Here is a 67,233-nt window from a genome sequence, read left to right as displayed (position 1 = left end):
TTTTGTTAAGTTTGGCCGACCATTTGTGCAACCAAAACATTGAAATGTCAGAATGCATGTGTTTTGTATTAGGGTATGGCTGACTGCCATGGCTGGATATGGGTAGATGAGTACAAGAACTGTGGATTCACCAATGTTTCGGCATCACAACCACCCAAAGATACCGGAGTGTCAAATGTTGCGGATTCATCACAAGGGTCAGCTGCCCCTGATTTATCTCAACAGTCCAGACCCCTGGATTTGGTGGATGAAGAACTTGGGAACGACTATCATTCAGAGTCATCGCCAGACTGCACCCCTGCCAATTGGCGTCCATGGTGGCCATTTGACTCATCGTGGTCACCTGATCCTAATGACATTTACTCCCCGTATTAACAAATGTAATTATAATGTGCAAAACTGGTCGTGACGTCACTAAACTTCGCAGGCTACAATCAGGAAGATTGCTGTTACTCTTGATTAATTTTGTAGTTTTCATGTTGTGAGAATTGCTTCTTGGGTATCTGCTTGGTTATTGTTGTACTAAGACTCAATCTAAGTACTATGGATGAAGTGTATGCTTGGCCATTTTATTTTATGCATTTTGTTCGTTCTGTTGTTTATGGATGTGAGTAATGTGACTGTGTATATATGAATACGTGGCTGCATTGTTTGGTAAATAAATGACGTATCGGTGTGCATCCTGAAAATTATGGCAATTAAGTTATTGAGACGTTAATAAGTTCATTTTCGTTAGTAAATATTCAGGCACTCCAATTTAAACTAGCAGAGGATAATTGGGTATGTTAGACTAGACAAATACATTCATTTAAGAAGAGATGCTGAAAAACATGAAAAACATAATGTCATGGGCAGGGGCTTGCCTCTGTAATAATATGCCTTATAGGAACCCCAGTTGTGTACGAGGATGCAGTAGACCTATCATTCAATCCCATGCAGAGTTCCATGTGTACAAGAAGGAGGCAGATTCTTCAACAGATGCTGCCTCTGGCGCGTTTCCAGACTAGTCAAACTGTGTAATTTTGGATTGCATGTCAAAACCTGATTGTCAAATAGGAGCTTGTATTCAACACTCTGAGAATACAATTGCTCTTTCGTGTATACACAGTTGCAGTGCGAAACGTTTTTTTGGCCTAGTGATATTCAGCAACATGTAAATGCTTGATTCTAACATTGCTTGTTTATTAAGTCAAAACTATTACAAGGGGATCAATTAAATTTATAGTCTTTATGAAACTAGACAAACTCACATCTCTACGAAAAAGTTAAGTACATGTAGGGAATCAAATTGTAAGAGAAATGAGCTAAAAGGCTTCCGCCAAAATATATTAGTAGGAACCACAGTTACTGTCTAAATGTATAAATATGAGTGGTTTGGGTTTTGGTCAAATTAGAAACTTAAACTTAAACCCTATATTATATATCCTAAATCCTATTGTGTTTTTTTAAAATTTTAAATCCTATAACTTACCCAATACCCTATACCTTAGGACTATAATTCATAGTTGGTAACTTGGTATATAACTATAGAAGCAATTTTGTTCAGAATTTTGGATTGCATGTCAAAACCTGATTGTCAAACAGGAGCTTGTATTTAGTAGTCTGAGAATGCAATTGCCTATTCGTCTATACACAGTTGCAGTACAAAACGATTTTTGGCCCAGTGATGAAGTTACCATTCTCTTGATGTTTGGTTCAAGAAAATGGTAACTTGGATCAACAAAATGGTAACTTACCAATTTTTGACAAAAAGTTACCATTTCTTGAGAAAAAAAATCAAGAAAATGGTAACTTTGGTCAAGGTTGGGCTTGGTTACCACTTTCTTGATCGAAGTTACCATTTTCTTGATCGAACAGTCAAGAAAGTGGTAACGTTTTTTGCCCCACTAATTTGCTTACCAGTTTCTTGAGGATTGATTCAAGAAAATGGTAACTTGGGTCAAGAAAATAATAACTTACCATTTCTTGAGAAAAATAATCAAGAAAATAGTAACTTTGGTCAAGATTTGGCTTGGTTACCACATTCTTGACTAAGGTTACCATTTTCTTGATCGAACGATCAAGAAAGTGGTAACGTTTTTTTGCCCCATTGATTTGGTTACCATTTTCTTGAGGTTTGGTTCAAGAAAATGGTAACTTGGATAAAGAAAATTGGAACTTACCATTTATTGAGCTAAAGTTACCATTTCTCGAGGAAAATCAAGAAAAAGGTAAGTTTGGTCAAGATTGGGCTTGGTTACCACATTCTTGAACCAAGTTACCATTTTCTTGATCGAACGATCAAGAAAGTGGTAACATTTTTTGCCCCACTGATTTGGTTACCATTTTCTTGATGTTTGGTTCAATAAAATGGTAACTTGGATCAAGAAAATGGTAACTTACCATTTCTTGAGAAAAAAAATCAAGAAAATGGTAACTTTGGTCAAGGTTGGGCTTGGTTACCACTTTCTTGATCGAAGTTACCATTTTCTTGATCCAACAATCAAGAAAGTGGTAACGTTTTTTGCTTGGCTGATTTGGTTACCATTTTCTTGAGGATTGGCTCAAGAAAATGGTAACTTACCATTTCTTGAGAAAAAGTTACCATTTCTTGAGGAAAAAAATCAAGAAAATGGTAACTTTGGTCAAGGTTGGGATTGGTTACCACATTCTTGAACCAAGTTACCATTTTCTTGATCAAACGATCAAGAAAGTGGTAATGTTTTTTGCTTCGCTTATTTGTTTACCATTTTCTTGAGGATTGGTTCAGGAAAATGGTAACTTGGATCAAGAAAATTGTAACTTACCATTTCTTGAGAAAAAGTTATCATTTTTTGAGGAAAAAAATCAAGAAAATGGTAACTTTGGTCAAGATTGGGCTTTATTACCACATTCTTGAACCAAGTTACCATTTTCTTGATCGAATGATCAAGAAAGTGGTAACGTTTTTTGCCCCACTAATTTGGTTACCATTTTCTTGAGGATTGGTTCAAGAAAATGGTAACTTTGATCAAGAAAATGGTAACTTACCATTTCTTGAGAACAAGTAACCATTTCTTGAGGAAAAAAATCAAAAAAATGGTAATTTTGGTCATGATTGGGCTTGGTTACCACATTCTTGAACCAAGTTACCATTTTCTTGATCGAACTATCAAAAAAGTGGTAACTTGGTTTGAGGCAAGGTTTTGGTTACCATTTTCTTGATGTTTGGTTCAAGAAAATGGTAACTTCGATCAAGAATATGGTAAGTTACCACATCTTGATCAAGAGTTACCATTATCTTGAGAGATGCATCAAAAAAATGGTAAAACTTGTTTACCAGTTCAGCAGGTTATCTAATTTTTTTTTTTTTTTTGATGTGGAGGCATTGTATGCCTGCAGTCATTATAGAAGGTCCCCATCAAATGATGATGTTGAAGAGTCAATTAGTTTAATTGAAAATGCAGATGAAGATATATGTACCACCAGTTAGTTTGTCATGTACAAGGGAAGGCTAACATTGCCACTCTGTGCGAGGAATTGTTCTTTCCTATTTTGTAGGACATATATCAGTCTTGTAATATTTGAGAGTGACTCTATTCTATGGTTTCTATAGTACGTTTGAGAATTGTTTATATAGTGCTATTGTGCAATATGTATTAGTTACAAGACGATCAACACGTTGGGATTGAAACAATAATATGAATGTGGATTTGCTCACCAAAAAAAGAAATGTGGACATGCATGCAGTACAATACTTTTTGCTTATGTTGTGCAATGTCTTTTGCCATATTTAGCTTCAGGAGGTCATGTGGCAGCAGGTGTGCATAGCTAATGGAGAAATTGATTTTTTTAACGATTTTAAGATAAAGTGTTTATTGGAGAATTAAATTTGGGAACTAAAGTCTCAAATTTTAATCTAAGGCCAAACTGTCAATCATGGTATGGTTTAGAGGTGATATTTGTAATTAATCCTAAAGATAATTGGTATCTTAGTATCCTAAATATATGTGCGTTTCAAAAGGAAATATGTGAGAAACTTGGACTGTATTTGGAGAAATCAAAATGAAGGGTTTGCTCGTCGCATCTGTGGTGAAGATACTCAATTCCTTTGGCTATATATGCTGACATTAATATGTTGCAGCTTCTCCCAACCCAAGAAATGGTTGTTGGTGTCTACTGATGATATGAACTTTTGTAGTGAACTGTTTGGTGCAAATTCATAAACTAACACTCTTCTAAATCCCTCTGCACAATAGTCGACAAGCGAACCACATTGACATAGTGGGAAGGCTAACTTTTCCACTATGTAAGAGTAACAAGTGTTCTCTCCTATTTAGTTGGTAGGACCAATATCCTTCTTGTAGTATTTGAGAGTAATTTTATTCTATGATTTCTATAGTTATTGTCTGCACTTTTTTAAGTATTAGTTTGAGAAGTGTACGATGCTATTCTTTAATGGAATTATTTATTTTCATGGAAAAAAAAAAAAAAAAACGAATATGTAAGTTAGCACTTGGAATTTCAATTTGTAATCATCAGATTTTTGTGTGTGCACAGTGTTTAATCTTCAAACAAATAGGATCAAAGTGCCCAGCCCTTTCAGTGGTAGTTCTTTTGATAATTTGCTCTGTTATTTGATTGCAAACGTCATACAACGAACAAGTACAATGGTTAAAATTAAAATTACATGGATCAAAGTGAAGAAAGTAGCATACTACAAAGACTACATCACAACCAAGAAAAACCACAAAGTCTTCCCATAAGAATTACTATGTTTATAGAGCTACCAAAAAATCAACTATCTTACAAATTAATGGGTCTTAAGGCAACTATTATCTCTACCATAAACATAGTAATCACTAACAATAAGTATTAATGACCACCTCATTTTTCAATAGGCACCCTCTCATTTATGGGTGCAAAAATAGAGGTCTTTGGCCATATTTGTTGTAGTGTGCGGAAACGTATACTAAATGCAATCTACAAATAAATCAATGGAATTCATCACTTTGTTTCCTGAACACAAAACTTGGGACTTGAGAGCTTAATTGCCTTCTGATTTACCTTCTACAGTAGTAAATGAAGTCAACGTTGTTGTTGTTATTATTTATTTATTTTTTTGGCCACTTAAGTCAACGTTGTTGTTGTTGTCCGGCCGGGATTTAGAATTGGCCACTTAATTAAATTCCTAATAGTTTCCTAATGAGACATGAGACATTGCGCCGAAGGAATCGGGTTACACGTCTTGGGTATTTAGATTGGCTCCATGTGTCACTCTTCTACAAGTTAATAAGAGACCAATATATTCTTTTTTCCATGTTGACAATTAAGCGAAGTTCCCCATATATATATGTTGCTTCCTGACCACAAAATATCTCTGTCTCTCACCATGGTTGCAGCTGGAAGAGTTGCTGTTGTTGTAGGACGATTATGCATAGTCGTGTAAGAATTAAATGGACTAATACATTGTTCTACTCGGAGTCAATATTACACTAATACTTAAGATACAAGTAATAGGTTTATTAATAAGACATAAATCAGCAAGTCCATCTTAAATAGATTACTTATATGAGTTGGACTAGGAAGACTTAGTTACCTAAAGGCCTTATGTTATAAACAAGGCAATGATCCAGTAAAGTCTATATAGAGTCCTATTAGGATTGGATTCTGGAGTCCTTGATGGGAGGAACTAGGAATCTATGAGTACTCTATATAAGCACAGGTCCCTGGTCACACAGCTAATACTTAGAACCAATAAGCTCTGCCCCATTGTATGAGAGGTTCATTCATTGCTGTAATGGCTAGAAGACTTGAGCATCTTGACTTGAGGTATTTAATTTGCTAGTAGTATGTCTTCATCAGGTTAGTAGTTAATTATATATTACGGTTATATGCTTAGCAGTAGAATCATATTGATGTTGAGTTATACTTGTATCCGTTGATTTGTGTATGCTACATAATTTATGTTTCAGTTCTTACATGTGGTATCAGAGCCTCTATACACAAACTAGAGATCAAGATAAAGTTGTTTCAGTTTTTCGATCACATGGTTTTACTGATAAGTTCATGTAACTAAATTTATACTAATGCTTGAAATCAATATAATATATGTATAAAGCACTGAATAAATAAAGCATGCTATAGTTTGTTCAATACAAAAAATTTCATCGAATATAATATTATACATATATATTGGTATGGCTTGCATTATTGGGAATTTGGGAAACACCAAAAGGTGCACAGAGATTAAAAGGAAGCACCATGCGGTGCGTTTTGGGTTAATCAAAGAAACACTTTCAGACCCTTTCCCCATTTGTTTTCTTCCCGCGTTTCTTTTAGGGTTCTTCGAACCCATTTTGGGGGTTTTCCTCTTTTAGTGTTTCTTTTTGGGCACGATTTTGGTTGTTTTAATCAATGGGCTTTTATTTTAAGATCATTCCAGCACCTATTTTATGCTTTATTTCACCAATTTTTATTGTTTTTTCATGAAATTCGAAGGATTCATCAATGTTAGTTATTGGGTTTTTCCAATTTCAATTTTATGGCAGATTTTGCGTGAATCCTTGCTGTGGATATATTCTGAAACTTCTATTAAGCATGATTACAGTGATTATTTGCTTTGATTTTCACTTGCTTGATGAAATTAAATTTTTTTTGGGTTCATGATTTTCTGGGCTTGTTGTCATCTTGAGTTATGATTGTTTATTCATCTATACTTGTTGGAATTACTTTTGTATGATGAAAAATTTGTTGGAAAATCAAATTTCAGGAAATTTCTTGTTGGCGGTGGATAGTTTTTCTGTTTCTACTAATTTTGTGGCTGCTAATAGAGTATCTATAATATGAAATTTTATATGGATATTATGATCTTAAGATTGCAGGGACATAATGCTAAAGGTTGTGATTAAGACAAGCAATATTTTTGCTTGACAGTACTATTTATTTATTTTTTCCTAACTTATTTTTGCATAATTGTTTTATTTTGAGCACTCTGTTGGGCTAGATGGCATCTGGGTCATCTAGCATATGTTTTTCCTGCAATACATGTTTTATTAGAGTGTTTACATGTTTTGCTATGAACATAATAAAAGAAAGGGATCAATGCTTCTGGTAAGCTCGCAGCAAGTGGGCAAGTATTTTATGATCTGCACCTAAAGATTGTATGTTGAGCATCAAGAATTATATGTGCAGTTCACAAATACATACATGAATTTTTTATTTGGTACAATCCTGTGGAGTAATTAAGTTTCATGTTTACAGTCACATAACTATATATATTGGTTGTTCCTTTACTAGTTAATAAATCTATACATAAGTGTTTTCTATTACCTTATACATAACCATATTGTTTACTATCTTATTGCTGAATTTTGTGCATATATACAGTCCAGGTATTTTGTATTCATCAGTTAAGTAAGCATTGGTAATTCAGTATATGCAAGGATTAACTAGGTTATGTATTCTATCCGCTGCAGAATTGTAATAAGTTTAACATTTCAAATTGAGAACATGATCTAGTAGATATGATCATAGTTTTCAAGGTGTCAGATAACACAAATCCTTCTGCATCTTGGGAGTTATGATCAATAAAGCATGTTCTCAGATCATAAGAAGGTAATTCTGCATTCTTTAGGTGGTTGTTGGTTCTCTTAAGAGAGGGAAAGCCATCTGAGCACTTAAAGTGCAGAATTGACATGTCACAGCCTGACTATGAGGCTAGTTTCTTCTTTTGGATATAATTTCTACTAAACAAATTGCAGAAAGCATATTCAGAACAAGGGCACTCATAGCAGATTGGGGACATGATTCATTGCATACATCTTTTCTACATGAACACAACAAATTCGATTCATGTAGCAAAAGAGAATATTCAGTTTTTGGTTTTTACTAAATAAGGGTTTTTTCTCCCAGAATTAGACCATTCGTTCTCTTCCATGTTAATTAAATTATGTATACATGCATATCTGAAAATTTTTCATGAGGTTATGTGTTACTAAATTTTTCACTCCGCTGCATATATATATATTATATATCTGATACGTAACCTTATTAGGTTGTTTACTTATTGATTAATCCTACATGGTACCAACTGGTAATTCAGAACATGCAAGGATTAATAAGGCTATATAATCCACTATAGAATTGATGATAAATCTGTGACCAATTGCTAGTTTTTCGTTCATAGTTCTCATTATGTCAGAAATAACAAATCCTTTTGCATAATGAGTGTTGTAATCCAGCTAACAGTACTTGACATCATATAGATTGAAAGTCTGAAATTTTAGGTGTTTGTTAGCTCTCTTTAAAGGGATAATTAAAGCCATCTCAATACTTAAAATACAAAATTCACATATTGTTTCCTGCTTATAAAATCAGTTTTCCTATATAGTTGGAAATTCTGCTGAACAAATTGCAGAAAGACCATCTAGAAGAAGGGATCTTATAATGGAATATGATACATAGTCTTAACTACATGAACAGAACAAATATGTTTCATGTGGTCAAGGACACCTGCAGATTGGGGTACATATGAATATATTTTCAATGCAGATATGAAAATATATTTTCAATGCAGATATGAAAATATATTCTTTTAAGCATATTTAATCAAATTTAAGTGTTATTTGGTTCTAACTGCAGCATCCATGAGTTTTTATAATCCAACATTGAACCTCTTAATGGTGCTCCGGTCCATTCTAATAAGTAAGTTTCTCCATAATCTCTCCTTTATCTTTGCTTCCTCTTATATTATTAAAAGTTTGAGTTTTTCAATTAAATTTGCGACTTTTTTTTTTAAAAAATTTCTCAAAAGAAAAAAAAGCGAGCTTTTTTCGTATTCAGAATACTGAATTGGATGAGCTAAATCAAGATTTACTCTTTCCTTAATGAATTATGAATATGGTTGGATGGGTGGGTTGGGATTCATAGGTTTCTATTAGGAAAGAAAAGAAAAAGGGAAAAGAAGACGAGTACATTTCCGGGTTCGACTAAGGAGGAGTCAATTGGAGTCGGTTTGGTTTGCACTCTGCAGCTTATATATATTTAGTTACTAATATATTCTTCACCAAAAACAAAACTTGTGAACGAAAAACATCGGGTTTGGATTTGGCTTTGTGTTGTATACAGATTACAGAATCAACCTACCAGAAGAGTAATTGAATTAGCTTCTCTTTCTCTCGTAATATTTGATAATTGGTTTTGCTATTTATTTGGGTTTTCCCCACTTTCTGCAGCTTATTTGAACCTTCTAACTAATATCCAATGGCTAAAAGAAAGCCTATGCCATGGATTCAGTGGGGGACATATGGTAAAAGATGTAAATCTGCCATCAATTTGGGTGATAAGGAAGATAATTATTTGGATCGCATTAGTCAGCTGCCCAACGAACTTCTCATTGCCATTCTTTCCCTGTTGAATATCGGAGAAGCAGTAACTACTTGTGTCCTCTCTAAGAGGTGGAGATATTTGTGGACACATGTTTCATGTATCAACTTTGACGATTTAGATGCATTTCCAAAAGGGCGGAGGAGAAGAAGACGACAATCAGAAACAACAGAAACTAGGTTCGATTGTGTGAATCGAGTCTTGCTATTGCATCGGGGTTCAACTTTAGATAAATTCAGAATTCGTTCTTCCGTGCTGGATAGCAATTATGCTTTTGAAATTGACAATTGGATTGAATTCGCAATGCAGAAAAAGAGAGTTCAAAGGCTTGAAATAGAACTGGAACGACATAGACATCATGTGTATACTTCTACCAGGTACACCTTTCCGGAGAAGCCATTTAAAAGCCCTTTTGGTGTTTCCAGCTTTACGTCCCTTACACACCTGTCTTTGACCTTTGTAAATATGACTGGTGAAGTTGTTGAGCACCTTCTATCCAAGTGCCAACTTCTTGAACACCTGTGTGTTTTTGGCTCAAAACATCTTGTAAATTTGACGGTTGCTGGTTCGTCGCTCCCGTTGAAATTCCTACAGATAAGCAAGTGCTACGGCTTAAATAAAGTTGAGATTTTTGCTCCTAATCTCGTGTCATTTATTTATGACGGAGTTGGTTCTTATCAAAGAGGTATTGTTTTGAAGCATGCACCCTCGCTTGTTAAGGTATCTCTTGCAGAAAGTATTGGATGTACAACTAGACCTTTTTATTCGATTTCAAGTTATTGTCCTCAGCTAGTGACTCTCAGCCTGCACATGAATCTGATTTGGGTCAGTATATGAAATACTTACAGCGTTTCTTTTTATACTATTTTTTTCTAGGTTCAAATGGGTTTTTTATTAAAGGATTTTCAAGTTTTTAATCTCACCATTACTTTTATCTTTCAGGGAACTATTGGTAAGCTCCCAGAATTTCCAGAGTTAACGTGCCTCAAGGACTTATCATTGAGTGTTGTCGCAAGTGATGAGACAAGCCTCCTTGATTTGACTATCTTGATAGAGCAATCTCCTTTCTTGCAGAGATTTACATTGAAGGTAAATGTATTCTCAGTATATCTTACAAATATAAAATTGATAAGTTTATTTTTAATGGTTTGAGAAATTACATTTTGTTGATTTATATGAATGTAGTATGTACACACTAACTTCCTTAGCTTTTTAGCTCCTGTTAGCAATAGACCAGCCGTTCAACTTTACTATATACTATTTATTGCTTGAAGCTAAATTCTCAATTATTAATGTTCATCTTCAACGAAAACCTGTCTTGGTATTTTGTATATTTTTTTTATATCTTATTAGTAATTATATTTTTAGCTTTATTCGGAAGTGTATATTGCAGTATACTCACACATAATGTCAGGCTGATTATTGCTTAGTTGGTTAATTCATTTAAACAAACACAACCTTTGCCTACGCTTGTTATAATACCCATGATTTTCTTTTTACCCTCTTCCATTGCTAAAATACAAATACAGATTTGTCCCATTGTGTGCTTCCTGACAACTTGTACATGTTTAAGTAACTTGTCAATGTCTTGGCCAAAAAAAAAAGTAACTTGTCAATGAAAGAAATTGATATGCTTTGGTATGCCCTTTTGCAGTTAACATGGCAACCCGAGCTAGAGCAACTTTCAAGGAATATGCGGGAAATTAATAAACGTCCTCATCAGTGCCTTAAGGTGGTGAAACTCTCTGGGTTCGTTGGGTCTGCTATCGATACCGAGCTTGCCATGTACTTGATCGAGAATGCCATTGTGCTTGAAAAGATCATCTTTGATACTGTAAAGGTTATTGAATGCCCCACCATAATTTCCGAGTTTTTACATTTTGGGGCAATAAGAAACCGTGCATTGCAGCTTGGAACAGAGCTACTACGTCCGGGAGCTGAGTTAATTATCTGATAATATAGTTTGTTTGTAATTCTTACTATTTTTTTTTTTTTCCAACAGTCCTTGTTGAGTTACTGTTTTCTTAGAAACATTTTGAGGAAGAAAGAAAACAGAGTTGTGAAAGATGGAGTAGCTTCCTGCGCTTACTCACAATCAGAGTGTGAACATATATATTAAAACAAAACCAATTCTCTTACAAAACTGCAAGGAAGGCGTGAGCCTATTACCTCACTCACTCCACACACACACTTGATCAATAATAAGATGCCATCTGTCATATTCTATTACATCATTTTAATGAACTATCTAAAATGTCACATCAGCATTATTTTAACTTCTCATGCTAAAATCAGACTTCCTTCACCCGAGCATCAGTGAAAGCTTTACTTCCAACACTCCCTTCTAAAGCTTGCACTGATTTAACTCCAAGTTTGTTTCTCAAGAAAGAAAAACGATCCTTTGGAAGAGCCTTAGTAAAAATGTCTGCAATCTGATCCTTACTTCTGCAGTATAACAGATCAATCACACCTTCCTGCAATGCATCTCTTATAAAATGGAATTTCCTTTTGATATGTTTCGATCTCTGATGGAACACTGGATTCTTGGTCATGGCTATAGCAGAGGTATTGTCACACATAATGGTAGTTGGTTCCACTTGTTCTTCACCAAAATCTTCTAACACAAACCTCAACCAAATTGCTTGAGTTGTAGCTTCTGCTGCACTTATATATTCAGCCTCCGCTGTGGATAGAGCCACACTATGCTGTTTGACAGAGGCCCATGAGAAAGCTCCACTCCCAAACGAAAAAGCATATCCAGAGGTTGATCTCATGTCATCCTCATCTCCACTCCAATCACTATCACAATATCCAATCAGAATTGGTGAATCCCCTTTCTGATATTGAATGCCATAGTCTAGAGTACCTTTGATGTATCTTAAGACCCTTTTAGCTGTTCCAAGATGTTTCTCAGTGGGACAATGCATAAATCTAGCAAGAAGGCTGGCAGCAAACATGATATCTGGCCTGGTTGCAGTTAAATATAGTAAACTCCCAATGATTTTCCTATATAACTCCTCACTGGTAGGCTTGCTTCCATCCTCTTTTCTAAGCATGTCTGAGGTGGCCAATGGTGTTGATACAGATTTACAGTGTTTCAAACCAAACTTCTCTAGTAGGGTCATTGCATATTTCTTCTGGTGAATAAAAATCCTATGCTCTTGCTGAATTATTCCAATTCCAAGGAAATGATGTAGAAGTCCTAAGTCTGTCATCTCATATCTTTGCATCATGTCTCTCTTGAATTCTTCAATTAAAACGTCATTGTCACCTGTATAAACAATATCATCAACATAGATTGACACCATTAGAGTCCCAAAACCTTCCTTGCACTTCACATACAGTGTAGCTTCACTAGGACTTTTCTTAAATCCACATTCCAGCAGATAAGCATCTATATTGCTGTACCAAGCTCTAGGGGCCTGTTTTAAGTCATAAAGAGCCTTCTTCAGTTTGTAGACTTTGTGTTCAGCATTTTCAACCACAAATCCATCTGGCTGATCCACATAGACCTCTTCTTCTAACACTCCATTTAGGAATGCTGACTTGACATCTAACTGATACAGTTTCCACCCTTTCTTTGCAGCCAAGGCAATCAAGGTTTTGATGGTATCTAATCTGGCAACTGGTGCAAAGGTCTCATTGAAATCCACACCTGGTTTCTGAGTGTATCCTTTGGCCACAAGTCTTGCTTTGTGCTTTTGTATTGTTCCATCCAGATTAAGTTTAGTTTTGAAAATCCATTTCACACCAACAATAGGTTTGTTACTTGGTCTTTCTACCAATTCCCATGTATGATTCTTTTCAATCATCATTATCTCATCATTCATAGCCTTCTGCCATGCCTTATCTTTTGCAGCCTCAGCATAGTTCTCTGGTTCAATGACACTGAGTTTACAGTGTGCAAAAACCTCAGTTAGATTCTTCCACTTCAGTAGTGTGGTGTCATAAGTGTTTGATACCTCAATCTCACTGGTTTTTGTACTTTCAACAGCATCTCCTTCTTGATTTTGTGCTTCAGTTTCTATATATCTTCTCTCTGATCTAAGACTTGATCCAGATGAGCTTGGTGACATGGTTTGAACTTGCACAGCTTGTGTTGGAGTAGAAAACTCAACAACAGGATCAACTCCACTTGTCTCATCTTTGTTATCCCAAGGAACAAATACATAGACAGCTTCCTTGGTTTCCCAATTCCACATGCCTGCTTCCTCAAATGTCACACTCCTTGAGACAATAACTTTGTCACTGGTCAAATCATAAACTCTATAGCCTTTTTCTCTTGTCCCATACCCTACAAAGACTCTCTTCTGGCCTGTTTCATCCAGTTTGGACCTTTGCTGAGATGGAATATGCATGTAGCATATAGAGCCGAAAACTCTGAGATGCTTGACACCAGGCTTCCTCCCACTGAACTCCTCAAATGGAGTCTTGTTGTCTAAAACTTGAGTAGGACACCTGTTTAAGAGGTAAACAACAGTATGCACTGCTTCACCCCAAAACTTCCTTGGCATCCTTTTCTCATGTAACATTGTTCTGGCCATCTCAACTATTGTTCTATTTTTCCTTTCTGCTGTTCCATTCTGCTGGGGTGAGTATGCAACAGTGAGTTGCTTGTCAATTCCCACATCTTCACAGAATTTGACAAATTCATGTGAAGTATATTCTCCCCCTCTGTCACTTCTTAACTTCTTCAGTTTATACCCACTTTGCAATTCCACCATAGACTTGAATTTCTTAAAAACAGTGAATACATCTGCCTTGAATTTTAGAAAATACACCCAACACATTCGAGTCTTATCATCTATAAATGTAAGAAAGTACCTGTTTCCTCCCATAGACTCAGTCATAGGGCCACACACATCTGTATGGACCAATTCCAAAGGTTCAGCAGCTTTTCTTACTTGTCCTTTATCAAATGTTGCTCTGTGAGTCTTGCTTGCAGCACACCCTTCACATACATGTGTTTTGCCAGTCAACTTTGGCAGACCAATCACCATCTCTTTGTCTTGTAATTTTTTCAGACTCTCAAAGTTTAAATGCCCCATTCTTCTGTGCCATTTCCATGTGGAATCAACAACAGTGGCTTGATTGACCAATATAGGATTGAGACTGTCAAATGAGAAGGGAAAGCATCTGTTTCCTTTCACTTGCACAGCAGCAATAAGTTGTTGCAGACTCTCATCACCATAAATTTTAACCATTAAGTCACCAAACACCAACCATTATCCATTCTCCACCATTTGCCCCACACTCAATAGGTTTTCATCAAGTCCAGGCACAATCATCACCTCCTTGATGTATCTGACACCATCCTCATTTTCTATGGGAAGAGTACCTTTCCCAGTTGACTTCACCAACTCACCAGTGCCCATTTTCACTTTACATGTCATTGATCTGTCAATATCAATGAGCATAGCCTCATTGCTAGTCATGTGATTGTTGCAACCACTGTCTAGATACCAGACCTCTTTGTTCTTGTCAACAGAGGCCTTATGACATGCATAGAACATTGCAGCTGGTTCTTGTACCTGATTTGCATAATTCACTGACTGTTCCTTCTTAGGTTGATGGCATTCTTTCATCACATGCCCAAATTTACTGCAATTGTGACACCTCACTTTGCCTTTGAACCAACAGTCCCCAAAATGCATTTTGTCACATATTCTGCATTTTTGTTTCCCTGCATCACTGTGACTTACTTGCTTTGTACTTCCTGTAAACTTGTTATCCCACTTCTTGGGCTTGCCTTTCCAAAGCTTTTGATTGTGCTTCCCTCCATCATAGCCATAGGTTCTGCCTTGGCCATTTCGATTTTTAGAACCAATGCTCATGCTAGCAAAGGCCTTTTCAGAATTCTCATCATCCTCCTCATGCCTACTCAGTCTCACTTCATAACTTTTAAGTGATGCAACAACCTCATCCACATATACAGTATTCATATCAACAGTTCTTTCAATTATCACACACATTGGATCATAGATTTTAGTCAAACTTATTAAAACCTTTTGAACCAATCTTTGATGTGACATAACCTCACCATACTTTTCCATTTGATTAGTTAGATCAAAGAAACGACTAAAATATGCAGGGAGAGATTCATTATCTTTCATTTTCATGTATTCAAACTCCTTGCGCAAACCTTGAAGCTTCACAGATCTGGCTTGTTCATCCCCATGATATTCCTCTTGCAACAAATCCCAAGCACCTTTTGCGGTCTCTTGGTTCACAATTCGATGGAAAATTGTCTTTGATACAGCTCCTTGAATGATTCCAAGTGCTTTGGCATCTTTCATGTTCTGATCTTCAAGATAGGCACTGACCTCATCGTCTTCATCAATACCTCCAACCTCTCCATCTTTCTTCTTCTTCTTAGAGTCAGGGACTGTGACCCCTTTCTCAACCAGCTTCCAAAGTCCTTGAGACTTGAAAATTGTTACCATTCTCACCTTCCAATAATCAAATTCTGTTCCATCAAACACTGGAGCTCGTAACTCCATACTGCCAGATCCAGACATTTCTGAAAAAATCCTTGTGTTTTCTTCAATTTTTTTTTTTTTTTTTTAACTTTCAATCACAGTAACACGCCAAGCTCAAGGTCGAACTCAGGGCTCTGATACCATGTTGAGTTACTGTTTTCTTAGAAACATTTTGAGGAAGAAAGAAAACAGAGTTGTGAAAGATGGAGTAGCTTCCTGCGCTTACTCACAATCAGAGTGTGAACATATATATTAAAACAAAACCAATTCTCTTACAAAACTGCAAGGAAGGCGTGAGCCTATTACCTCACTCACTCCACACACACACTTGATCAATAATAAGATGCCATCTGTCATATTCTATTACATCATTTTAATGAACTATCTAAAATGCCACATCAGCATTATTTTAACTTCTCATGCTAAAATCAGACTTCCTTCACCCGAGCATCAGTGAAAGCTTTACTTCCAACAGTCCTGATACACCTTTTGTAACATAATTCGATATTAAGACAATGTTTGAGGGGAGAACTGATGTCTCTACTGTTTGGTTTTAGGACAAGGATGAATACTTGGGTACGTGAGTTTTTCCAAGATCTAGATTCTTGAATGAGTTGGTGATAAAATGAAAAGAACATGAGATTTTCATGATCTTGATTTCTTTTTTTCCTCACATGTATTTTAAAAACCTCGACACTTTCTATGTGAGACCCAAAATTTTCCAAATTTATTTTGGAATTTTTCTTTAATTTCTAGAATTTTTTCTAGAAATTTGTTTGGCGGAAAATCGTATTTTTGACCTTAAGCTTTAATTGTTTGACCAACTTTGACTAGAGTTTTGACCCAAGTTAGACCTTTAAAAGGTGGTACTTTTACTCATGAACCCAACGGAGCAAGTCTCGTATTATTCCGAGTCCGGAAAATTATTTTATTAATTTCCCAAAATTTCTTTTTCTTTAAAGCATTTTATCCTAGTTTGTGGAACTTGAAATTTCTGAAATTTTTCTAAAGGGCAAATTGGTAATTTGACCTCATAGTTAATTAGTACTAGTCGATACGAGTCCGTAGTATTTTTCGGGGTATTTTTCCGAGTCCCGAGCTATTTTTAATTAATTTTTGAAGTTGAGAAAAATAGGAAAAATAAAATAAAATAGGAAAAACACCAGATCGCGCCACGTGGCACGATCTGGAGCGTCCAACGATGCATGGCAGCAAGATCTAATGGCTGCATGTGCAGCCAAGTGTCAAAGCCTTCGCCACGTGTCAATTTCTCATTGGTCAAAGTTATGACGGTTGACTTGAGTCAACCCGGTCAACTCGGATGAGTCAACCGAGTTGACTCACTCACTCACCCTATAAATAGAACCGCACATCAGCTGGTTCTTCATTCATTTCAGCCGCACGCTTCCCAAGAGAGAGCTTCTCTCTCCTCTCTCCTCCTTTCTCTCTCTTCTTCAATCTTGTTTTGAGTTTATCTTGAGTTCTGGAGCTCCGATCGACGATCCGATTTCGCCTACGCGATCGTGGCGACAAGCTCTTCAATTCTAGTAGTGTGAAGGCTATGTTTTGGTGAAGTTTTAAAAAAATCATTTCTGAGCTCCATAGGTAATTTCTTGATCCCTGTTGAATTTCTGCTAAAATTTTGTTAAATAAATCTCTTGTTAATTAGGCTATTTTAATCTTATTATTTAGCAAGTCTAGTAGTACCGAGACTCTGTTCGTGGGAAGTCTTCAACAGGTATACCCTTAACCCAGCTTATTTATTTTGCTGTTATTTAAGTGGTGGTTATAGACGAAACACCGTTTAACTGTTGTTATTAAATGAACTTAATAAATATTGAGGCCATATCAGTGGTAACCAAATAACGTGATGACTAAGGTCAGTCCATGAGCATACATGCGTTGGGTACTGAGCCAGAGCTCCCTCAGTTTCCCCATGCACTGACCTGGTCACGTTGTAAGGTTCATATCTGATCAACCTCCTTGACAATAAATTAAAATAAACTTAGAAACCACACGGTCTGACATGACTGTCTGCCTCGGGGAGCAGGGTCATGCCGGATCAAGAATTTAGAGAAGCCTAGCAAGTTACGTACGCTAGTGCCAAACCTCTAAATTTTACCTGGTCTTAACAGACAAGGTCGAGAGTACGTTTAGTACGTTCCTAATAGCTGTCGTCGGATTCGGATCTCCAGTTTCCCAACAGGTACAAGTGGGACCCAGACACAGGAAAGGGATCAGGCAAGGGACACACTTTGGTAAAGCAGATAGGGGGAAGGTACCATATCCCGGTTATTGGATTTTCTGCCTATTTTCATACTATATGTATATGAAAATGTCTTTCACAGAGAATGTGCATGATTTTTGTATGGCATATTTGTGTGATTTTCTGTGTGATACCTTGGACGACCTGAGAGTAACGGGCACGTGTTGTGACCTTGGGTTTCGATCCCCCTAAACCTCCGGAGGGGTAAGTACGGACTGGTTAGTCGAATGTCCTTCTGGGGAGGCTAACCAATGTGGTATTACCAAGTAAATGGATACTCTCACCACAGTATCGAGGTGGTGGTTGAATTTCCGATACTGGTGGTTGGCCTGTATGTGATCGGTCGCAGGTATGTTTCTGAACTATGTCACGTGACAGGAAGGATTTTCACTGAAAAAGATGTATGAGCATGCAAAGGCTTTACTCACTGATTATTGGCATAACTATCTTTATCATTACTGGCTTTGGTTACAATATTATTGATATTGATACCCTGTTTTTGGGTGTGCATTGCTTTTAAACTGTTTTCCTTGAAATCCTATATTTTCGAGTATTGCTTCAAACCTAACCAGGATTTTCCCTCGAGGGGAAGCGATGAACGTATGTGACGCTTACCCCCTACTGTACTCTTGTGAGTGCAGATAATCCAGTTGTTGGAGACCAAGATTGAGGTCGTGGGTGTGGCACTTGCAGCTTGTCAGTTTCAGTCTTGCTATCTGGTTTAGATCCTTTCTTTGGATCCGTGGTGGTGTTTCTCTTTCATCCTCATAGGTGGCATATCCCAATGGCTATCCATGAGTCCAATTTGTTGCACCACTTTGTTGAAGACTGAATCACTCTGGCGTGGGTTGGACTATCCTGACATATCTGTTTATCTACTGTTTTATTATGTAGCATTAGGGTTAGTGTATTTGAAACACATAACCCTCACGGGTTGGTACTCTTTACTGTTATTTATAATATGAGGCATTTTCAGTAATTTCTTCCGTTGTATTTTTACTACTCTGATCCAACCCGGGTTCTTCAAATAAAAGGACTTAACTCGTTTTAGAGAGCTTGGGAATATAATACTCGGGGTAAGGGGTATTATAGTCTCAGGATCTTTAAGACGGGTGCCGCTGTGGTGTTCCCAGTTTCGGGGCGTCACAGTAAAAAGTGGTATCAGAGCGGTACGACCTAAAATAATAATAATAATAAATAAATAAATAAATAACTTTGTAAGATTGTTAGTAGATTATTTTTACTAATATGCAGGATATGCCAACCCAGAGCCGATTCAGCAGATTCCTTCGAAGTTTCCAACCAAACACATTCTTCGATAAGTCTTTCCCTTGAAACACTTTTGTTCCTTGTATCATTTGTGTCAATCATTCCCTTATTTGTTTTCAGTCTTGCTGACAAGATGCCGCCCCGTTTCGATCGAACTAACAGTAATGCCAATAATCGGTTCGACCCACAGCAAATGGCTGAATTTATGCAGGCTTTCTTTGCTCAACAAGCTGGTAACCGTCTCACTCCCGCTGAACGTGAAGATAAGCGACGAGGCGAGTACTTAGATCGTTTCCTTAGGACTAAGCCGATGAAGTTTCACGGAAGTTCTGAACCTGATTTAGCTGAGAATTGGGTTACGCACATCGAGAAGAAGCTCGAGTCGATTAACGCACCAGATGAGTACAAGATCTGGCTAGCTACACATGTGTTTGAAAGCGAAGCTGACGGATGGTGGAGATGCATTAGGCACCGAGAAAATATTAACACTATGACTTGGGAAGGATTTAGGGAATTGTTCTACGACAGATATTTTCCTGAGCCACTGCAGATGACAAAGATGAAGGAATTCATGGATCTAGAGCAGGGAAACATGACTGTTTCTGAATATGTGGGAAAGTTTACTGAACTTGGACGTTTTGTCCCATCTACCATGAATGATGAGAAGGCAAAGACTGTCAGATTTCTGCAAGGTCTGAAGAACGGGATTCGCCAATACTTGGCAAGTCAAAGGTTTACAGTTTTCAAAGATGTGGTCAATGCTGCTTATGCTCAGGAGCAGGATTTCCTTGCAACTAGACAGAAAGGGGAAATTGCGAGGTCTGAGGAAACAAGACTAGGAAAAAGAAGAAATTTTCAGAGGGGAGGACCCTCCCGAAACCAAAGAAACTGGAAGAAGACTAGACTTCAAATTTGTTTCCAGTGTGGAGGTGAAGGCCACTACAGAAATGATTGTCCTACTAGAACACAGCAGAATGCCCCCAGGCCACAACCACAGATACAGGCTGTACCACAACAATTTAGAGCTCAACCATTGCAACATGCACCACCACAACCCAATAATCGTGGAGGACAAGGAAGAGGTGGCGGAGGAAGACCACAACCAGCTAGAGGAGGACGAGTTTTTGTAGTAAGAGCTAACCAGGAAGAAGCCCCACTTGACGGTACTATACTGCTCTTTAATACTGAAGTTAGAATTTTGTTTGATACGGGTGCTTCACATTCATTTGTCTCTGTTAGCTTTACTGAGAAATTAGGATTGCATGCTGAACCTTTAGCTGAAACCATCCACATGAGTACACCCATTGGAACAACAACCGAGGTAGATAGAATTTACCAATCTTGCCAACTAGTAGTCCAAGGCCGAGTCTTTATAGCAAACCTATACCCTTTGAACATGGATTACTACGACCTTATTCTAGGAATGGATTGGTTACAAGAAAATCAGGCATAGATCGATTGTGAGAAAAGAAAAGTGAAGGTAGTCACGAGTAACAGAGAAGAGGTGATCATCCGATTGCACAAACCGCTACAACCCATCAACCCATTGCTGAGAGTTTGTTTCAAAAGCAAGAGAGTTATGTTATGCTATTCACTCATCATTTCCACACAAGCCAAGCAGAAGGAAGATAAACCAATACCAGTGGTAGACGAATACCCAGGCGTTTTTCCAGAAGATCTGCCCGGAATCCCACCAACAAGAGAAGTAGAATTCAAGATTGAACTTGTACCAGGCACTCAACCTATTTCAATCCCGCCCTATCGCATGGCACCAGCCGAGATGGTGGAGCTGAAGAAGCAATTAGACGACTTGAAGGAGAAGGGCTTTATCAGAGAAAGTATATCACCATGGGGAGCCCCTGTTCTATTCGCCAAAAAGCATGATGGAACATTGCGACTCTGCATAGACTACCGGAAGCTGAACCAAGTCACAATAAAGAACAAGTATCCATTGCCTAGAATTGACGAGCTATTTGATCAACTTAGTGGAGCGAAGTACTTCTCAAAGATTGATCTCAGATCCGGCTACCATCAACTCAGAGTTCGAGACGAAGACGTCCCAAAGACTGCTTTTCGTACCAGATACGGACATTATGAGTTCGTTGTGATGCTGTTTGGATTGACAAATGCACCTGCCGCATTCATGGACCTGATGAACCAAGCATTCCGTCCATACTTGGACAAATTTGTTATTGTCTTCATCGACGACATCCTGATTTACTCCAAGAGTAAGGAAGAGCATGAAGAGCATCTGAGAATTGTTCTACAGACATTACTTCAAAAGCAACTTTACGCCAAGAAGTCAAAATGTGAATTTTGGCTGAAAGAGGTACAGTTCCTTGGCCACATCATCTCAGAAAAAGGATTATCTCCTGATCCCAAGAAGATCGAAGCAGTTCTGAATTGGGAACAACCGAAGAGCATGACAGAAGTCCGTAGTTTTCTTGGATTAGCAGGTTATTACAGAAGGTTCGTAGAAGGTTTTTCCAAGATTGCTACCCCGATGACTCGATTACTCAGAAAAGGATTCAAGTTTGAATGGAACGAGAAGTGTGAAGAAGCATTCCAAGAGCTCAAGAAACGACTGACAACTGCCCCAGTGTTAGTCTTACCCAACAATGAAGATCCTTATGAAGTCTACACCGACGCGTCCATAATAGGAGTCGGATGTGTACTGATGCAGAATGGGCGAGTGATAGCCTATGCCTCAAGACAGTTGAAGGAATATGAAAAGAATTATCCAACTCATGATTTGGAGTTAGCCGCTGTTGTACACGCTCTAAAAATCTGGAGATGCTACTTGTATGGAGGTCAATTCACTGTTTTCTCAGATCACAAGAGCCTCAAGCATATATTCACTCAGAGAGATCTGAATTTGCGACAACGACGCTGGATGGAGTATCTTAAAGATTATGATTTTGAATTACAATATCATCCAGGAAAAGCCAACAAAGTAGCTGATGCACTGAGCAGAAAGAAAAACACTCTAGCCAGTTTAATGATGGCTGAACGGGAGATCCTACAGACTTTGGATCAGTACAAAGCCAACGTACTCCATGATGGAAGGATTGCAAGTATGCAGATTGAGCCCCAATTGGAGCAAGAATTAGTTCAAGAACAAGAAGGGGATCTAGAGATACAACAGAAAAAGAAGGAGGTATACTCAGGAGATGCACCTGGGGAATGGAAGGTACATTCTGATGGAAGTTTGAGGTACAGAGGCCGAATAGTTGTGCCAAACAGGAAAGAAACAAGACAACGGATTCTGAACGAAGCTCATTCTACCAGTTTTGCTATGCACCCTGGAGGAACGAAAATGTATCAAGATTTGAAACGAAGATACTGGTGGAAAGGTATGAAAAGAGACGTGGCTGATTTTGTTAATCACTGTGTGACCTGCCAACAAGTGAAAGCCGAACACCAGAAGCCGTCTGGATTGTTACAACCGTTACCTACTCCAGAGTGGAAGTGGGATTGTGTTACTATGGATTTCATCACCGATCTGCCGAGAAATACAAAAGGGCACAATGGTATTTGGGTTATCGTGGACAGACTCACGAAGTCAGCTCATTTCTTGCCGGTCAAGATGAACTCACCCGTTGATTATTTTGCTGATCTCTATATCGAATGGATTGTTCGATTGCATGGTATTCCGAAGACGATTGTTTCCGATCGAGATCCCCGATTTACGTCTCGATTGTGGCGGAAGTTACAATCTGAATTAGGCACTCAGTTGAATCTTAGCAGTGCCTATCATCCGCAGACGGATGGGCAATCTGAAAGAGTTATTCAGATACTGGAAGATATGTTGCGAGCCTGTGTTCTAGATTTCAGAGGTAAGTGGAGTGAGTACTTACCGTTCGCCGAGTTCGTGTATAACAATAGTTATCAAAGCAGTATCAAGATGGCACCGTACAAAGCACTTTACGGAAGGCCGTGTCGTTCGCCACTCTGTTGGGCCGATGTTGAGGACCGAGTTGTTCTGGGTCCTGAAGTGATTAAAGAAACGACTGAAAAGGTCAAGATAGTCAAGAAACGACTAGAAACCGCCCAAAGTAGGCAGAAATCGTACGCTGATCGAAGGAGGAAGCCTTTGGAATTTCAAGTTGAGGACTTGGTGTTTCTGAAAGTTAGCCCTTTGAAGGGTACATTTCGGTTTGGTATGCGAGGCAAGTGGGCACCCAGGTATATTGGACCGTTCAAGGTTTTGGAACGTGTCGGGAAAGTTGCTTACAGGTTGGAGTTGCCGCCTCAGTTAGCATACATACATAACGTATTCCATGTGTTCCAGTTGAAAAAGAGTGTGCCTGACATCCCTCAAGTGATGCCTTGGATTGGTTTACCGCTCGAACCAAACGTGTCTTATGTGGAAGGACCTGTTTCTATTTTAGCTTACGAGACGAAACAACTCAGGAATAGGAAGGTACCACTTGTAAAAGTTCAGTGGCAGCGCCATGGAGTCGAGGAAGCAACATGGGAACTGGAATCCGACATGAGGAAGAGATACCGCATCTCCTCAGTGAACTCAGGTAATCTCGAGGACGAGATTTTTTCTAAGTAGGGGAGGATGTGAGACCCAAAATTTTCCAAATTTATTTTGGAATTTTTCTTTAATTTCTAGAATTTTTTCTAGAAATTTGTTTGGCGGAAAATCGTATTTTTGACCTTAAGCTTTAATTGTTTGACCAACTTTGACTAGAGTTTTGACCCAAGTTAGACCTTTAAAAGGTGGTACTTTTACTCATGAACCCAACGGAGCAAGTCTCGTATTATTCCGAGTCCGGAAAATTATTTTATTAATTTCCCAAAATTTCTTTTTCTTTAAAGCATTTTATCCTAGTTTGTGGAACTTGAAATTTCTGAAATTTTTCTAAAGGGCAAATTGGTAATTTGACCTCATAGTTAATTAGTACTAGTCGATACGAGTCCGTAGTATTTTTCGGGGTATTTTTCCGAGTCCCGAGCTATTTTTAATTAATTTTTGAAGTTGAGAAAAATAGGAAAAAGAAAATAAAATAGGAAAAACACCAGATCGCGCCACGTGGCACGATCTGGAGCGTCCAACGATGCATGGCAGCAAGATCTAATGGCTGCATGTGCAGCCAAGTGTCAAAGCCTTCGCCACGTGTCAATTTCTCATTGGTCAAAGTTATGACGGTTGACTTGAGTCAACCCGGTCAACTCGGATGAGTCAACCGAGTTGACTCACTCACTCACCCTATAAATAGAGCCGCACATCAGCTGGTTCTTCATTCATTTCAGCCGCACGCTTCCCAAGAGAGAGCTTCTCTCTCCTCTCTCCTCCTTTCTCTCTCTTCTTCAATCTTGTTTTGAGTTTATCTTGAGTTCTGGAGCTCCGATCGACGATCCGATTTCGCCTACGCGATCGTGGCGACGAGCTCTTCAATTCTAGTAGTGTGAAGGCTATGTTTTGGTGAAGTTTTAAAAAAATCATTTCTAAGCTCCATAGGTAATTTCTTGATCCCTGTCGAATTTCTGCTAAAATTTTGTTAAATAAATCTCTTGTTAATTAGGCTATTTTAATCTTATTATTTAGCAAGTCTAGTAGTACCGAGACTCTGCTCGTGGGAAGTCTTCAACATGTATACCCTTAACCCATCTTATTTATTTTGCTGTTGTTTAAGTGGTGGTTATAGACGAAACACCGTTTAACTGTTGTTATTAAATGAACTTAATAAATATTGAGGCCATATCAGTGGTAACCAAATAACGTGATGACTAAGGTCAGTCCATGAGCATACATGCGTTGGGTACTGAGCCAGAGCTCCCTCAGTTTCCCCATGCACTGACCTGGTCACGTTGTAAGGTTCATATCTGATCAACCTCCTCGACAATAAATTAAAATAAACTTAGAAACCACACGGTCTGACATGACTGTCTGCCTCGGGGAGCAGGGTCATGCCGGATCAAGAATTTAGAGAAGCCTAGCAAGTTACGTACGCTAGTGCCAAACCTCTAAATTTTACCTGGTCTTAACAGACAAGGTCGAGAGTACGTTTAGTACTTTCCTAATAGCTGTTGTCGGATTCGGATCTCCAGTTTCCCAACAGGTACAAGTGGGACCCAGACACAGGAAAGGGATCAGGCAAGGGACACACTTTGGTAAAGCAGGTAGGGGGAAGGTACCATATCCCGGTTATTGGATTTTCTGCCTATTTTCGTACTATATGTATATGAAAATGTCTTTCACAGAGAATGTGCATGATTTTTGTATGGCATATTTGTGTGATTTTCTGTGTGATACCTTGGACGACCTGAGAGTAACGGGCACGTGTTGTGACCTTGGGTTTCGATCCCCCTAAACCTCCGGAGGGGTAAGTACGGACTGGTTAGTCGAATGTCCTTCTGGGGAGGCTAACCAATGTGGTATTACCAGGTAAATGGATACTCTCACCACAGTATCGAGGTGGTGGTTGAATTTCCGATACTGGTGGTTGGCCTGTATGTGATCGGTCGCAGGTATGTTTCTGAACTATGTCACGTGACAGGAAGGATTTTCACTGAAAAAGATGTATGAGCATGCAAAGGCTTTACTCACTGATTATTGGAATAACTATCTTTATCATTACTGGCTTTGGTTACAATATTATTGATATTGATACCCTGTTTTTGGGTGTGCATTGCTTTTAAACTGTTTTCCTTGAAATCCTATATTTTCGAGTATTGCTTCAAACCTAACCAGGATTTTCCCTCGAGGGGAAGCGATGAACGTATGTGACGCTTACCCCCTACTGTACTCTTGTGAGTGCAGATAATCCAGTTGTTGGAGACCAAGATTGAGGTCGTGGGTGTGGCACTTGCAGCTTGTCAGTTTCAGTCTTGCTATCTGGTTTAGATCCTTTCTTTGGATCCGTGGTGGTGTTTCTCTTTCATCCTCATAGGTGGCATATCCCAATGGCTATCCATGAGTCCAATTTGTTGCACCACTTTGTTGAAGACTGAATCACTCTGGCGTGGGTTGGACTATCCTGACATATCTGTTTATCTACTGTTTTATTATGTAGCATTAGGGTTAGTGTATTTGAAACACATAACCCTCACGGGTTGGTACTCTTTACCGTTATTTATAATATGAGGCATTTTCAGTAATTTCTTCCGTTGTATTTTTACTACTCAGATCCAACCCGGGTTCTTCAAATAAAAGGGCTTAACTCGTTTTAGAGAGCTTGGGAATATAATACTCGGGGTAAGGGGTATTATAGTCTCAGGATCTTTAAGACGGGTGCCGCTGTGGTGTTCCCAGTTTCGGGGCGTCACATTCTAGATATGGAAACTTTCATATGTGATTGAGAAGACCAGCAAAGGTGGTGGGATTCCCTTTATTGGTCCTCACCTTATTCATGTATAACCGGAATCATCACTGTGCAGCTAATATGAACTGATTCTCATTGATTGTGTCGTGGGAAAGGTGATTAGAGGATTGAATCAATCGTTTGGTTGCGATAAATTTGATAGATGAGTTAATTACACTTACACCCCCTAAGATTTATCGTCTTTTCACATACACCTCCTGGGGTTTTAATAATCACACATACACTCCCTGAGGTTTTAAAACTGTTACATATAACCCCCTATAAGAAAAAAAAATAAATAAAAAAAAATATATTTGTATTCAGGTTGAACCTTATACCTTGAATAATCTTATTAGGCTATTTAATCTCTTAACATGTTTTTTTGCATAATTTTTCATCATTTTCGTCTCACTATAGGGGGTTATATGTAACAGTTTTAAAACCTCAGGGGGTGTATGTGTAATTATTGAAACCCCAGGGGGTGTATGTGAAAAGACGATAAACCTTAGGGGGTGTAAGTGTAATTAACTCTTTGATAGATAGTAAGAGCATCTCCAGTAATACTCTATATTTTTTTGTTAGATTTTAGTCAAGGTGACTACTCAAGCAATACTCTCAAATAGAGCTCGCTTTGAATATTTCATTTGTATTTCAGAAATAGACTAGCTAAAACATCATATATGAAAAGATAGTATTTTATGTTTAGAAAAGATAATGGAGAGCCAATCTCACTTGTTGGAGATGCTCTAAGTTGTTTCAAACAATATCACAGAGCACTATTGTTGTGGACATCAATCAAATCCATAAAAGACTAACCAAAAGAAAGGTAAACTCAAAACATCATTTCAACTTGAAACAGTAGTATGAATTAAGATGTTAAAAATTTGGTTTTGCATATACATAAAGCGGTCTAATTTCCGACTAACAAAAAGGGTGTACTTAATGCTGACAGTGTCATTTTCATCAAACTAACAAAATAACCATTGTAAATGTAGCCATTGTATATCTGATTGCCAATTTCATCAAACTAACAGACATACTTTCTTTGTTAACCAGACCTAGATGAAGTTCATCCTGGAAAGAAAATAACCATTAAAATGAAGAGAGCAAACTTTCACCCATGATGCCATGTATCATGGGTAGTTAGAAGCATATTTTTCACATCTATGCTTGGTTGTTCAAATTTAATGCAATTTTCTTTGAACTCTAGTAGTTACTAAAATTTGGTTTCACTTGGGATACTTAGATGTTGTATCTTTAAGCAAGAACAAGATTTACCATAGAAAATCATTTATTTTGTGCTTAAAATATAAATATCTTTGATGAGGACATCAAGTTGAGTCTTGGGTGTCCTTCTTTTTATGGGAAATAGCTAGTTATTTACTAGAGATAATTATTTGGTTGTCAGAACCGCCCCCGGATTTCACCCTGAAATCCGGAGTGGTCCTGTGGGATCCAATACCAAGGAAAATCCTACCGAAAATTGGGCAGAACCTCTCCTGAAATTGGACTAACCCATACTTATAAAACCTGTATAAAACACTTCTATAACCAGCAGCCACCTCTACCACAACCAAAAGGGTCTCAGACACACCAAATACAATCTAATCAGAGGATCCAAGTATGGTTATCAGAGCCACTATTATAATTAATTTCTTACATTGAATTATAATTTAACATAATAAAGGTGGACATGTTGCCTACAATGTCTAAAATAAGGAAATGAAAATTTTGCCTCGACGTGTATGGCTCGACCAACAACCGCTACTACCTAAATTCGAGTTGATTGGTGCAGAAGATTGATCGTAATTGATGGAGGAAGGTGCGGTGATTTTTGGGTGTTTCTCCGAACCGGACTCGCGTGCAGGGGCTGGGCTGGCTTGAGGAATGGTCGGGGCAGGTGGTCGGTGTCGGCGAGATGGGTGGTGCAATGGCTCGGGTTGGTGGACGGCGGTGCTGGTGCCAGGTGGCTGCGCACAGGGAAAAGGCAGAAAGAGAAAGAGTGAGCTCAGGGGGGGTCCTTTCATACTCTGTTACTGTCATAGAACCCTGTTTCAACCTCAAAAACTCCGCCCTCATCTCATTGCAATAAACTCTGAGATAGTACTTCTCATAAAAAGCTCTCCTAAACCTATCCCAAGAAATCTCAACTGCCGTGAGTCCCAATCGCTCTGAGTCCCACCAATAATAAGCATCAGCCATTAACAGAAACGTAGCTAAAACCAACTTCCGGTCATCAAGGCATCCCATTACCTCAAAGATCCTCTCAAGTTGTATCATCCACTCATTAGCCACACTGGGATCTGAAGTACCCGAAAAATTTGAGGCCCCAAGCTTACGGGCACACTCAATGCTGTATTCCCCCTCAGGAAATGCTCTAGTGCGAACAACAGTAGTCACTGCCTCAACTAGCCTATCGATGGACTGTTCAAAACCATGTGCTGTCTCATCAACACCTTCTGCAGTCCTATGGTGGGTCCCCGACGGTCGGCCACGTCGAGGAGGCATACTACCTATATGAAAGCCAAACACTTATCTATAATAGGGATGCACATTTAGTGCAGAATTTGGGAATTTGAAACCTAAAGCTCTAATACCAAGTTGTCAGAACCGCCCCCGGATTTCACCCTGAAACCCGGAGTGGTCCTGTGGGATCCAATACTAAGGAAAATCCTACCGAAAATTTGGCAGAACCTCCCCTGAAATTGACTAACTCATACTTATAAAACCTGTATAAAACACTTCTATAACCAGCAGCCACCTCTGCCACAACCAAAAGGGTCTCAGACCCACCAAATACAATCTAATCAGAGGATCCAAGTATGGTTATCAGAGCCACTATTATAATTAATTTCTTGAATTATAATTTACATAATAAAGGTGGACATGTTGCCTACAATGTCTAAAATAAGGAAATGGAAATTTTGCCTCGACGTGTATGGCTCGACCTCCACCACCGCTACTACCTAAATTCGAGTTTATTGGTGCAGGAGATTGATCGAAATTGATGGAGGAAGGTGCGGTGATTTTTAGGTGTTTCTCCGAACTGGACTCGCGTGCAGGGGCTGGGTTGGCTGGAGGAATGGTCGGGGCAGGTGGTCGGTGTTGGCAAGATGGGTGGTGCAATGGCTCGGGTTGGTGGATGACGGTCGGCGGTGGTGGTGCTAGGTGGCTGCGCACAGGGAGAAGGCAGAGAGAGAAAGAGTGAGCTCGGGGGGGGGGGGGGTCGGCGGCTGGGGGTGTTCTCCGGAGGTCGAGGCCGACAAGGGTGGCCAGCGATGGTGAGTGAGGGTGGTTGGGGTTGGTGCGCACAGGGGAGGGGTGTGGGAGTAGAGAGAGAGAGCGTACGGGGAAAGATAGTGAGAATCAAGAGAGAGAGAGAGAGAGAGAGATTTTTGTAGAAATTTCTGGAGAGAGGAGACAGAATGAGAGATTTCAGAAAAAATTTAAAATCCTTAAGTGCAATTTTACACAATTGCCACACACTTGTACGATCTGTAACTCCTAAACCGTAACTCGGATCAACGCGTGCTACATGTTTATGAAATCGTGGGCTCGAGACCTTTGTAACGAGCCCAAAGTCAAAATCAAAAGCTCATTAGTTTTAAAAATCAACTTTTGGGTCAAACCCAATTTAAAACAGAAATTAAAAATTAAACCAAAACCTTTTTATTTTCAAAATAAATCCCCAAAATGATCCAAATAAATTCTCAAAATATTTAAAAAAAAATTTTGAAAAAAAATATGAGGTCTCACAATTCAATTTCTCACTACGCCTCTACATGGTCATTCCGAATAAAAATTTAAATTTTTCGTGAAATTTGGGTCGGGTCATTACAATCAAGCCGCAACCTAGCTCTTTCAGTTTATGAAAAGGAGATGCTCGTTGTGGTTTTTGCCATTCAAAAGTTGATACCTTACTTATTGGGTCAAAAATTTTAAATCATTACAAATCATCAAACGATTCGTCATTTTTGGGAACAACGAATCATGACTCCAACGCACCAAAAATGGTTGATCAAATTAATGGGATACAACTTCGAAGTTGAGTATTGACCGGGCTCTGAAAATTTAGTCCCAGACGCTTTATCATGGCAACATGAACCTACAATTATGTTTGCCTTATCTAGCCCTATATTTGACAACATCACACATATTCAAGTTGCCTGCCAACATGACCCAGCCACTGCTCAAATCATGCACCATATTGAAACTGGTGTTGCCACTCCCAAGGGATTCTCCATGAACAATGGAATAATCTTCTATAAGAATCGCATCTATGTTCCTCGGTCCTCGGTCCTCCACATGGTGATCCAAAATTCTTGAGAAATTTCATGCCTCCCCTATTGCAGGCCACTCTAGCTAGGGTCGAGATCCTCTTTTTCTCAGTCAATTTTGGGCTGCTTTCTTTTAAGCACAGGGTACTTATTTGTTCCACAACTCTGCCTACCACCCTTAGACATATGGCCAACTGAGGTCTTAAATCGGATTTATTAAACACTATCTTTGCTGCTTCGCTGGCGACAAACCAAGCTAGTGGGTGGAATGGATTCCTTGGGCCGAATACTGGTATAACAATACCTACCAACGAGCTATTAAAATGACCCCTTTTGAAGCGATTTATGGTCGACCCCCTGCTTCAATCTCACACCATCTCCCTAGTACTAGCCCAGTACATATGGTAAATACCACCCTGCATGACATAGATGCTTTGCTCAAACTCCTCAAATCCAACCTTGAACATGCCCAAAATAGAATGAAGACTTATGCTGATAAGGGGCGAACATAATATGAGTTCAACATTGGGGACTTTGTTTTCCTTCACCTCCAACTCTACCGGCAACAATCCGTTGCTACAAGACATGTGCATAAACTCCCTCCTTGTTAGGCCTTCCACTATGGTAAACCCATTTTTTGTGACCCAAAACCCATTTTGGGTCATAAATAGTGCTGTGACCCAATTCTCACTGCAATGGTGCTGTGACCCATTTTGGGTCACAGTATTTTATACATATTTAAAATATGCCTAATATTGATTAAGTGATGTTTAATTGATAATTTAAAATTTAAAGTATAATAAAAATTATTCTATTGGTCTTATTTTAATGAGATCTTTAAAATAAGGTCAATATTGAATATATTTAAAATAAGAAAATTTTATAAATTAGACAACATAAGCCTTACAACATCGGGACTTCAATAACCACAAATAAGAAAAACAACACAATGATTTAAAGGAAAAACAAGAACAACACGATCACTAAAAGAAAAAACAAGAACAATACGATGATTTAAAGAAAAAAAAAAAAAAAACAACAACAACAACAACAACTGCATTCGACATGACAGAAAATGAAGCGAACTTCTTATTCAGAGTCCAATGATGAAGAATTGACACTCCCGTAATTATACCAATCTGAGATCTTCTGTTCGGTTGCACACTCATCACATGGTTGAATCAGAGGGTTCTTCCCGCAGGTGCATGGCACGGGTGGTTTGGGCTCTGGCAGGTGGTTCAACCATTGGTGGCGAAGATTTGGGTGGTTGGCTAGATCCTTGAGCTCCAATCTCATGCAAAATTCACACAAAGGAACCAAAATACCATCCGAACACTTGCAGAACCTCCAGTCTGGTTCTTTTGCACGCTCCATCATTAAACAATAATCGCACAATGGTGCAGCACAGTTAGGGAGGCACTTACACAAGCTTTGATCGCACTGTTGTTTGGAGCTCTCACCGGTGCCTTGCTTGGAGCTCTCACCGACGCCTTGCTTGGAGCTCTCACCGACACTTTGCTTGGAAAAGGAAGCCATTTCTAAACGATAGTTATGTGGATGTGTTGGCCTTATAGTTAAACCTTGGTATTTATAGGGAAAAAATCATGATAACTTGCCCATTGGATTCCCTGATGGATTCACAAATACTCGAATCTCACATGTGAAGCAACAGTGTTGTGCATGGGATGGAGTGTGGAGTCAGTGTATAGTCTTGTCATTGGTTCAGTGAATTATTTTGCAAGCATGTGATGGTTGTGTCATGTCATGTCAGCTAAGAGAAATCAATGCCTTTATTTCATTTCACAAAGTGCAACTGACAAACACAAACACACTTAAACGGCAAATACAAAGACAAATAACAAACTTCAGGATCAACTGCGAAGATTAACCTAACATACGATAATGAGAACAACATTGACGAATCATGATTCCGATTCAGTGGGTTGGGGCAAGTGGTGGGTTCCCCTCTCGGATCCAGATGTGCTCAATCAAATTGTTTTTAGGGATTCGTTGACATTTCGGTCCCTAAGCAAATTCCGACGAATATTCATCTCAGGTAATGATGATGGAGCGGCACTGGTCGGACATGGTTCTACACCTTCGTATTCAACTTCTGCCCTTATAGTGCTCGCTTCTGGATCTATTGGGTCATCCCTACAGTCATCCTCAGGGTGCTCATCCTCCACGATCATATTGTGCAATATTATGCACGCCTTCATGATATACCCAAGCTCAATCGAACGGCAATAACGAGCAGGTCGTTTTATAATCTGCCACCGGGCTTTTAAAATTCCGAACGCCCTCTCCACATCCTTCCTGTATCCCTCCTGTCGAGCGGCAAACAACTTATGGTGGGGAAGAACGGGACTGTGCAATGTAGTGATAAGAGTTGACCATTGAGGGTAGATCCCATCTGCAAGAAAGTATGGAATGGTGTAGTCTATCCCATTCACAGTGAATTTCATCCTGTGGTTTTGGCCGGAAATCATATAATCAAAGAGATGAGAACAGTCCAGCACATTGATATCATTATTCGACCCAGGTATACCAAAATTTGCATGCCATATCCACGTGTCGTACCCAGCAACGGCTTCAAGGATAACTGTTGGGACACGATAATGCCCACGGTAAACAGCTTGCTCGGCCATTGGGCAATTTTGCCATACCCAATGCATGCAATCCAAGCTACCAATCATACCTGGAAATCCTCTACAGCTCCCCTTTCGCAAAAGTTTTCTCAAATCGGTCGGGGTAGGCCTCCGGAGATACTTTGGTCTGAAGACGTCAGTGATGGCTCTCACGAACTTCAAGAATGACTGTCGTATGGTGGTTTGGCTAATGGTCATTGACTCTGAGAACAAATGATATGGAATGCCATATGCCATCACCCGCAGTGCTGCAGTCACCTTTTGGTGAGGTGTGCAACCCACTCTACCGACGGCATCAATTGTTGGACGGAAATACTCATCCTGGAGGCAAATTGCTTCGAGAATTCTATTGAATAGCGGTTGGTGCATGCGGTATCGCCTGCGGAAAGTCACGGTGTCCTCGATTGGCGAGGGGATGAAGTAGTTGTCCATGAGATGTTCATGGGCGGCTTCTTGATTCCGGTGTGTGTACCGGCGTCTTGAAGAAGTACCGCCATGCCTTGGTGTACCGGCGACGACGGTATGACCCATTGACACAATCAACTGACCCACCATCTCCCTTCCATTCCCTTCCCTATCCCATTCAGCATCAGAGTCCGAAGACGAGGAGGAGGATGAATACACATACAAAGGATTCATTTTAGTGTTTATGGAATGAGAAATGATCCTGAAATAAGATTGAGTGTAACATGGTAAATATAGTGGTATTTATATTGAAACCACATGCATTTGAGATAAGGAATGAATGGTCCACATTCATTTCCTTTATGATGGTGTAGTCATTTCATGCATCAGTCTTATCTACTGTAAAGCATGCATCAGTCTGTGGTTAATAAGTGAGAATCCAATGTTGGGTGGAAATGCAAACATGACTTGAATAAATATCAAACCATGACTTAAAACAAGATTGACGTTCAAATTAAAGGATACAATTAAAGAGCAAACATAATTTAAAACAAGATTAACATTCAAAATAAAAAACACAATTAAAGAGCAAGGTCTCATTCTAATTATTAGGCGGGTACCCCTGGTTTGAGTGATTGAGGTTGGAAAGATCCGGGTAGTATCCAGATGGAGTGCACTCCGAACTGTGGTTAGCACGCATTTGCCTCCTTGCAATGACTTCAGCCATCTTTTGCTCCCAATACATCCGTTGCCCATCATTCATTTTGGAGAGGTCTTGGCCCATAATATTTTGTTCTTCCCATTCTAGCTGCCTCTCGATCCTCATCCTTTCTCTTGCTTCCTTTGCGGCGTCTCTTTCACTCCTTGCACGCTCTCTGTCAAGTCTCGTTTGTATGAAAATCCTTAAATTTTCATTATAATGATCTACTGCCTCAACCATATGAGTTTGGACGGGCTCGGCTGCCTTGGCCCGTTTTGCATGGTTTCTCCCTGGTGGCCTTGGCTGCGAGGAACCTACTGGTTGGAATGGTGGTGGGTTTTCGTCCTCGCCAAGTGGTATGACTGGATCGGCCTCCTCGGGATCATCATCGGCGGGAGTGTCGGCATCGTCGGTGGCGGGGGTCTCTGAATCACTAAACCGAACAGGAGCATGAACCGCAGCGTACTTTGCACTTTCCTTTATTTTTTCCCAAATGTGCACCAATGGAAACTTAAATCCAGTCTTGTTTCGAAAACCTTCAAGTGCTTGCGTAAACTACAATAATAAAATAAAAATAAAAATATATAAATTTTCTTGTGGAAATGCAAACATAACTTAAATAAATAGTAAATTTGCTACATTTATAAACAAAACAAAAACCATAATCATACAAATATATAAATATGCTTGATAGATAAACAAAATACAATATAATAATATCATTATATAAATATGCTACATTTATAAACAAAACAAAAAATAATCATACAAATATATAAATATGTTTGATACATAAACAAAACAATAAAATAGTAATACCATTATATAAATATGCTTCATTTATAAACAAAACATATAATAATTATACAAATATATAAATATGCTTGATAATTTAATAAAACAGAAAATAATCATACAAATATATAAATGCATAAAAACTTACCACATTGGCATTATTTGCACCGCTTGCGCGCATTCGCTCGGCCTCTAATAAGCAAGCATAAAATTTGTTGCAATCACGCGCAATATCTTTGAATCGTGCTTTAACACCGCCAACCTTACGAATGGTTTCACCCCCCATGTTACGCTTTAAAATTTGATAAATCTGTTCCCAAAGCATGGCGGCTCTATTTTGGGCACCAAGACAACCGTCGGGAGACCTCTCTAGGTATGCCATCACTAGGGCTTCATCTTCAGCTACCACCCAAGCATTTCCTCTAGGAGCCATGACAAAGAAAAAAAAAATTTGTGCAAATTTGGTAAACAAAGGTTGTAATTTGTGATGAAACCATATGAGTGTTGTGTGATATATATAGACCCATTTGAAAATATAGCTATTGGAGGGTTTGGGGAATTTTTTAAAATTTTTTTTGAAATTTTTTGGCAATTTTTCGGATACTATTTCTATTTTAAATGATTTATTAATTATTTGTTAAAAAAAAAAAAGATTTGGCCGATCTGGACCGTTGATTATCAACGGTCCATTAATCTAGGCCTTTGATTTGTTGCCCGGTCCATCTAAAAATAAAAAATGAAGACAAAACACAGCATCCGTTGATCACCAACGGTCATCTCATCTGGACCGTTGGTGACCAGCCAAGCAAGCCACGCGTCAACAAATGGGCAATGCCAGGCGCGGCCCACGAGAAAATGCATACCAGCAAAGCCACCCGTGACTTCTTCTGTTCAGCTGACAAGCACAGCAGCAATGCCAGGCGCGGGGCCCACCAACTTTTTCACCAACAGCTGCTTCTCTCTCCTCACGTGGGTGGGCTTCTGCTGGTTTTGGGTCACAGCCAATTTGGCTCACACTGAGATCCGGATTTGGGTTACACTTTGGGTTACTCCCTCTTTTGGGTCACATTTTCCGGCCCATAGTGTTAAGGTGTGACCCATTTATGACCCAAAATGGGTTTTGGGTCACACTTTCCGACTGCATAGTGGTAGGCCTTATTATGGTCCATTTGAGATCATTGCTCGCATTGGCAAAATGGCGTATGGTCTCAAACTACCTCCCACTGCTCGAATCCATCACATATTCCATGTTTCTTTCCTCGAAAGGAAGCTCGGTGCTGCTATTTCTCCTTCAGCCACCCTACCTCCCATTGCTTCTTCTGGTTACATTCAATGGGCACCTGTGCAGATACTTCAAAGAGGCATCTTCAAACGCAAAAATTCTCCCATCATAAGGTGGTTAATCAAGTGGGCTGGACTCCCTACTGAGATGCATCACAACTTATGTGAACGCGACAATCAGCGAAAAGTTAAACTTCTATGCAATTAATGCCCGACACCAAGTCCTTGAGGTAACTTTTCTTTTGATTCTTTAAGATGAGATCGTTCCCATAACTTATCAGAATGTTAATCTTAACCCCTAAAGCAACTTCATAAGTTGACAAAATTCTTAGGTTGCACCTAAGAATTTTCTCTATAAAGTGGCATAAAATCATCACCAAAAGCAGCTCTCTCATCAGCCTATCAGGATTTGGATCTTCAGGCCCAGTTAGAGAATTGAGGACGCATACAATGTAACAATGATACAAACTACACACACATACATGATTAGACGGGAATTATTTCCAATATGAACCTTTTTTATGATTTTATCTGGAACCCTGCGGCCTCCAAACTGAACCACCCATATAACAAAGACATGCTATAAAAGCAACCAATTCTGACAGTAAATGTTTTAATTAAGAATCATACTTCAACAAAAATTTAACAAAATATTCGCAGACTGATTCAATTGTACTTCTCATTTGTTCTGTATAAAAAAAATTACACAGGTGCCTGATCTAACACGTAAGACTTTTCCTATGATTATAAACCTTCAATATCGTTAAACAATAAGGTGTACAAACTCTGGCCAGTTTGCCCCAAAGTGCATTGATGTTATCCCAATCCCCATTTCGTATGAAGGTAAACAAGTAACTCTGTTTTATGCTGCTATAGAAAACCCAAGAATTTCCCAAAGAATATATTTGAATACCTATTTCTTGTCAAAATGGCAAAGTTGGAACCATGAATCAAACCTTCGTGCTACCCTCTACCTTCAAAACTTTCCATTTCAGAAGAAAATGCTGGAAACTGAATGCCGCCTTAGTAAAAAGATGGAACGTGTGTCATTTGTAAATCCAATTTTAGTCATTTGGATCCATTTCATCATCCTGATCAAAGACTAGAGTAACATTAGTTCTGTCATTGTCATTTGATTCTGGTTGTTCAGTACTTCCATATTCTGACAATTCATTGTCCTCCAATTGATCCTGTTCATCCCCAGCTGACGGAATGTCTTGACCATGTTGCATCCACTTAGGACACTCTTCACCTTCATATACAATTTGGCCATCATTACCTTTTTCATGAACTGGAGCCTCGGCAGAAGATATTCTACAAGAGCATTCAGGAAGTGGGTGTGAAATGAATAAGGCTGGTTTCGACATGAGGGATTGCCTAATTAGGCCTTCCTCACCTAAGCTTTTGTTAAGATGTTCCTGCACTGAGAGTGTCCAATTATGCATGTGATGGTACATATTGTCCCTGGTCTTGTTGAAAAGTTCTGCTATAACTTTCCTGTTGAAGAGCAAAGAGCACATACAAAGTCAAATAAGTCATTTATCGTACAGAGTCAAATATGAATGCTTCTTTCTTTTAACATATGGAAATAAGAAATATTTATTAAACATGAGCTTTTCCTGGTAGTAGAGTACAAAAACAAATGTAATTAAATATACAAAACAAAACTGCAAAAATAAATTTAGGCAGAGAAAAATAAAATAAAATCACATGAAGATGAGAAGTCTGAAACCAATTAGTTTATTTATGGAGTAGGAATTAGCCCTTGGTTATAGAGCAAATGACTAAAATGATCTTCAAGTGAAAACTACAACTGCACAAGTCTTTTTTCATTTACAATTGCAGGCACTGATGCTCCTAGGGAAAAAGCTAAACATGATCACAGGTAAATCCAACTGTCTGGAAGCTATTGCTTTAAAAGGGAGCAGCTAACCATTGGATAAATAAAGAGGCAATATAGCACCAGAAAGCTGAAACCAACAAGTATATGCAAATATTGTTTTTATTAGGTTGCGTGCATTTCCCAACCCACACCCCCCCACAAGTATATGTCTGTGTATGTGTGTGAGTGCTCATTTACGCAATTGAGCAAGTAGATGTGACCCATATAGCACATAAGATTGCAAAGGAAAAACACATTTTGTGTTCATCTGATTATCACGTAATGAAAAATAATTTACTAAGAGAGCAAAATACAATTTATAACCTTCAATAAATCCTCAAAATTACTATTAAAAAAATTAGGATTCAAATCACTTGGGGAACTTTTGAATTAAAAAAGTTAAATTGACCCAAGTCTTCAGCTGCAAAGTAAAACAATTTTGACTAAATCAATTTCAATGCCTTATTTGAAAACTTCCTTATAAACTCCAAGACATTGCTTTCATGTCCATCTTACCTGTCTGGTCGGTATGTTCTAGAAGAAGCAATCTCATACAAACGGTGTCCCATGACCAAGCTTGAAAAATCTGGCCATCCACTGCCATCATTGTTAAAACCAGGAAAGAATGCGTCTGCTTCCACGGAGACAATATAATCAAGAGCATCCCAAAGTAATCTATGTGCTTGCATCCTTAGATCCACAGGCGAAGGGTCTGGTTCGGTGTCAGTCTCAGTAATCCAACCATACCAGCCTTCTTTTTCATGTTGATAGATAGGTCTACCCGGAGGTGGAGGAAGAGGCCGGGGCCTAGGACCGGCCCTATTCCATTCTTCTTTAAGTTGTTCCTCACTTTTTGCTGGAGGTGGTTTAAAAGGAACTAGAGGAAGAGGTTTTTCAGGTCCAAGTAAATCAGACAACTCTTTATTGCTGCACAAAGAAGTGCGATCCACTAAGTTGGCAAACATGCCACGCAAAGGGACCAGAACGCGTTGACCCCCAAATGTTTCAGAACCAGCCAAATATATAATTGTTTTAGGAGGATACCCCATTGCACGAAGTAGAATTCCAACCTGTGAAAATCCCAACAAGAATAAATGAGCCAACGCACCACCACTAAAACATTGGTAGCCAATAAAAGAGTCCGCTATAACCTAGCCTAGCCAAGCCAATTATTAAATGTTCAAGACTGGGATCATTCGTCTGAAGCTTATCATAAAGCCAACATTTTATGTTCAAACTTTGATGCTAGCTACAGCTTGGTTAGAAAAGAAATATCCTCTTTGGAAGCCCAAGACAGCCCATTGGCCCAAATCTAACAATAAGGCCTTTTTGGTCTACTGAAATACCCATGGTACTTCAAGAGTCAGTAAAAAAAAATATAAATAAATCAAGAGTCAATCTAAGAGTTAAAATCAAGTTTTAATCGAGTATTTATTTGGGTCTTAGGAAAACACAATGTCTTTTAAGAGTCTCTTATCATTTAATAAGTCTTTTGGTATTTTTAGGAGTCTTTAGGAGCTGTATTTGAGCTGTAATTGACCCCCCCACCCCCCCTTTTTTTACAAGTGAAATTTAATGTAAATAACACAAGTTAAATTTAAATTGCAATTTGTAATTAACTCAAGTGAGCTGTGGTATTGTCATTAAAAAAAAATTTAAATTGCATTCTTAAAATTTATCAAATAATACAGCATGTATACAGAAATGATATAGCTATACATAATTTATAGTTCTAGTCAAACAATTGAAGTGTCTAAGACACTTATACGTATATCTCTTTTCTGCACACACACACACACACACACACAAACACATATGAGCACACATATAAATACAAACATACAAGTTATTCATATTTAGACCAAGCTTCCAGGTCTGTCCATGGCCATTAGAATAGATTGTGGGCTTGTCTATCAGTCCAGACAAGCAATAGGGGCTTGAGCTTCCTTTCACGAATATACAAAAGAAATATACAAAATTGTTTTCCAGTCGAGCTTGTGTTATTTATAAACACCCTTGTTTGATTTTTTATTTTTTTATATTTTTATAAGAAACACAAATTTCATTAAAAAATAAAAGAAAATTACAATACAGGGGACAATGTGACCCCTTAAGAACCACTCTTTAGACTACAGCTAACGTAGATTAACAACCAAAACAAAACAAAAACAGAATTACATGGTTACAGCATTCCAATCAGAAAAATTAGAATGAAATGACCAATCCCTAAATTCAGAAGAAACCGAAGCCCACAAGGATGTCCAGAACCGAACTCTATCTTACAATTGGTCCACCTCATCCCTCCTTACGCTTTCAAAAGTTCTATTCCACTCTACCCAAACCACCCAGAATATTGATAATACAGCACATCTCCTTAATACCAATCCCCTTTTTTTCCTCCAAAAAACTTCAACTTTTCACTTAATAACTTGTCACAAGAACCTGGAATTTCCAAACTCAAATTGGTTTCTCTCATTAGCTTTCTCCACAAGGAATATACGACAAGACAATGTAGAGATAAATGGTCAACACATTATGCATCCCTTCTGCACGCCACACACCATTGAGGAGATAAACACCAGTTAGTTCTCCTGCTTTGCACCATGTCACAAGTATTCAATTTCCCATATGCTATAACCCAAGCTAGAACCTGTACCTTAGGTGGTACTTTTCCCATCCAAATTGCTTGGAAGGGATAAAAACAGGAAAGACAATTGTCTTCCAATAACTGCCGTGAATAGGACTTTCCTAATATACAGCCACATCATATGGACAATGAAGGCAATGCATTTCGAATCATTAGCTCTTTCTATAATTTTCTGATCCATTTTGTAAAGGTGATGACCCAATTAGGTAATTTTGGAATCATAGTGATACAGATCCATTCTTTTAAGTGGATGCCTTTAGAAGGGTAAAATTAACAGGAATTCCCAAGAAGAATCATTTCTTACTCTTATTTATTGTCTGTTCATCTTTTTTCCCTTTGAAACTAAAATCTTTCAAGTAATTATAAATTAAGATTGTTTATATTAATAAGCTACAGTTGGATTAATTACGTTCTCAAAATCATTCAATCCTCTACTTATTTAACATATAACTTGAGCATAAATATTTGAGAATACAAATTCACTCCAAACTGTAATATTAGCATTACAAAATTAAAAAATGGAATGAACGAAACGATGCTTGAGGTTTTGCTTTTGCTAAACTCCTGAAATTAATTCCAATTTTGCATGGCTAGAAAACATAAACTCCTGAAATTTATTTTCCTTTCTTTTTCTCATGGTAGTTTTGTGGGTAATCTGGGTGGAGAGGAATAAAAGGATTTTTGTTGATGTTAGGGGGCAAGAGGTGGATAATTTGTGGGGTTTGAGTTCGGTTTTGGGCTTCATTATGGGCATTAGTCAGTCCAAACTTCAGGGACTACTCATTTTCTGCAATTATGTCTAATTGGGAGGCTGTTGTGTGTTAGGGTTTGATTATTGCTGTTTTACTAAACTGTTGTTCTCTGTTTGTTTGGATTTTATAATATCCTAGAGCTTGTTATCTAGGAACTTTAACTTGTCCACTGTATTGTACTATGTACTCCTTTATTTTCATTTAATGAAAGCCTGTTTCTCATTAAAAAAAAAAGAATTAAGATTTTGCAAACATTTCTATGGTGCCGGAAAAAACACCAGTAAGGACCAGAAACCACACAATAGTGCTTACATTAACATAGATGTGAAATTTAGCACCAAAAAGTGAAATTTTTATAACAACCAAAAAAACACCACTACGGACCAGATGCTGCAAAAACAGGCTTACATTAACGTAGATGTGAAATTTAGTACTGTGCATACCTCTTCAGGCATAAGCGGGCATGAACCATTTTCTCTAAGCAAGTGTGAATCTATGTTGAGTTCCTCGTTAACAATGCCTCGTTTAATCATTTGTGCCCTTCGATATTGTATGAGTTCAGTGTGAACATCCTACACAAAGATACCAAGTTAATAAGATAACTTCGACCATGCAAGTAATTGAATGTGTTCTTGAAATTTCGAAGTTATTTTGAGTTGAGAGGCAGAAATATGACAAGATAGTGACAATTAGTTGGTTTGCCACTATTCTCAAAAGCTTAAGCAGTTAGGATTCAGAACTACAATTATTTAATATCAAAATACCGCCTCACATGCAGGCCGCTATTTCAGGAATCCAAACTTAGGATGTGGACCAGCAATTATTTATATTCTAACAGATACAACAACATAAAGAGACTTAAACATCTTACCTGGAAAAGTTCAGCGCAGCCATGATATGCCAAGGTTTCTCTCAATAAACCAGGATGAAAAGCCAGGAAAGGTTGTCTCCATGCGCGTAACCTATGGAAAGATAGTATGAAACTCACATTAACCAACTGCAAGGAAACAGTAACTCTAAACAAAGTACTACCAGAAAAATAGAAACACTACCAGAGATTTCTTTTTTACCCATGCCTTTTACTTGTTTTTGGAGTCAATATGTAAATAACTACTATAAAGTTCTGGCGATGAGCTGTACATTAATGGACCACAAGTATCAATATCGGTCAAGTTCCATTATTGGAACCTTGCATTTGGTGTTTAAAATTTTTTATGTAGAACAGCAAGAGAAAGATCAAGGAATATGTTCAGGTGAAGAGTAAGAAGAGCAGGTGGTAGAAAATGTAGAAATAGTCAAAACATAAAGGAGAAACTCAGACTAAGTATAAAAATACTAGAAACACTCTAGTAGGAATGGAATCACTCCTAGTTTAAAACAAGGATGACAGACTTACATGCTTTATATAGATGTGTAACCATGACCCTGGTCTCTCACGTATTACTAAAAGTATAACTTTTCTTTAAGGATCACATTTTCAGTCTCCCAATGGCTTCTGGGTTTCCCAACCTTCCATGGGTTAGCATCCCTCTACATGCATTTTATTCGCATCTTTCACAATTATGGCACCTATCAATGATTGTATGGAAGAAAATTCATTTGGAAAGAGGCAACAACCAAAGCCTGTGAGGACATCATAAAACAGAGGACAGAAGCCCTTATAATTTACCTTGTAGACTTTTTGAAGGTGATTAAGGTTGCATGTCATGCATCCAAAGTAGGAAATGGGGGTGTTCTTAACTAGGAAATCACCCACAGGCATATACAGTGAAAAGTTGAATGAGGACTGACAATGCTATTCTCATTGTGATAAGGAGTTCTATGCAGTAGTGTGAGCACTAGTCCTTTGGCATTACTAAATAATATATAAGAAGTTCCTTCTTTACCTTGACCATGAGACACTTGCAAATATGAATTCGCAGAGAAAGTTGAATAGATGACATGGTAGAAGGACTGCTTTTTTCTCAAACATACAAGTGGTGCAAAGATTAAAGTGGTGGATGCACAGATCTGAAAGGTCTATTTACCTCTTTTTTGGCTGTAAAAGTTGTGGGTTCAACAATTGAAGAGGGATTATGGTTTGACCAAGATTTTGGCATTAATATGTTGCAATTAATTCTATACAACAAAACAAACACCTGACCTGACCTTTACCCGTTCATGATGGATAACTCTCCAAAGGGACGCCTATACTTACACACCTCCTAGAGTTACATGCTCAAAGAGCTGTGGGTCATTTGGGATGAGATAAAACTATTGCAATGGTGGAAGATAAGAATTAGCCCTATTTCCAATGGTGAAGATTTAACGAAATACCATGGAGATGGCGATGGTGCTAACCATGATAAAGCAACTAAAAGATTCCCACAAGTTTCTGCAGACAAGGATGCTGTAGAGGACTTCCCTGACGACCAGATTGTTTCTACCAGGAATTGGATACAAAAAGTTCTTACTTTTTGAGAGGACGACCACTTTAAGATTGTGCTTGGATCATGGAATCAGAGTTGCAACAGCTTAATCATGAGAAATACCAAAGTCTTAACTTGCCAGAGTCAAGTTCTGTAAAGCCAAGGGGGGATGATAGCAATCAGGCCCCAATTTACTCTAATTTAATGGGATCAAGGTGCAGCAGGCCCTAGTGGGGAATTAGTATAGCACCCGGCCCAAAATATATACTGCTGGAGCTTTTTTAGTCAAAAAAATAAAGTTAAAGAGTCACGGAATATACAGAACTAGAAGCTTAAGTTTAAGAGTCATTGGGAGACTGAAGATTAAGACGTCCAATATAAATTTTGACCTTTTTTTTGTAAGATAAGTTATGACTTTCAGTAATGCGTGGGAGACTAAAAGTCATGGGTACACATCTATTTAAAACATGTAAGTCTGTTGTTTGATGCAATGAATAATATTTACAGACTAATCTACTTCTTATGAGCCATTCACAATTCTACAGAGGGTGTGAGGCCTTGTTCTCACCTAGGAGGGATTCCTAAAACTACAAGAGTGATTCTAGTATTTTTAAACTTCTTTGTCTAAATTCCTCCTTTAGATAATTTCTACATTTTCCAAGACCTGCGCCTCTTTACATTTTTCACCTAAACATATTCCTTTAATCCTTCCTGTATTGTTCTACATCAAGTTTGCAATTTTAAGTCTATCAGTCACTTTCTTTTTTAAAGTCTTACTTTCCGAAAGGAAATACTTTATTAATTTGGAACCAAGAGTGCCAGGAACCTACAGAACACTACCTAATCTGCCAATATATTCAAGGACTATTATAGAAAGTTCACACAGCATTTGAAGCTCTTTAAGAGGATGTGATACCTTTTTCTAAGTTTGACTGCCTAGAAAAATTAGGTGTATCTAGGCTCATACTTTCCATTTTCACATATCTATATCTGATCTGCAAGAAAACCAGACCTAAAATCAACAACATTCGCTGGTAAAATTCTCAAAATCCATACTTAAAACTTCACCCTACCAATTAACCCTAACTACATCTAATCTTTCTATACTCAACCATAACCTTTAAACACAAATTTGAGAACATCGTGCATCAGACATGGTCTAAGAGCAACCTGTGCTAGATCAAGTTCTCTAAACACCAGTATTGCTTAAATGATTGCAACCTTAACAACAAAGGTGGGTTTGTAGATTCATACCTCTCCACCATCAGGTGTCCAAGAATTTGAATTTCTGGCCTGAATTGAAGTGCATGGAAGGCAACCCGGCATCTAAGCCTTTGAAACTCGACCATGCTTGGTGGAAGGGTTGACTGAAAAGAACATTAAAATTGTTTCCAAAAGATTTACTACTTAATAGTTAAACATGCACATGCATGCCCAGAATACAAAAATCAGTTCAAGCAAAAGGAAAGAAAATTACTGCATAATGCAATATATAATGAAAATGGAGCCACATACGTATACTCAAATTTTCAACCCCAAATCAGCCAAACACACTGACTACTGACATGACCATTTTGAATTCTACAAAGGGTTACCATGGGAAACAGAATGAATGTATCCTAAGGACCACTAGAAAAGCGGGGAGAAGTTTCCGTCAGGCCAACATAAATAAGTCTATGATGAGGTAAACATGATAGATCAACCCCGCATGATCAATTAATGGAGCCAACATCCTAAAATTAACAAACTTTTCGAGTGAATTGTTGTATATATACACTACTTAACACATATCTTTTGTATTCAGTCAGGGTTATATAGAGAGAATAATCATATTACTATTGATTATACCCAGTGTGATCATCAAGCAACATTATCATTCTAAGAAAATAGTGTTAATTAAGTTCCTGAGGCCTTCCTTTTCTGTTACTCGCTTTATCTTGAAGTAGAGTAGTGCAACATTAGCTATAATATCATATCTACTGCAGTTCTAGGTCACTGATTTTCCATCATTTATTTTCTTCGTTAAAAACGGTTCATAGTTCTAGCATAGAAAAGAATATGGTGGCATCCATGTTAACAAGATATATATGTTTCCCCAAGAAGATAACATTGTTACAATCACTAAGTATATTATTAACACTAGAAGAACATCAGCTACCTGCAGGCATCCACCATCACCAAGAATCAAGCCAATAACCTTGCTTTTCTTCAACTTTGGTAGGACTTCTTTAATATAAAAATTAGGAGAAGCTGAATTCTTGGGTTTAAAAGTAGGGAATTCATTCTTTCTCCTTGCTGCCTTCAAATTATCTGGCAGGCTCTTCACAATGATTATGTCATTTTTGAGAGATGCTATAAATTGGTCCTCATCGTAGAGATAAGAAAAACTCATAAAACGATTGCTGAGAAAGTTATAAGAAATATGGTAAGAAGCAGTGAACCATATGATCAAATAGCATATATAATTGAGATGAAAAAAATAAAAATAAAAATAAAAAAACATTGAGAAAGCTAGAAAAAAAAGTACCTGATGTGTTTTGAGCGAATACTTTCTTGAATCTCTGGAATGACAAGAGTAGCATTTAGAAGCCTGGATATGGTGACCAGATCACAGATCTAGAAAATTAACAAAGATTTATGAACACCATATGCAAATTATAATAGAGATGACTTTTACACATTTGAAAAATCATACCGAAGATCTTATGTTTGCAAATCCACCAAATATTTTCGCATAAATGAAGCCACTGTGATGTTCATTTGGAACTGTAAAGAACATAAAAGTAAGTAATCAGCTTAAACATGAATAGTTGAAGGTCACCAAATCCTCCAGTAGCAAACAAAGAATGAAGAAATACGACAATTCAAAGTCAGAATAACAAAGATGTTGGTTTGTTGAAAATGATTAATTATTGCAGTTCTCAAAATCTTGGACACCTAAAAGAAGCCTCAAGACTTCAAATGTGCTAGGTCATGCATAAAAAGTAACCAATTTATCAATTCACCATTTTAAGTGTCCCTAATTAAATACAAAATCTGGTCCCAAAAATTGGTCCTAACTGTCATGCATATTCTTAAACTATTTCAGGCAAGACTATGATAAACCAGAAATGACCCACTGAGAGAATACATAAATGCAGGAATAGGAGCAAAAAAAACATCACCAGGATAGTTGCTTCGAGGGTTGGCATAAGGCTGCAAAGACTGTAAGGGCTTTACAGCCCCCCATAGCTTCTTATTCGGAGTACTCTGCGAGATTGCAACAAAGAAAAGGAACCCATCAAACAACTAGTAACACACAAAATACTTGCACATACACACAAATGAATCAAATCCCACCTGTCTCCCTGAGATAGAATCGAAATCGTTATGAAATGCGGTCAATGCACTGTACTGGACTAAATCCACAGTCGAATACTTTGCTATAGAGAGGTGCCGAAGCAATGATACAAAAGATAAAACGAGGACAAAAAGAGCGACCCATTTTATCTTGGATTTGAATGCCATCTTGGCTCATCAACCATAGAATTCGAGTTTCCCAATAACATCACATTCCAAATCCAATTTCAAGTAGGGGTGCACACGGTTCGGTTAACCGAACCAGAAGGCATTATCCAAAAACCGAACGGAGAGACCCTATTAGTGACTGGATGATGGGTGAGATCGAGATAGGCGAGGATGGGTGAGATCCAAACTCGACGAGAGAGAGAGTCTGAGGTTTCTGAGTTTCTGGGTTTCTGGGTTGATGGGTTTCTGGGTTGCTGGTGAGAGGATGGCGTACCGAGAGAGTTTTCCCGAGAATCAAGAAAGAAGAGATTATCTTATTCCTATGGTATATAGAATGAAATGGAGGGAAGGAAGGTGAATTTTATGTTGACGTTGTGAAATTCTCTTTTCTTTTGTCGTGTTTAAGTGTTCTCGGATTGTTCTCTTCTCCAGATCTTCAATTTTGTTTTGTTTGCTTAAATGTACTCGGATTGTACTCTTTCTCCAGATCTTGAATTTTGTTTTGTTTGCCTCTTGCTTTACCAGCACGACTAATCAGTAATCACTATTCTCTATTCTGTATCTCCTTTTTTTGCCCTTCTAAAATTCAAACAGTTACATTTCACCTTTTAAATTAAAAATTGAGTCAATTTATCACCTTATTTTTTATGATGTCACACTTTGAAAATTTTTCATAGAACTTTCCATTTAAATTTAAGCATATGTGTAATGCACCTGACCTTTTTTTAAAGGATTTTTTGATCTTTTCAGGTCTTTTTCTTAAGTTTCTTAGCCACTTAAAATGCCTAAAATGGACACATAATCTCATGAGAAATTTTATTCAATAATTCTTTTAAATATTCCTTAAACTTTTTTGACCCCCTAGTCCCAAAACTAAAGCCCTGTTTGAGATTGTTGTGGAGGACCCAAAAGCTGCTGTGGATGACAATTATCAATCACCCACAGCAGTTTTGGTGTTTGGTAAAAAAATGAAAAAGTGCTTTGTCCCACAATTCTCAACTCCCCACAGCAAAAATAGAAAGTAAGTTTGTAGGTGCTTTTGAAAGCTGCAGTAAATCACAATAACAATGAAAATTTTATTTTACTCATACTACCCTCATTTTAGTAATTATAAATTGCCACATCAGTTTTACATTACAATTTACCAAACACCTTCATACGGTTTTTTGTACTCACAACACTTTTGAAAATATAGTTTACCAAACACTCAACTGTTTTACTTTACAGCTGACTTTACTTCACAGTTGCTTTACTTCACAATTGTTTTTTCTCACAGCAATCTCAAACTAAGCCTAACAATAATGACCCTTTTGTATTTTTCAGACCAAAATACCCCTTTATATACGAAAATGTCGCTACAGTCCACCATGTGTACCAAAAATTCGACAAATTGTTACAGCAACCAGACCCTTCTCCACCATCTTCTTGCAGCAGCCATGGAGAGCGACCTCCCTCTCCGGCCAATGACCCATCAACTCCTCTCTCTATCTCTCTCCTCTTCTCTCTCAACCCAAATTTGAAAAAAAAAAAAAAAAACACAAAATTCGAAAACCCAGATCTGACTTTTTCTCTAAATGGATTAGGAGGGAAGGGGAGGGGGAGAGAGAGATAGAGAGAGAGAGAGAGAGAGAGAGAGAGAGAGAGATAGATAGATAGATAGATAGATAGATAGATAGATAGATAGATAGATGAGAGGTCGAAGGAGGAGGTGGAGAATGGTGGTGGGCACGGGCCAAATATAACACCCCAAATTTTATTGATTTTGGGTTAATGGTGTTACTAGGTTAACTATATTAGTTTAGAACTAATTGGTATCTTTTGGAACACAAATGTGAGTAACCACATTATGGTTTTATAATAGCTTTCCTTATAATTCAATTATTTTGCATGTACCATTTTAAATTCACTAGTTGAACAAATAATGTTTATGCATGAAAAATGGTATTTTCAAATTATGAGTATGCTTGTACTTGTATAACTAAATACTTGCCTAAATTGCTATGCAAACACCTACTTGTTGGATTTCTCAAATTGAATAGGGTTGAGGAAATACTCAAATGATCTTTTCGGATCACATGAGTACTTATGTATGCTTATGATAATGTAAAATTGATTAGTTAAGTAAAGCATGCATATCTTTTGGTTTTGGAACCAAACAAATTTATTTAACTTTCTTGAGTATCAATTTTGGATTTCATGCATGGATATGCGCGCATGTGCAACCATGTGATATCAAAGCTAGGAATACCAAAGGGTTGAATAGGCTAATTAATCACTTAAGGAGGCTTTAACGAATTGGCCAGCCAACCAAAACCCTCTTGGAAAACTAAAAGCCCTAACAATCCTTTCATGAAACTCTTCCCACACGAAACAAGAAGAAAATTGAGGATGTGACTCTTCAGTTTTCCCTCCAAACAGACATATCCCTTTGTCTTTATAAATCAACCTCCACACAAAAACTTTTCCACTTTAAATTCTGAGAAAACGAGAAAGAAAGAGAGAAGGACAAAAAGAATCAGAGAATTAAGTGGAAGGAAGGAAGCTTGAGGAAAGAGGAATCAATTGCCTTGAGAAGAAAAGAGGGTGCAGTCACTGCCTTCAAAGAGTTCGGGTAAGAAAGACTCAAACCTAATCCTCATAGTTCTTCTACATTAGTTTTTGGTTTAAGAATGTTGATTGTATGGTTAGGGTTAAGTGCATCTCGAAAAGTCCATAGAGTTTCATGTTTTAAACTTTGTTTGGCTATTTTTCTTTCTACTGACCTTGCTACCTTGTTTTCAAATTTTCTACCAATCTATAATGATTTTGATGAAACTATTTTGATATGTAAAAATAGACAGATAAATCTTTCTTTTAAGCCAAGAATCATGCAAATCCCATATGATATGAGTTACTTATGATTTTTGCAAGTTGCCTAAAAAACTACAATTTTCTGCAAAATTTTTCAAAGAAAAGCCTTAGGTTTTTATGCTCAAATTTTGATTTAAAATTGTTACAATAGGTTATAGGGTTGATTTCAAAGTTGTTCCAATTGGTTTTACTTGATTTGGACAAGTGTACACAAATATAAGAATTTTTACCATATGAATAGTGATTATGCAGCACCAGTTTTCTAGTGTGACTTTTGTCTCTTTGAAAGCCTACTTGCACAAAACTCCAAATACTTGAAAATTGTTTATGCATGAGTGTCAATGTGTCTCCTAACTGCTTGTGAAAAATCTTGTTCAAATTATTTTTTAGAATTTTATAAAATTGGCAGAGCATGTACTACTCTTTTGGTCTTTTCGAAAGCCCAATCATGTTTGAAACTGCCATTTTCAATTCTAATGCTTTTTGGCCCAAACTTTCAATTTTCACATGTCACAAATCACCCCTGGGATTGTTCTAGGAACATGAGGGAGTCCATTTACCTCTAAATCGAAATTTGGGTTGTCAAACCCCATGTTTTTGAACAAAATTCAATCTGCAGCATGCCTTTTCTCTGGTATGGCTTTTGCAATGCCTTTAAAACTTCCAAATGTGTTTGAGTAAATGATTTAGAACTTGTATAGGGTCATAGAATGGTTGTTTATGGATTAGGTCTTGGATACCACTTAACTTAGCCAATACGATATTAAAACCCTAGAAAACCCTAAATTGAGATTGTGAGTATAAAATATGATTCTCAATGTACTTTGGATTTAGTTTTCAGTTTGTTGGATTGCAACAGGGACAAGAGGCTTCATTTGAGATAGGGAGAGCTAGTCCATTCAAACTCTAAGTTTCTTTATACTTAAATTCATAGCTAAATGTATGAATGTGTTTGATTCCTTGTGTATGGCTCATATTGGATAGTAATTTGATGTTGTGATATGTTTCCTTGGCTACCATGTTCAATAAGGGATCAAATAGCTAATTTAAAAGTGGACTATGACCTAATGCTCGATTACATGCTAGTTATAGGATATTTTAACTTAGTTGCTCACTAAAATTAGGAAAATCAACATGGATAGCATGTTGATGACTTCAACTTGCTTTATTAAGTTTGTGAAGTAACTTGCTACCTAAAATGAAATAGAAAACCTATTTGATATTAGGGAAAATGTTAGCAAAACGACTATAACTATACCCCTATTTTCAGTTGAGGATCCCGTTTTCACTTTGCTTCAATCAATGACTATTATTTTTCAAGTGCTTCAATCAAGGATATTCCGTCAATTCTGTCAAAACTTCCGTTAAAATTGATCACGTGACCAATTTATAAGGGCAAAAAAGTCTTTTCTCATAAAAAAAATCAAAATAAATAAATTTAAACAAATTTAAAAACAAAAACAAAAATTCCCTCCATCTCCCTCCTTCGCCACCCCCTGCACCATGTCGACCCAACATTCCCCCCACCCAGCCCAACCCCGCCCCGCCCCGCCCCTCCCCTCCCCTCCCCTCCCCTCCCCTCTCCTCTCCTCTCCTCTCCTCTCCTCTCCTCTCCTCTCCTCTCTTCCATATGCTTCTCTTACAAACCCAGCCCCAGCCCCGTCGCAAAAACTCTTACAAACCCATAGTCTTTTGCCCATTTCATGCCCAAAATACCCTTCTCCGCACATAGACCAAACAAATAATTTATGTTTGGAGGTCGACAAAGGGTCGACTTTTGGTCAACCAAATTTACTGCAGCACAATCCGAACACACTGGCGTTGACTTTCGATCCCAGCAGCGTCGCGACCCACTACCACCCAAGGAAGCGTCCTCTCGTCGTCCTCGTTCCAGTGGTGGTCTCCGATTGCTAATATGACCACCGAAGACGACTGTGCAAAGGTAGAACAACAAGCGGCGAATTAGGTCGGGTAAGGTATAATTTTGTATCCTCTATTTCTTCTCTACCTATTGGTTGGGTCTGATTAGCTCGAAAGTTGCTAAAATTGAAAACCCAACTTTGGCACCCACGACACCGCGGGTGGAGCTGCGCATGGTGGATGGGAGGGGTTGTTTGCTCGAGTTTTGCCTCAATTGGGCCCTATTGTTGCGTTTATGTTGAGTTTGGGCTTAAATTGTATTGAAATTCTTTGTCCAGGGCTGGGTTTGTAAGAATTTTTGCGACGGTGCTGGGGCTGGGTTTGTTAGAGAGGCAGAGATATGAGAGAAAAAAAAGGGGAGGGGAGGGGAGGGGAGGGGAGGGGCGGGCTGGGTAGGGGGAATGTTGGGTCGACATGGTGCAGGGGGTGGCGAAGGTAAGAGATGGAGGGAATTTTTTTTTTTTGCTTTTAAATTTGTTTAAATTTATTTACTTTTATTTTTTTTATGAGAAAAGACTTTTTTGCCCTTATAAATTGGTCACGTGACCCTCACGTGATCAATTTTAACGGAAGTTTTGACAGAATTGACGGAATATCCTTGATTGAAGCACTTGAAAAATAATAGTCCTTGATTGAAGCAAAGTGAAAACGAGATCCTCAACTGAAAATAGGGGTATAGTTATAGTCCTTTTGCTAACATTTTCCCTTGATATTATTAGTAAACATATTTGCTTAGACAACATGTTTAGATGGTAGGAACTAAACTAAAGAGTAAGTTTTCTAATAGCCTTAGTTTGTCTTGGAAAGAGAATGAATACACTTTGGTTTGTTCATGTTTCACTACTACAAAAATTTAAATAGATGACACCCATTTTTTTGATATAATGACGCATTCTTTTTAATAAGTCATTAAACCCCTTTTATGACACACACTCATTACAAAGAAAAATATCTGATAACTTCTTTTCTCACTTCCCTCCAAGAATTTTCACTTTCCCTTTCTCTTCCCTCCAATAGTTTTCACTTTATCACTTATCCCAAAAATTTCTCACTTTCCCAAATCAGATTTATGCTTTTACCAAAATCTTATCATGTGCCTTCACCAAAAAAAAACCTCTTATGAGCTGTATCTCCTTCTCCATCTTCTTCAGTCTTCCTTCCATCTTGAGCTCGCCAATCGCCAGTCACCAGTAGCTCCAGTCCCTTCAGTCTTCAATCTCCAATCGCCAGTCACTCCAGGTATCTCTGTTTGAATTTTGATATATGTGAGTTGGTCTGTGAAATCTAACTTTTTTTCTTGAATAAAGCTCATGATTTACCAAAAAAAAAACAAAAAAACCTCTTCTTGTCTACCTTCCATTGTGGACACCATCTGTCGACGATCTTGCTCTTGTTGCCTCAATAATATATGTGATAGACCCACTAGATTTAGATGTTTTCTATAATAATTTATTTGCATTTATTTATTAACTTTTTTTTTTTTTTTCTAATGTGGCAATAGTAAGAATAATTTTCTCACTTTCCAATGCAGGTTTGGGCATTGTAAAAAGTTGATCTTCGGATTACAAGAGTTTTGCATATGTTTTAAGGAAGCAAAATCTGCTGTAATTGAAAAGGTAAAACAGATTTATCTAATATACATCTTTGCTTACTTATATGGAAATACTATAATATCGAATTTGTGTCCTGGCTGGTCAAAGTTTACATGAACATAGGCTTGAAAAAAAATTGCACTGCACATGTTATTTCTACATCTCTTTCTCTCCCATTTTATAAATCTCTATTTCCATTTTCCCTACTGGTTATGCGCCTATGCATAAATAAATACTACTTTTAGTAGTAAAATATAGTAAAATAAGATATGAATGGTAAGTTGTTTTAGATTATTTGGATAATATATATAAGGCTTTGTGGGAAAACAATTATGTCAAAGTAAGAAGTCATAGCATAAAATAAATTAAACCTTGAAGACATGACGTCAGTTGTCTAATAAATTATGTATGTCATAAAATATATTAATATTTGGTGTGCTTTATTGGATTTACATAGAATGAATAAATCTTGGATGTCATCGGATCGAAGATCACAATAATATGAGGCTGGGGTTGAAAGCTTTCTAGGTTTCGGGCTACTCCATGCAAGTGATCCTAATTTTATTCGTTGTCCATGCCTCAAATGTGGGAATGTTAAAATGCACATTGTTAGGGAGATAAAAGATCATCTATTTTTCAATGGTATTGATAAGAGTTATCGTATATGGTATTGGCATGGAGAAGAAGTTCCCAATATGGGTTCATATAGTTTAAACGAAAATATGGGGAGGTATAATGAGGAAACTATGATGGATAGTACTATAGAGATGGTTCAAGTTGCACATGATGGTTTTGTTACTAACCCTGCAAAATTTGAGACATTGCTTGAGGATGCTGAACCCGTTTACCTTGGTTGTTCAAAGTTTACAAAGTTATCAACATTTGTGAGACCCCGTATTTTTTCAAAATCTTATTTTTGATTTTGAGAATTTATTTGAGAAATAAAAAGGTTTTGGGTTAATTTTTATTTTTTGTTTTAATTTGGGCTTGACCCAAAAGTTGACTTTTAAAATTAGTGGACTTTTGGTTTCAAATTTAAACTCATTAGATAGGTCTTGATCCCACGAGTACGTAGACACGAAGCATGCGTAGATCGGAGTTACGGATTTAGAGTTATGAGCGTTCGAAGTAAAGGGCGATTTTGTAATTTCGCACCAAAGGATTTTTAAAGCCCAAAAACCAGCTTTTCTTTCCTATTTTCTCTTTCTCTCTCTCTCCCCGCGTTTCTATTTTCTCTCTCGCCCTCTCACCTTCACCACGCTTACCAACGGCGCGTGGCGGCATGTCTGGCCGTGGCTGGTGACGAGACCGGCCTAGATTTCCTCGCCTTTCCCCCTCTTCCTTGCTGTGAGGTTTGTCTAGCCCAGAAACACCCCAAACCAAGAGACCCAGGTCAAGACCGAAAGAACCCTCTAACGACGATCTCACTTTTTCGGCCAAGACGCGGCGCCAGAGCACTTGGGTTTTCTTCCCCTTGTCGCGGTGAGTCCATGGGTGGTTCCCGATCGTTAATCGGACCATCGCAACCTGCAAATCGAAGCCACAAGGCCGATTGTCTTCTCTGGCTAGTTTCTGTCTTTTTTGGCGATGTTTTTCGTCAAGTGAGGTTTGGTTTTGACTCCCCTCGACCTCCTCTTTGATTTTGTATGCTTGGTTTAAGCTGAAACCTATTTATTTAAATGACCCAGGTTTGGGCACCCTCGGCCAGCGCGAGCTCTTCTGTGTGCAGCGACGAGGGAAACTCAAACTCTTTGTATTTGGTCTCTTTCTAGCCACTCAAACCTATTGAGGTGAAATTATAATTTGAATGTGCGTTGTTGTGATTTCTGTGAATTGGGCAGTCATCGTGCGTGGTGGTTACCGCCCGTTTCGACTGTTTAGCGGCCAATTGTGTTCTGAATTGTGATTTCAGATGGTTGTCTAGTCTTGACAGGTATATGAGCTTGAAAAATCTTATTCTCAATGTCATCATGCTGCCAGATTTGATATCTAAACAAAGGCGCCAAGAAGGACATTTTGGTCTTTTCACGTGTTTGCAATGTGAGTGAAATTAGATAGTTTGATTGTTTGCTTGGGTTGCTTGTTTGCATTATTTGCTAGGACTTGGTAAAATCTAGACTTGAATCCTGAGGATGGAAATGATGTTGAGTTGAGTTTAAGTAATTAAATGAGGACTTTGAGGTTAAAAGATTAATTGGAGATTATTGAGATTCCATGAGAATTATTGATGTTGATGTTTATGATATTTAAGTTTGCCGGATTTAGTTGATTGATTATCTGTTGGATTATTGGCATGTGAGAGGATTATTTATTATGCATTGGTTTTATTATAGATATATTGTGGATTGTGAATTGTGAATTGTGATAATTGAGGAAATGTATATTAAGGCCATGTGATTATTTATTGAGGATAATTTGTTAGGTCATTTCACTCATATGCGCTTTCGAATTTACCGTGTTTATTGTATAACCTGGTACACCATGGATGTGATGTAGGGTTTGTGTTTTGCAAGTTAAACAAGCTGAGAAGGCAGTGAGAAGAAGACGAGGCAGTGAGACCTATTTTGATTTAATTAAATATTTTTAATACAGTGGTTCACATAAATGTTTTATCGGTTGGGCTCACACTCTGATTTATTTAAATGTATTTGTTTATTATGTTAAGTGCATGGTTCATTGTTTGAAAAAAGGGTTTGAATGGTAAGATTTTAGTGTTTTTAAGGGCCTGAGGTTCGGGGCATTATAGAATGGTATCAAAGCTAGACCTGGCCAGAAGTGTATGGATTGCAAGGCCCAAGGACCAAGACCCTGAGTGGGCGGCTATGCAAGGCAGTGGCGAGCTACCAGGTGAGAAGAAGTGAGTGATCCCACACTGCCCGGGTGAGGAATGATGATTTTACAAAAGAAAAAGGTTTGAGAAATATCAGTTGAGAAAAATAATTGAGAAAGCCAGTCTGAGAAAGAAAACGATTTTCAAGTGATTCAGAAAAGTATTTTAATTGAGCCATGAAAATATTTTGAGAAAGTTTTGAGGAATGTCCCCTACACTGCCATCGCCTCTCTCCTCCTCAACAAGTTTAGAAAGAGTTGAAGTTTGAGACTTAATATGAGGTTTGAATTTAGAAAAGTTTGAAGGTTTGAGTTTATTAATTAGAGGACAAAGTTCAAGGGTAAAAGTAAAGAAGGATTTTCTAGTTGATTGCATTCTATATGAGAAGAAGTATAAGGATGCAACTACATGTCCCACTTGTGATTTGTCTAGATCGAAAGTTAATACAAATTCATGTGAAAGTAAAGGGGGTACCTACAAATGTTCTATGGTATTTTCCGCCTATATATCTCAAGATTTAAAAGGATGTTCCATAACCATAATATAGCAAAACATTTGCTATGGCATGCTCGAGACATAGAAGTTGATGGAAAACTACGTCATCCAACAAATTCTCCTGCATGGAAGCTTGTAGATCATATGTGCCTTGAGTTTTGGGCTGACCCAAGAAATCTTCGACTAGCCGGCCATTTCAGCAGATGAGATAAATCCTCATAGTGGACTCAATAGATATAGTTGCTGGCCAATTATAATGGTCAATTACAACCTTCCACCATAGTTATGCATAAAGAGAAAATTTATGATGTTAACATTGTTAATATCGGGTTCTAAGAAGCCAGGTAATGATATTGATGTCTATTTGGCACCATTGATTGATGATTTAAAACATCTATGAGATATTGGTGTTGAAGCTTATGATGCATACAATCAAGAGACGTTTATGTTAAATGTTATTATGGACAATTAATGACTTTCCTACATATGGAAATGTGTGTGGTTGTAGTGTGAAAGGGTATTATGTAACGACCCGACCCAAATTTCACCAGAAATTTGAATTTTTATTAAACTTTGGTTTTAATAGGCTTTCAAGGAAGTTCTGCTGTGCGACCTCGGAAAATTTTTCTAAAGTACTTTGAAAGTTTTTGAGAATTTATTGGACATTTTCACCGAAATTGATTTAACATTATTTAAAGTTGTTGATGCCCAAAAATGGTAGAGCACTCAATAACTAGTCAAACTATGTGGACTCGTTGACCTCCCACTGAGATGATGACACGTCGAGGTGGGGTAGGATCGGATGGACTGGTCTGACTAGCGAATGGAAGTAAGAAATGTAATGTTCGAAGCACCCTGCGCAAACACACAAAAGTGAGCAGAAAGGGCACCGGTGTGGTACCGGCCAAACCTCCTTCGACGCTCAAGTCAATGTCAAGAAAATATTTAAGCAGAGTGAGTGAATAGTATAATAATGATTGAATTATCCTTTTCTGACAAGAAAGTACCCATTTTATAGTATTTTTGGGAGGGTGTGAACCAATCCGGTGATGACACGTGTCCTCTGTGACAACTTGCATTGTGGGAGTGCCATGTGTCACCCGCTTTGGAGATTCGAACTAGTTAACATGGGTCGAAGCCTAGGAGGTTGGAGCTTAGGATGAAGGAGCTTAAGAGGTCGGATCTAGGAGGTCAGAGCTTAGGAGCCTAAGAGCCTAGGAAAGGCTTAGGAGGCCGAAGCCTAAGAGGCAGAAGCCTAGGAAGAGCCTAAGAGCCTAGGAAGAGCTTAGTCTTTGGGCCTTGTAGGACCTTGCATAGGCCCAAACGACATGATGCTAAGTCTATGTGACTTATTGTTATGCTCAAAGGAGAAGTGATACGAACAGAAGTCCCCCAAGTTTCCGAGCAAAAGGTACTTCATGGTTGAGAACTTTGTAAATAAAGAAGTCCGAGCAGAACGACCAGTGACCACATACTTGTTTCTGCTTAGTGTACTGTCCAGGAGTCCCCCAAGTTCCTTAGTAAGAAAAATTGTACCGTAGGAAAGCTTGGGGGGTGAGGCATGAATGATCATAATGAAAAAAAATTTATTTTTTATTTTTTGAATTATGATCACTCCGTACTCCGAGCCATAGACACTTGGCGAAATCTCAGTGAATCCCGCCTAAATTGATGGTCGGATGCTGCCTTGTGATTCAAAATTGGATTTTAAATTGAAAGCCCAAATATAAAGAGCCTAATCCACTTCTCATTTGTTTTGTGCGATTGTTGGGAGAGAGAGAGAGAGATACACCTAACAGATCTTGGGGAGGGTAGCTGCAGGAGAGTTGAGTGGCAGGGAGTAAGTGGGAGAGACTTCCATTGTCGAAAGATAGTGTGGAGGAGGTGCTGAAGGTGCTTAGTCGATCTGCCCAAAAGTTGAGCGCCGTATACCTCTTGTCTCCTAAGAACTTGGCCAAGTACGTCTTTGAAGCCCCAGGTGAATCTTCGCACTTTGAATAATTCTGTATAAGTGACGGTGAGGATGATATATACTTTGAACTTTGAGGCATTGGATGTCTAATAATTTTCCTCCCTTCGTTGTCCTCTGCCTCTACCATTAGCAAAGTGTTTCTTGTTGAATTTCTTGAACTTTTTTCCAAACTAGTTACCCGAGTAGGGCTCGGGTTGGGGTGGCACTATGACAGCCTGGTTGGTACTTTGATGGTCTATGGTAGGTGCCTTCTTCCCATACGTTTTGAATTCAGCAATAACATAAGCAATGACCTCTTGCATGAGTTCCTTGTAGGTGTGCGAATTGTAGCGGTGGATTTTAAACAAAAAGTCCCCCTCTAGGAGATCGCCCTTAAAAGCAGCAAAGGCCACCTTCTCATTGCAATCGCAACACTTGGATCGTTTTAGCTGAAATCGGGCGATGTACTCCCGGAGGGACACCCTGGTGCCTTGACGGACCCGTGTCAAATCGTCCGTGGTGTAGATCCTCTCAGTCTGGATAATATATTAGCTTAGGAAGAGTTCTCAGAGCTTATTGAAGCAATCGACCGAGCTGGGGGAAAGTTGATAGAACCTATCTCTTGCAGTGCCGGAGAGGGTGGAAGGAAAGATCTGACACCTTGTAGTGTCATCGACACCCTTGGATTCCAGAGCCGACTGGTAATTCATAAGGTGGTCATACGAGTCTTCCTTTCCCGTGTATGGAGCTATTTTTGGAAGTCAGATGTTGCCAACCGGAGGAATAGAAAGGATGCGAGTTGTGAAAGGTCCAGGTAGCTCTGTCTCCAAGGATGAGAGTCCGCCACGGCCTGCCCCCTCCACTCTCCTCAGGCGTTCGCTGATGTCCATGAAGAGTCGTGTGAGCTGGTCTGATGGTGGTGGAGGTAGAAGAGATCCTCTTTTATCAGAGTTAGTGACCTATTTGTCCATAGAAGCATCATCTCCTGCACGACGTCCAGCCGGTGGAGCTTGCTCTCCCTCCTTCGTCGCTTGGGGCAAATAGCCTCCTCCTCTTCGAAGTTTTGGAAATGCGGGTTGGGTTCACCCCGGGCCGTCTGCTGCTCTTCTTGTCTCGAACGGTTATCATTAAGCAGATGACGGCAATCCCCATAAATGTGGAACTCCTCAAAATGGGATATAAGCCTCCTGATCAGGCTCGACAACCCTCTTGTCTCTTTTGTCACCCGCCGAGGTGCTGTCGACTTGGTCGAGAATAGGACCTTCTTCGGACATCACAAAGGTCGGAAGGTCGGGGGGTAGGATAGTTTGTACCTTAGCTGAGGATAGAGAATCAAATGGGAAAAGTTGAACTTTCCCACAGACGACGCCAAACTGTTGATGCCCAAAAATGGTAGAGCACTCAACAACGAGTCAAACCACGTGGACCCGTTGACATCCCACTGAGATGATGACACATCGAGGTGGGGTAGGATCAGATGGGTCGGTCTGACTAGCGTATGGAAGTAAGAAATGTAATGTCCGAAGCACCCTGCACAAACACACAAAAGTGAGCGGGAAGGTCACCGGTGTAGTACCAGCCAAACCTCCTCCGACCCTCAAGTAAGTGTTAGGAGAATATTTGAACAGAGTGAGTGAATAATACAATAATGATTGCATTGTCCATTTCTGACAAGAAAGTAACCCTTTTATAGTATTTTTGGGAGGGTGTGAACCAATCCGGTGATGACACGTGTTCCCTCCCACAACTTGCATTGTGGGAGTGCCACATGTCACCCGCTTTGGGGATCCGAACGAGTTAACACAGGTCGGAGCCTAGGAAGCTAGAGCTTAAGAGGCTGGAGCCTAGGGGGTCGGAGCTTAAGAGGCTCGAGCCTAGGAGGCCGGAGTTTAGGAGCCTAGGAAAGGCTTAGGAGGCTGAAGCCTAAGAGGCAGGAGCCTAGGAGCCTAGGAAAAGCTTAGTCTTTGAGCCTTGTAGGACCTTTCTTAGGCCTAAACGACGTGATGCTAAGTCTATGTGACTTGTCGTTATGCTCAAAGGAGAAGTGGTATGAACAACATCCAAAAACTTATTGAAATATTTTTTAATCGTCTAAAATATAAATTTCCAAGATAAGAGAAATCGAAATAAACAAATGTTTATTTAAGCAAACTTAAGATTTAAAAGTCAAATCAATTTTAAATTAAATCAAGGAGACCGAAATCACATAGTAAAAGATAATTTATTAAAAATCAAGGTCCACTCACAGTAAAAAGTCCTAGCTTCGATTCTCCGCCAGATCATCACGAGCCACGGTTGTCTCACCTATGAAATAAACAATAAAATACAATTAGTGTTGACTTAACAATAATTAAAGTTGTCTCACCTATGAAACCCAACATGCGCCCAACACGTGTTCTCCAAAATGGTTAAAAATCGCTTTATGTAAAGTTATGATATTCTAAAACCTATTCCCAAACCTTCTTGGCTCAACCCACGACACCCATGATCTCAATTAAATCATAATTTCGAATGAACCCTGCATGTGGCCTACCTAAATCAGGAAATTCGTCTGAGGGTAGCTTTGTTATTCAAAAACTGTCCGATTTGATTTCCAATGAACTTTCGTCAACCCGATTTGCCTCCACCTATCCAAGAACAATAACCAACTTAGTAAAAGTATTCAAATTGATGTTAGATAAATCAAATGACAGCGGGGTGGTCAGAACCACCACCGTCGCCGCTCAAAGTGACGGCACCAAAAATCAAGTTCCACTAATTCTCCAAATTTCACAATTTTTTCAATTCTAAACTTCAGTTGGGGTTCAAATGGATGGATATTGTCCAACAATTGTCCAAGAACAATCCCTAAACCCAATTTTCAAGGAAAACCCGAAATGGCCCATAAACCCTAAAAAACCAAGTTCCTAAATATGCAAAAACTATCAATTCTCCAAAATTGCTTCAAATTTCAAAATCTAATCATCAATTAAAGGTTCCTAGGAGTGAAAATTGTCCAAAATTATATACAACATCATCAAATTTTGAAATTCCAAGAGAAACCTGAAATGAGTTTTAAATCCCCAATTTCAATTTTCCACAATCCTCAAAATAAAATAACCAACTCAAAGGGAAATGGAAGCTCATACCTCAAGGAGAAAAACCCACTAAAACACTCAAGGATTCGTAGTGAAAACTGGCCGGAAATTGGAGGAGAATGGCCAGCAGTTTGGGGTGTTTCTTGGCTTGTTTCTGCATGTCAGGGGGGTTGCTCGGCAAGGAGGAGAGTTGGGGGGTGTCGGCCGGCTTGAGGGGTCGGTGACGGTGAGAGATGGCCAACGACGGTTGATGGGGTAGCTGGTTGGTGTGTGCGCGCAGGAAGGTGCGGGAGAGAAAAAGAGAGAGAGAGAGAGAGAGAGAGAGAGAGAGAGAAAAAAAAAAGTGGAAAAGAAAAAAAAGAAAGAAAGAAAGAAAGAGGGGGTGCGGGAGTGATAGAAAATTCTAGAGAAAGAGTGGGTTAATTTCAAATAAATGGCTAAATCTGAAATTACTAAATTGTCCTTCTAGAAAAATTTCCATATTTCCTTCCTCGAAACACCGATTTAAAAACCGCTTTCGCCTACATTTTCAGGGTTTCAAGTTCTATTTAACCTTCTCAAAAAGTATTGGCCAAAGTTTCACTTTTTTTTTAATCATCCCTCTAAAACACTAGAACTCTCTTCTAAAATTTAAATAAAGTTCGACCAATAAAAATTAAAATTTTAAATTCCAAAAATAAAACTTGGTGTTGGGTCATTACACTGAATGATGAGTGCAGAAGTTAATAGGTGCTTGAGTTTGTTGAAGGCTTCCAAACAGTCACCATCAAAGACAAATTTAGCATCTTTTGCAAGCAGATTGCAGAGAGGTTGAGAAATCTTACTGAAATCCTTGATAAATCTCCTATAAAAGCCAACATGCCCCGAAAAAGATCTAATCTGCTTAACCATCTTCAGTGGAGGGAGATTAGAAATCAAATCAATCTTGGCTTTATCCACTTCAATGCCTTTTTGAGAAATAACATGCCCAATAACAATTCCATATGTTACCATAAAGTGACACTTGTCCCAATTCAACACCAGATTAGTCTTCTCACATCTTTCTAGAACAAGAGATAAATGATATAGACATTCCTCAAATGAAGACTCAAAGGTAGAGAAGTCATCCATAAAAACCTCAATAAATCGCTTAATCATATTAGAGAATATACTCATCATACATCGTTGGAAAGTTGCAGGAGCGTTGCACAACCCAAAAGACATTCGACGATTAGCATAAATATCGAATGGGCAAGTGAATGTGGTTTTCTCTTGAACTTCAAGAGCAATAAGAATCTGATTATAACTCGAAGAGCCATCTAGGAAACAGTAGTGACTATGCCCAGCCAATGTTTTGAGCATCTAATCAATGAAAGGGAGAGGAAAGTGATATTTTCTAGTGACTGAGTTGAGCTTCCGATAATGGCGCCAAAAACTTGATGTGAATTTAAACCAACCTAATTAATAGATTAGTTTAAATCAAATTAAACTCGCAAACATACAAATCTATTATAGCATAGACCAATAAGAATGAGGTCATACCCACAAAGATTGACTAGAACAATCTAATTCTAAAATTGCCACTTAACTAATTCAACAAAAGATTTGGTTTGATTCGAAATTAGAAATAACTAAAACAAGAAAATGGTAGATAATTAAGATTAAGATCAATAAGACGAATACTAAGGCTTCAATTCCACCACTAATCCTCTTAAACTCTAGTTTCTAATTGCCAATTTATTAATTTGTGAGATTGATGAAACAATTTCCACACACATATCCATGGTCAGGTACACATGCAATTAATTTCTCAAGAGTATTTAGCTATGCTTATTTGGGCATAAACTAAAATTATCTTTCCGAGTACATAATCATGGTCAGACATACATAATCAAGTAGGACAACAATGAAGCATAAGAGAAACAAATTAACCATTCATTAATTTGGTCATATTAACAAATTGCCAATTTTAGGAAATTCATATAGACTATAATATTCATATCCATGGTCAGACAAAAATATCACAATCTATGACTCTCATTCTCAAAAGCCCAAAAAACCTATTCATGATCAAACACAAATTCTAATGCCAAAATTCAATACCCAAATCCTAGTCTATGATCAAGCCCATGGAATTCAAAGTATAGAATTATCATTAAAAATAGAGAATAAGAATTCAATCCATCAATCTGGAAAATTAAATAAACTAGACAAAAAGATCCATAGAGAAAAATTATATTAGGGCTTCCTCTTAGCCTTAGCTAAGAGTTTAGAACCCCATGAACAAAGAATCCATGAAATTCTATGTTAGATCACTGCCTCATATGCTATTACTATTTTCTAATATTCCTTTAGGCTATTATCTACATGTAATAAGCAGTAGCATTGTCATCATTTAGTTAGTTATTTTGCTTGCTTGAGTCACGTGATACTCACCTCGGCCTCTACTCTTGTATAAATCCCCAGTTGGGGATTGGGTTTTTATGCAAGAACTAAATAAACTCTTCTCTTTATCCTTTTCTCATTTTCTCCTTTTCTCTCTAAATTTCATACGCTCATACCTATCAATTGGTATCAGAGCCGTTCTTTCCATGGGGAAGAAGGTGGCTATCGTTTCCTCCGATGTTGTGGTGGTGGTGGCTTCCTCCGATGCTCAACGCGTGTATGTTGCTGCACAGCTTGATGACGTTCAGGACATGATCTCCTCTATGGCGGTACGTCACGACGCTCTCCAAACAGACATCACAGAGATTCAAAAGGCTCTTACCCAACTCACAACTCACCAAGACTCCAACCTCTTCTTCCAACGCTTGATGATGGAGGAGTTTCGCCGTTTGCGTTCTGACTCGGTGTCGCCCTCTCGTTCGTCTTCCACTGCACCCATTGTGTCCACTGCCCTTCCTGGCCTTACCACTCACATCACCATCGGTTCCATGCAGATTCCGTTCCGCCTACCCCCTTCCACTGTTTCCTCCATTTTGGGTATACCTTCTGAGGGCTACATCGCCCAATTTCCGCCACTCTCGAGGCCACCGCCCTCGCCGCTGCTGACCCACGCCACTTGTGTCACATTGACGGTACCCACTCACGTCTTCCCCTCTTCTGGAGTTCCACCGATCTAACCGACTCCGTCCTCGGGGGGGGGGGGGGGGGGCAACCTCTACCTCCTCTGTTGATTGGGTTCTCTTTGACAAGCCCACACTCGGAAAGCATTGTCATCTTGGGTACGCCACTTTCCTTTCAGTATATTGCTCCATCTTCCCATCAAATGTCTTTTGGGGGAGGGTCCAAGTTGAAAATTGAGTTGCCTAGGTTCTATGTGGAGGATCCTTATGGCTGGATAGCCATGGCAGAGGAATTTTTGGACTATTATGAGGTGGAGGAGCGTAAGAGGGTTGCGGTGGCAGCCATCCATTTGGGCTGTGATGCTGCGTTGTGGCTAAAATGGTTGAAAAGCATATATTCTTTTGATGGGCCGTCTTTACAGAAATGCTACTCTAACGTTTTGGGCCTGGGGCAAGCCTTCACTTTAATGTGGCACTTTCTCACATCTACGAAATTGGGTCTGTGGAGGATTACATAGCACAGTTCATTAAGTTGTCTTGCAGAGCCCCAGGCTGGACTAATGATTTGCTACTGGGTACTTTCATAGGTGGGCTTAAAGAGAAATTGCAGGATGATGTGCTAGCACTTGAACCCACTTCCTTGCAGCATGCTATTGCCCTCGCTCGTCATTTTAAGCAAAAACATTTGCGACGTCGTTTGACTTCATCTCGCCCATTTGTCTCACGTGCCACTACCCTTTCTTCTTCGATGCCTGCTTTAGCTATGGGCTCATCTATTGCTCGGCGTCCCTTTGAGAAGCTGGCAATGCTGGATAAGCTCGAAAAACCAATCTATTAAGGCACTCAGGCAGAATTTCAGGAATGGAGGGCCAAGGGCCTTTGCTTCCATTGTGACGAGTTTTACAAACCAGGACACCATTATCGTCAATCCCGTTTTCTTATGATTGAGTCTAAGAGTTATGAGGATGATTCATAAAATGATTCACAGCATGAAGAAACTCCTCCGGACGACGGCGAGGTAAAGCTTCATGTGATTACAGCCCATAAGAAAACGAGAGGCAGAGCCATGAGGCTGGTAGGTACCATTGGGTCATTTAGTATCCAAGTGTTCATTGATTCCGGTGTTGATCAGAATTTTTTGAACCCAAACTTGGCCGCACGTTTGGGCAAGCCCATTTATTACACTAATACTGAACCAATTGTGGTGGCAACAAGTAAAACTTACCGAACTCAGGGGGTGGTTTCTGATGTTGAAGTGTCATTGCAAGGTTACAAATTTATGAACTCCTTTCGTCTTTTATATGTTACTGGTTGTGACTTGGTTTTGGGTGCTGAATGGCTCGAGACATTGGGGCTCATTGGTTGGAACTTCAGGGAAAAGTAATGGAGTTCTCTGTGAATGGGCACAATTATCGATTAGTAGGGCATCGCGGTCATCTGTTAGGGTCCGGCATAGAGGTAGTCAGGCAAACCGAGGAGAATCATGACCTTGTGATCGCC

The 67,233-nt window shown here is 38.6% G+C and overlaps 3 protein-coding genes and 1 long non-coding RNA gene across 4 annotated transcripts; 3 read left to right on the top strand and 1 right to left on the bottom strand.

Annotated features, from left to right (window-relative positions):
• Window positions 1-9,038: 9,038 nt before the first annotated feature.
• LOC147283086 (F-box/FBD/LRR-repeat protein At3g26920-like) lies at window positions 9,039-11,334 on the top strand. The gene is made up of 3 exons (XM_086248919.1): window positions 9,039-10,170; window positions 10,288-10,434; window positions 11,000-11,334. The coding sequence occupies exons 1-3, from the start codon at window positions 9,223-9,225 to the stop codon at window positions 11,297-11,299; spliced, it is 1,395 nt and encodes a 464-aa protein (XP_086105045.1). The 5' UTR covers window positions 9,039-9,222; the 3' UTR covers window positions 11,300-11,334.
• An 8,158-nt stretch (window positions 11,335-19,492) lies between these two features.
• On the top strand, window positions 19,493-20,812 carry LOC147283085 (uncharacterized). Its single transcript, XM_086248354.1, has one exon. The coding sequence runs from the start codon at window positions 19,493-19,495 to the stop codon at window positions 20,810-20,812; it is 1,320 nt and encodes a 439-aa protein (XP_086104480.1).
• Window positions 20,813-24,630: 3,818 nt separating this feature from the next.
• Window positions 24,631-26,345, top strand: LOC147283084 (uncharacterized). Its single transcript, XR_015123144.1, has 3 exons — window positions 24,631-24,962; window positions 25,420-25,491; window positions 26,132-26,345. It is a non-coding gene; the product is annotated as an uncharacterized LOC147283084 (long non-coding RNA).
• Window positions 26,346-37,363: 11,018 nt separating this feature from the next.
• On the bottom strand, window positions 37,364-48,460 carry EDA30 (O-fucosyltransferase family protein). Its single transcript, XM_086247229.1, has 10 exons — window positions 47,807-48,460; window positions 47,632-47,716; window positions 47,163-47,233; window positions 46,995-47,083; window positions 46,626-46,869; window positions 45,722-45,834; window positions 42,931-43,021; window positions 42,503-42,631; window positions 39,177-39,730; window positions 37,364-38,275 (listed from the first exon to the last, which is right to left on the bottom strand). The coding sequence occupies exons 1-10, from the start codon at window positions 47,972-47,974 to the stop codon at window positions 37,843-37,845; spliced, it is 1,977 nt and encodes a 658-aa protein (XP_086103355.1). The 5' UTR covers window positions 47,975-48,460; the 3' UTR covers window positions 37,364-37,842.
• Between the last annotated feature and the right edge of the window lie 18,773 nt (window positions 48,461-67,233).

The sequence above is a fragment of the Dryas octopetala genome, chromosome 6 (assembly GCF_963921425.1).
Source record: "Dryas octopetala chromosome 6, drDryOcto1.1, whole genome shotgun sequence".
In the NCBI taxonomy this organism is placed as follows: Eukaryota; Viridiplantae; Streptophyta; class Magnoliopsida; order Rosales; family Rosaceae; genus Dryas; species Dryas octopetala.
Note: the sequence above shows the minus strand (reverse complement) of the source record. Positions and strands in the feature narration are given on the sequence as shown.

Coding starts and splice junctions, on each gene's coding strand:
- EDA30 (XM_086247229.1), bottom strand. CDS start 47,974: ATGGCATTCAAATCCAAGATAAAATGGGTCGCTCTTTTTGTCCTCGTT. Junction 47,234..47,631: donor CCCTCGAAGCAACTATCCTG/GTGATGTTTTTT, acceptor TGTTCTTTACAG/TTCCAAATGAACATCACAGT. Junction 39,731..42,502: donor GCCCGCTTATGCCTGAAGAG/GTATGCACAGTA, acceptor GGATTTTCACAG/GTTGGAATTCTACTTCGTGC.
- LOC147283086 (XM_086248919.1), top strand. CDS start 9,223: ATGGCTAAAAGAAAGCCTATGCCATGGATTCAGTGGGGGACATATGGT. Junction 10,171..10,287: donor TGCACATGAATCTGATTTGG/GTCAGTATATGA, acceptor TTTATCTTTCAG/GGAACTATTGGTAAGCTCCC. Junction 10,435..10,999: donor TGCAGAGATTTACATTGAAG/GTAAATGTATTC, acceptor GCCCTTTTGCAG/TTAACATGGCAACCCGAGCT.
- LOC147283085 (XM_086248354.1), top strand. CDS start 19,493: ATGCCGCCCCGTTTCGATCGAACTAACAGTAATGCCAATAATCGGTTC.